General features: G+C 42.5%; 3 protein-coding genes across 4 annotated transcripts in view; 2 read left to right on the top strand and 1 right to left on the bottom strand.

The window, feature by feature from the left end:
- Nucleotides 1-9,269, top strand: part of LOC138787447 (granzyme A-like) — a 10,166-nt gene extending 897 nt beyond the window's left edge. Inside the window, exons 2-5 of the mRNA XM_069964745.1 lie at nucleotides 2,169-2,322; nucleotides 5,587-5,731; nucleotides 7,772-8,032; nucleotides 9,064-9,269. Of these exons, the coding sequence (XP_069820846.1) occupies nucleotides 2,169-2,322; nucleotides 5,587-5,731; nucleotides 7,772-8,032; nucleotides 9,064-9,222 (719 nt within the window). The 3' untranslated portion in view covers nucleotides 9,223-9,269. The remainder of the gene's footprint in view (nucleotides 1-2,168; nucleotides 2,323-5,586; nucleotides 5,732-7,771; nucleotides 8,033-9,063) is intronic.
- A 7,988-nt stretch (nucleotides 9,270-17,257) lies between these two features.
- Nucleotides 17,258-52,410, bottom strand: CDC20B (cell division cycle 20B). 2 transcript variants are annotated; one of them, XR_011362379.1, is made up of 13 exons: nucleotides 51,862-52,410; nucleotides 51,712-51,783; nucleotides 28,742-28,955; nucleotides 27,284-27,426; nucleotides 26,529-26,619; nucleotides 24,203-24,307; nucleotides 21,013-21,209; nucleotides 20,592-20,686; nucleotides 20,260-20,485; nucleotides 18,943-19,068; nucleotides 18,400-18,517; nucleotides 18,114-18,296; nucleotides 17,258-17,331 (listed from the first exon to the last, which is right to left on the bottom strand). XR_011362379.1 is itself a non-coding variant. In XM_069964748.1 (12 exons), the coding sequence occupies exons 1-12, from the start codon at nucleotides 51,964-51,966 to the stop codon at nucleotides 18,193-18,195; spliced, it is 1,596 nt and encodes a 531-aa protein (XP_069820849.1). In that variant the 5' UTR covers nucleotides 51,967-52,410; the 3' UTR covers nucleotides 17,516-18,192. The 2 variants fall into 2 exon arrangements, 1 of the variants encoding a protein (XP_069820849.1); XM_069964748.1 differs by lacking the exon at nucleotides 17,258-17,331 and having other exon boundaries at nucleotides 17,516-18,296.
- Nucleotides 42,445-45,640, top strand: GPX8 (glutathione peroxidase 8 (putative)). Its single transcript, XM_069964747.1, has 3 exons — nucleotides 42,445-42,713; nucleotides 43,283-43,544; nucleotides 44,929-45,640. Exons 1-3 carry the CDS (start codon nucleotides 42,507-42,509, stop codon nucleotides 45,090-45,092), a joined length of 633 nt encoding a protein of 210 aa, XP_069820848.1. The 5' UTR covers nucleotides 42,445-42,506; the 3' UTR covers nucleotides 45,093-45,640.
- Nucleotides 52,411-60,948: the final 8,538 nt, after the last annotated feature.

Here is a 60,948-nt window from a genome sequence, read left to right on the forward strand (position 1 = left end):
TATAAATCTTAAACCGATTTGCTTTAAAGTGTCACTGTCGTGAATTTTTTTTTTGCAGAAATCAATAATCCAGGCGATTTTAAGAAACTTTGTAATTAGGTTTATTAGCCGAAAAATGCATTTTTATTATGAAAAAGCAGTTTGAAGCTCTCCCCCCTGTCTTCATTGTTCTCCTATGGAGAGAGCTAAATAAAAGACAAATACAGGACAACAAAGAGTTAATCTACAAATACATCACCCGTAATCTCCTCTGACAGTCACCACTGATCTCTCTGAGCTCAGATTACAGCTGTCACCCAGCTCTGTGCCTGTAATCCTCTGTTATCTGCTTTCTGCTGCCGGCTAACTCCCTCCTTCCTCCTCCCCCCTCCCCTCTCCCCTCTCCCCTCTCCCTAAAACAGACTGGGTACATCTGATGCAACAAATCACAATTTCCTGATTTTTTGCAGTGGATGGAAAGAGGAGGGGGGGGGACCTGGGAAAAGGCTTTTAAATGCAGATAATGGCATATTTGGCTAATAAACCCAATTACAAAGTTTCTTAAAATCGCCTGGACTTTTGATTTCTGCTAAAGAAAATACGATAGTGACTCTTTAAGATTTCCTGTTCAAATCAATAAGGATCACACATTGTTGTCCATAAAAACAAATTCTAGTTGTTTCATTGCATTTTTTAACTATAAGTACTGATAAACATGCTGAGGTAATGCTGTACAAAATACTACATGTGACCCTGGCCAAAGCTTTCCAGGCACTGCACTGATGTAAAGAGTTTTTATAGCCCCTCTCGCTACTCTGGCTCTAAGATTAAGGTGCCTGAACTAGGAATCCCCTTCTATTGAGGTATGAGAAAAATGTTATATAATTTTGTAATATGGCTTTACTAAAGATTTTTTTTTTTTACATTTTTACATTGAGTAGCTACAGTAAGGGTCAACATGGTGTTGGGAACTACAGGGGTGCTTAAGCTCTAATACCCCATTTCTAATAACATACAGCTTCCCCAAGTATAATTCTATTCTATTGCATGTTACAATTAGAATAGACATTGGATTTGGAGAAGCTGTCAGTGTTAGTGAGGCTCAATATTACTAGTGCTGATATGTATCTGTACTGGGACCAGAGCTTCACCTGCTGTTCCCCACACAGCCATTGAATGCAGCAGAGGGGCTATGTCACACCTACTGCTAGTAATTGTAAAAAAAAAAAATAAGTTAAACTAAAAAGTATACATTTTCCTTAATAAAGTTATATTGCAAAGTTATATAGCTTTATAAAGAAATGTAAAAAAAAAAATGGCTCCCCCATGCACCGACTAAATATTAGAATAAAAGCATTTACTTGTTCTATGAGAATGTTCACATTGCGGTTCTTTATCTATTACCCGTGCTGTAAGTTCCTCTTCTAAGATACCACAGACATCACTTGTCAGAGATATGTAATATTCATCAAGCAGACATGCTGGTATCCTAGTACATAGTGCAGATGTGGGTGGTGATTACTGGTATCGTGTGACGGGCTGTGATGCAATGTTCTGCAGTCAAGTGCTATGTGATGCAGAGGAGATAAAACACTGTGTAGGCACACTGGTTATATAAGGATCCACAGGCTGAAGTGTAATAATAATAATTCATCAGCCATGAGATGTGTCCTCATCCTGCTTCTCTCTGCAGCATGTCTGCTGTTTTCTGAAAGTAAGAAGTCATATCTTTATTTTTTCTTGTTCATGTTTTTTCATTGACAACTTTTTTTTTTCATTGCGATTACTATAAGACGTAACTGGGGTAATATGCAATGATAAGAGATAGGTACCTGGGTAATGGGGTTTATGGAGTGTTGTGGCCAGAGTTTCTATCTTTAGGTCTTGGGCAGCAAGTTAAATCTTTGGCCCCATGGTAGAAGCACCCCTGGTCACATGTCAAATAGAGGATAGGAGCAGAATCAGTAATGTAAGTATAGTGTACAGTTTTTATACTTCAGTATAGGAACAGATTTTGAAATGGTGGAAGACTCCTTTAAGTATGACATCACTCTGCACGGCTGACCTTTGGATTCAGTAAAGGCATACGAGATAATGATTCGTAATATTCAATTATTTAAGTGCCTCTTTAATTCACTTTTCACTTGTTGGCTCTACGTCTTATGGAGAGATTTCTGATGCCTTCACAGGTAAAAGGGTGAAAATCATAGGTGGTAATGAAGCTGCTCCTCACTCCAGACCTTACATGGCTCTGATAATATTCGATACAGAATTGGAAGAAATGATTTGTGGAGGAAGTTTAATAAGACCAAACTGGATACTAACAGCAGCGCACTGTCAAAAGTAAGTACCAGTGTACTGTGTGTACTGTGCGTGTCACCTAATAATATATTGTACAGAACACAACACCTGGGAAAGTACATCCAGGTTCTCTGGACACTAAAAAAGGGTACTCCGAAGGGAAAAAAAAATAGTTTTCAAATTAACTGTTGTCAAGTATACAGATTTGTAAATTACTTCTATTAAAGAAGAACTGGCGGTGGCGGACCATCAGTTAAAAAATAGTGGCAACATTGTGGACCCTGCCACCAAAAAAGTACTCTTTTTCTCTCAGATGTGCTCGAAATATGATTTCCTGCACCCTCACATGTTTTACTTCCTACAGGCTCAAAGCTTTGCAAGCTCAGTCACTCGCTCTCTGCCGTCACAGGGTTGGGATGATTTGCCACACCCCGTGTGCCTGCCTTCTCCCAGACTGAGGGCCTCCCTTCCAGCAACTATTTGTTCCTTCGCTCCTATCTTGACTATACAAGCACGACCTATGGTATAACAAAATGGTCTGCCCACGACCCCCAGTTTTCCACTTCAGTACTTCAAGTTTATTCTCTATGTATTTTACTGGAAAATCTGCACAGGGCCTACATAACTCCCCAATGAAATTTCCTCATTTGGAATCTTCCCACCCCGTCCTGTTCCAGGTGTGGGGAGACCAACGCTGACCGCTTCTATTGTCTTTGGGATTTTTCCCAGATTAAGGCATTCTGGCGTAGGATTAGTGTCTTTGCCACTATACATATTTCCCATACATTCCCCTTGGGCCCTCTTGGTCACAAAATATTCTGCAGCACTATACAGAGAGTGTCACCAGTACCATCAGTGACAATCTTTTTTCCCTATCTAAGGCACACCAATGGGCAGGGGCGTAGCTGGTGTCTCCTGGGCCCTAGTGCGAGAGGTCAACTTGGGCCCCCCCCCCCCTTCACTACCAAGTGATGCTACTGGTAGGTGTGTGTGTGTATATATATATATATATATATATATATATATATATATATATATATGTATATATATATATATATATATATATGTACCGCAAGACAGATATAACCAATAACACCAGCATAAAGGAATAGAAAATATTACCGCCATACTGTTACTGACCAAATCCTGTATACTGAGACCAATATTGCCAATAATACCAGTATACAAGGGGGAAATATTACTGCCACACAACAACCACTACCATCACCACCACATTGTTACTAACCAAATCCAGTATACTAAGACCAATAAAACACAGTACCAGATAACATGTAACAAATATTACCACCACATACTGACTAACATCGCCACATACTGACTAATACCACCACATACTAACACCACCACTGCTACTGAATAAGATCCACTGTACACAGATCACTATCACCTCATACAGTCATATAGAGGTGGACGCAGTTCCACACAGGTTGTATACACCATATAAATTACAGTGCAGTTATATCAGGTGACTTAAAGGGGACGTCTTCTCTGATCAGAGTTCTTCCCTTTTCATTTTCTTCTTCTCCATCTGCCCTGGGCCATTATGAGAACTTCTCCAAGCCACGAATCCACAGAATCTGCCAGACAGACATATTAGGCTCCTCACACTGGCACCTTCCTCATCTCTCTACACACTGCACATCTGTAATGGCCCCCTTACACCCTCATTTAGTGGGTAGCCCTGACACTATGTGACCCCCCTTATAGTATATATAGATGGCCCCCACTGCATGTTGCCCCCTTTATAGATGGCCCCCTCTTCCCCACATAGATGGCCCCCTCTCTACCCCCATTATAGATGCCCCCCTCATCTCCCCCCCTTATAGATGCCCCCCTCTCCCCCTTCCCATTATAGATGGCCCCCTCTTCCCCCCATTATAGATGCCCCCTCTCCCCCCCTTATAGATGCCCCCTTCCCCCCCTTATAGATGGCCCCCTCTCCAGGTAATACCCCTTATAGATGCCCCCTCTCCCCCCCTTATAGATGGCCCCCTCTCCCCCCCTTATAGATGGCCCCCTCTCCCCCCTCCCCTTATAGATGGCCCCCTCCACCTTATAGATGGCTCCCCTCTCCTTATAGATGGCCCCCTCTCCCCCCATTATAGATGCCCCCTCTCTCCCCCCCTTGAAGATGGCACTCTCTTCTCCCCCCCCCCTTATAGATGCCCCCCTCCCCTTATAGATGGCCCCCTCTCCCCCTATAGATGGCCCCCTCTCCCCCTCCCCTTATAGATGACCCTCTTCTCCCCCCTTATAGAGGCCCCCCTCTCCCCCCTTATAGATGCCCCCCTCTCACCCCCTTATAGATGGCCCCCTCTCCCCCCTCCCCTTATAGATGGCCCCCTCTCCCCTCTCCCCTTATAGATGGCCACCCTCTCCTTATAGATGGCCCCCTCTCCCCCCCATTATAGATGCCCCCTCTCTCCCCCCCTTGAAGATGGCACTCTCTTCTCCCCCCCCTTATAGATGCCCCCCTCCCCTTATAGATGGCCCCCTCTCCCCCCTCCCCTTATAGATGCCCCCCTCTCCCCCCCCCCCTTATAGATGCCCCCCCTCTCCCCCCTTATAGATGCCCCCCTCTCCCCCCATTATAGATGGCCCCCTCTTTCCTCTAGGCTAAGCAGAATTTAAAAAAAAACACACAAACTCACCTAACAACCCGCTCCCCCGGCAATCCTCTTCTTCTTCAGGCTCGTCCGGGCCCTCGGCTGATGCGCGGCTGCCGGGGGGTCCCGTCCTATCCCCGACAGAGCCACGCATCAGTGAACTGCTGCGACCCTGGTAGCTACGCCACTGCCAATAGGGCAATCTTGTATCAAGGCAACTTATCTGATTTTAAAGTGAGGGCAGAGAAACTCTCACAAATATGGGAAGAACATTAAAGGGGTATTTATTGCTGTGATGTAATAAAAAACATATAAACATAAAAAGCATATACTTACCCTCCTTGATCCTGCTGCCACCACGTCCGTGGAGTTGTAGAATGGCTGAGCAGACCTTAAAGACAGCTAACGCAGTGCAATAGGGAAACAGAGAAAGAAACAAGGAGGGTGAGTGTGTAGACTGAACACATTACAGTAATAAAAGGAAGGAACAAGGAGGGTGAGTGTATGGACTGAGCACATTACAGTAATAAAATAGAACAATTTGGAAAACTCCCTCAAGGAAAGACTCTGAACACTATGTACTGTAGCTTTTCCCTAAAAAATGTAGTAACATTGAAAATGAAAATTGTGCCCATGTGTGTGTTTTTGTACATTCATGTGTAATCTTCTCCATTTTCAGATGGGGAAGTAGAATAACCGTCCATCTCGGGGTGCATTCAAGGGAAGAAAATGAAAAAGGGATTCAGAGATTTCGCATTTCCAAATCTATCCCACATCCACAATACAACAGCACAAATTTAAAAAATGACCTTCGACTAATCAGAGTAAGAATAAAGCAGACGCATACTGTATTATTACACTGTGTGCTGTATATTGTAGGCATGTCATCAGCCCAAAAGTAACTTAGGTATAGGAGATAGTATGGGCTTCACTCCACATCAATAGCTGCGGTTATGAGGTCTGATGCCTTAAAAGTGAACTGCTTAGTTCTTCAGCATGTGCTTAAAAACTTTCTTTCAGACCCCCATTTGGCATTTGAAGGGAAAGGATCATACTTAAAGATTCAAAGACTAGCTTATAAGACTGTAGGAAATAGTGTGAAACAAATCCTACTAATATAACCTAATATAGTTAGGTTACAGTATTAGGTACAGTAGGTTCCTAGGTGTGAACATGTTTAGAAGGTGGTTGGATTCCACTTAACTGAGAACTCCGACCAGACCCATTTTTTAGCAAGTGCTGGGGAGGATAAAAAAAATAACATGCTCTAACCTTCCCCGATCCAGCGCTGATGGCCACATACTGCCTCTCTGTTCCCCAGCCACTTCCTGGTCTGAGCAGAGACCTGGGTTGTGACATGTAACGTCCGCTCAGCCAGTCAGTGACCATAGTGGGGTCCCGCCTCGGCTGCTGACTGGCTAAGCGGACCTCACACATCACAACCCGGTCCCGGCTCAGACCAAGAAGTGGCCGGGGACCCAAGTGGCGATATGCGGCCACCAGCACTGGAGGGGGAGAGTTAAGAGCATGTCATTTCTTTTATGAACAACAAAAAATATATGGTAATAGTCAGCACACCTCTATATATGCAATGTTGATCTCAGTATATAAGAGAGGGTGCACGGGTGAAAAGTGTTTCGCGCGCATGTGCATTTATTCATGGTCTGATTAAGTGCGCATGCGCGAGAAGCGTGTTGGTTATTACTAGCTACAATATGAGCTTCTTTTAATAATTTTTTGATGAAATAAAGTTATGGAATTTTACTGGAGTGCAGGGACCACCACCCATTTATTTCTGTTATTTCTTTTATCCTCCCCCTCCCCAGCTCTTGCTTAAAAAAAAAAAAAAGGGTCTGGCAGGATTTCTCCTTTAAGTGCCCCAAAGTATTATATAGTTGATCACATATGACAGGGATCAGGAACCTTTAGCCCTCAGCTATGGTCCTGGATGTCAAGGCATGATGGAAATTGTTGTTTTGCAACAGCTGGAGAGCCAAAGGTTGACCATCCTGATTACAGGTCACACTTCACAAGGGAAACTATGGATTTCACTGAAGTTGTTGTCTCTAATAAATGTCCCTTTGGAAGCTCAGTAACAACTTCAAAGTGGATCAGGAATTCACGTTCCAAACTGCTGACAATGTTAGATAGCTGTTAGGTCAAGGAGACCCATATGGGGAGATTTATCAAACATGGTGTAAATTAAAACTGGCTCAGTTGCCCCTAGCAACCAATCAGATTCCACCTTTCATTTTCCAAAGAGTCTGTGAGGAATGAAAGGTGGAATCTGATTGGTTGCTAGGGGCAACTGAGCCAGTTTCACTTTACACCATGTTTGATAAATCTCCCCCATGGTACCTTTCATATTTCAGTCTGTGCCTCTATAACATAGTAAAATTATTTTATTCTCCCGTTCAAAGTGTCAAAGAGGTGTTCCTAAGTCACTGAACTGCTGCCAAGCTGGAATACCTTCTTGTTCCCCACAACATCCCTATCCTTGCATGAGTCATAGAAGGGATAGAATAAGGAGCAAGGAGGTATTCCTTCCTGCAGCAATTTAGAAGCTAGGGAATGTCTCTTTGACACTTTACACAGAAGACATTTTTCTACATGAAGAAGCACAAATACATATATAAAAGGTACCATGTGTCTCCTCCCCCCTAACAACTATCTAACAGTGTCAGCAGTTTGGAACATGAATTGCAGCTGACAGATTCCCTTTAAATAGACAAATATAGTCTCTAGCTTTTCAGAACTTTTGATCAACATGAAATATGACTGCCACCGCCATAGAAGGCTCTACTGTACATATTTAATACATTACATTTCATGTGTTATAGTATTTGATGCCATTTCCTTTCCAGTTGAGAGGTCAAGCAAAGCTCGGGAAAACTATTCAGCTGCTCCAGTTACCCACAATATTGGAGGACATAGAACCCGGAACAGTTTGTGAAACGGCTGGATGGGGATACACTGAAGAAAAAACGGAAGCTGAAGCTCTGAGAGAAGTAAACATCACCATTATAAACCGAGAAAAATGTCAGAAACATTGGTCACATAGAGTGGATATAACTAAAAATGTCATATGCACCAATGTGGGGCCAAAAGGACAAGACACCTGCACAGTAAGTGTCATCCCTTCATCCCATTAATGTCACCCAAACCTGGCCAAATAATGTGTATGGGGCCTCATGACTTCACCCTAAAATTAGGATCACAGGATAAACCTTAACAGTTGGTAACATTTACTGAAGTTTTTTTTAAAGGTGCAGTACACAGTTCTTTTGATAGCAAGGTGCAGATAATAGCTTGATAGTTGACTGGCAATATCTTTTTATAATTCTGGAAATACTTGATATCACTGCTTTAGCAGGTATACTTAGTTTAGGAAGAATCTTTTTTTTAGCAAAGTCTCTTAGAGGAGGTTACTTGATAAGTTAAGCTTGTGACTTGCAGGATAGGGAGGCTACTGTGAAGTGGGGGTTCTATCCAATACAGTATTGTACTTAACTGGATGGGCTCTAAATATTTTGTTTTGATTGTGATATACTTGTGAAAAGAAGTACCTGTATCCATAGCTATGAAGATCTGCCTTTTGCTGGTCAAGGGCACCGAGTGACAAAATCCAGAAACACAGGCCCCACTGAAGGGCAAGCTAGCCATTGGGGTTCCCCTTTGGGTCCTAGCATAGAAAGTAGGTGTTTGTGGGAGCAGTGAAAGGTGTACCTGCAATATATCAATGCTGAAAAATCACCACTTTAATATTCAGTACTGTATTTAACTCCATACACACAGTGCTTCAGCCAGAGAATGTCCCAGAGGTTCCCCATCTAGATAGTCCCCTTACACAGTGTCTCAGCTATAGAAAGTCCTAGCTAGGATGTGCTCACATATACAATGACTTTGCCATAGAACACCCTAAAGCTCACCTATTCTTGTTCCTGTAATGTGTAGAAGAAAGTAATTTGCAACCCCAAATTTGCAATGAATGTCATTCTGAAAAAGGCAGATGAGTCCAAAGCTGTTGTCTATGTTACCTACCCCTCATCTTGGCCCTGGTTGTTAGTTATCCAGAAGGATAAAGACTCGTTATGGTATATAGTAATTTTGGTTATTCAGTTACCTTTTAACCCATTTCTACTTCTTTACTTTACAGGGAGATTCTGGTGGTCCCTTACTTTGTAAAGGCATTTACACAGGAATCACTTCTTTTGGGGAAAATGTATGTGGACGTCCCAATGATGCATCCATCTTCACCCGCCTGACCAAGGAATACATCGCTTGGATCAACAGCACAATTTCTAAATACGTTTAGAGCTTTATTAGCAGAAATAAAATCATTTGCATACATTATATTTTCCAGTGATCATTCTATTGAAATAAAGTTTCACTTCTTAAAACAGTGTTAGAAGAAAATGTGTCAACCCTTATATCATGGAACAAGTAGACTTTCCATGGTGTATATTGTCTTTATGCTAAGATCCTAAATCCTAGAGATTCTCCATTTTTTACAGTATTAGCTACAGACATAGGGCCCTATTCCACCAAACGATTATCGTTTGCATATCATTAACGATTAACGATCTCAAACGACCACTATTGCGAAAGACCTGAAAACGTTCACTCATTTCCATTGAACGATAATCGTTACTTATGATCGTAATTGCGATCGTTTTTTCTTCGCTATTTATTCGCTATTGCATTCGTATCTATTGCGAACGACCGAACGATGTCTTATTCAACGCGAACGATTTGCGAACGAGCAACGATAAAAATAGGTCCAGGTCTTTTAAAGCGATCAACGATTTCTCGTTCGGTCGTTAATCGTTAACTGCATTTCAACCGAACGATTATCGTTTAGATTCGAACGATTTAACGATAATCTGAACGATAATCGTCCAGTGGAATAGGGCCCTAAGATTTGTCAACAGATCCATTGTATAATATGAGTCTGGGTTCCTGATTCTGGACCTCTTGGTGGTATCCTTATAATAAGCAGAGTGCTCTGTTAATACCACTCATTATGCTAATATAAAACAAGCTGTACAATCAAATCCACTAAGATAGGGCCCTATTCCACCGGACGATTATCGTTAGAATAATCGTTAACGATTAACGATCTCAAACGACCGCTATTGCGAAAGACCTGAAAACGTTCACTCATTTCCATGGAACGATAATCGTTATTTATGATCGTAATTGCGATCGTTTCTTCTTCCGTATTTCTTCGCTATTGCGTTCGTATCTATTGCGAACGAACGAACGATGTCTTATTCAATGCGAACGATTTGCGAACGTTTTGCGAACGAGCAACGATAAAAATAGGTCCAGGTCTTATAAAGCGATCAACGATTTCTCGTTCGGTCGTTAATCGTTACTGCATTTCAACCGAACGATTATCGTTTAGATTCGAACGATTTAACGATAATCTGAACGATAATCGTCCGGTGGAATAGGGCCCATAGAAAATAAAGGTTAAAAAGAGCAACAAAAACATGTTACGCCTACAATATATATAACCCTCCTCTGTAGTTAGGCCCCCATACTGTATTCCCCCTCCCTCTTCTGTAGTTGGTCCCCACTAAACTGTATACCACCCTTTCACCCTCTATAACTCGGCCCCTTATACCGTATACCCCTTCTCCCCTCTGCAGTTTGTCTCCCATACCTTTTACCTCCCCCTCCTGTAGTTGGCACATGTACTGTTTGCCGTCGGTCCCCCCATATTTAATGCCCCCTGCTATGCATGGGATCGTCTTACTGCTCCTGCCTCCCCTTAGCTTGTGTTCTATTGAGCAAGCAGTAACAGAGCATAACAAGTCTATGAGAACTTCCACATTGCGGTTCTTTATCTATTACCAGTGCTGTAAGTTCCTCTTATGAAATCCCACAGACATTAACTGTCAGAGATATGTAATATTCAGCAATCAGGAGTATTGGCACGCTACACTGGTGTACTGTTACACTGGTGCACTGGTATACTGGTGTACTATACGCTACATAGTGGCGGAGACTACTAGAATATTGTTCAGAAGTGTGATGGAACTTTCTGCCGTGAAGTGCAATATAATATAGATGAGATTGGTTATATAAGGATCCACAGGCAGAGGTATAATATCATTAATTCATCAGTCACTGTGGGTTTTAGGGTAAATGATGGACACTGGGAGTATTGGGCACATGACCTGCAGAGAAGGAAAGGAGCAGAATCGGTAAAGTAAGTATAGTGCATAGTGTTTTAAATTTCAATATATATAAGATAATATAAGATTTTGAAATGACGGAATGACATTTTACGCTCTTGATGCTGTTGGCACTTGAATGCGTTGGGACAATTATTTAAAGGGGTTGTCCAGCGGGAAAAAAAAATCTTTCAAATCAACTGGTTTCAGAAAGTTATAAAGATTTGTAATTTACTTCTATTTAAAAATTTCAAGTCTTTCCATACTAATCAACTGCTGTATGTAGTAAAGGAAGTGGTGTATTCTTTCTAGTCTGACACAGTGCTCTCTGCTGACACCCCTGTCCATGTCAGGAACTGCCCAGAGCAGGAGAGATTTTTATGGGAATTTGCTACTAATGTGGACAGTTCCTGTCAGGGACAGAGGTGGCAGCAGAGAGCACTGTGTCAGACTGAAAAGAAAACATTTCCTGTAGGACATACAGCAGCTGATAAGTATGGAAAGACTTGAGATTTTTAAATAGAAGTAAATTTCAAATCATATAACTTTCTGAAACCAGTTGATTTGAAAGAATAAGATTTTCTCTCGATAACCACTTTAAAATCTTTTACTTTTAACCTACTTTACAGTGGTTTTCTCTATGTCTTAGTGGTTAGATCTTTGATGCATTCACAGTTGAAAGGGTAAAAATTATAGTTGGTAATGAAACTACTCCTCCAGGGATGGGCAACTGCGGCCCTCCAGTGGTGCAGAACTACAATTACCATCATGCCTGGACAGCCAAAGCTTTGGCTTCAACTTTCCAGGCATGATAGGAATTGTAGTTCTGCAACAGCTGGAGGGCCGCAGTTGCCCATCCCTGCTCCAGCCCTTACCATTTATTTGTATATCAACAGCACATCACTCTAGAGTTATGGTCTATCCTAATTACATTTTAGGTAACTGGGGAAAGTGGGTATATTAAAGGGAACCTGTCACCCCCCGTGCCTGGCGCGCGCGCTGCATGAGTGAGTCCGACGCCCTTAGAGAATTAATGGAGCCGTCATTCTCTATGGGCATCAGACTCATCTCTGCAGTGCGCACGCCAGGCTTCCGACAAGGATATCTTCGTCCCGGGACCGGCTCCAGGAGCGGGACTTGGCGAGATGGGGTAAGTATCCGGGGCTCTAGCGGGGTTCGGGCGGCCTTCACCCTGGCACGGGGGGTGACAGGTTCCCTTTAATATACGCACTTTCCCCAGTAGCCGAAAATGTAATTAGGATACACCATAACTCTAGAGTTATTTGCTGTTTATATACAAATATATGGTAAGGTCTGGGGCAGGGATGGGCAACTACGGCCCTCCAGCTGTTGCAAAACTACAATTCCCATCTTGCCTGGAAAGTTAAATCCAAAACTTTGGCTGTGAAGGCTTTATGGGAATTGTAGTTCTGCATCACTGGAGGGCTGTGGTTGCCCATCCCTGGAGGAGATGATTACAGCGTTATCACTTGAAAGTAGGTAGATCTGGCCACTTTCCCTTTAAGGTGGCTGCTGTTAGCAGTTAACCTAGGAATTTGGTTTAAGTGTGACAATGTAGCTTGGTTGCTATCGGAGATGATTGCTTAAAGAGATCACAGTCCCATTTCGAATATGCCTCTGCTGATAAGGAGCTTCGATTTTGCTTGCTGTGACTTGAGAAGAGAATAATAATACTCACAGGACATCTCTGCAGATCCGTCAAATAATACCTGGAGCGAAGTATGCAGGAGCAGGTTTATTAACATAACAGCTGATGATGCACCACCCTAGAAGAGGACAGCAAGGCCAGAAGGCCCAGAATGAAAAAGCAATTTCTCCAGCCCTGGACTAGACTGGTAGTGACTGAATAGCTGACTGGACTGACTACAGCCACATGGCTGACAGGATGACAGGATCAAACTTGCAGGAACTGACAGACATAGGCACTGACCAGGAGCCAGGCCCTTGAGGAATGACCAACTACCTGTCTCATGCCACCCACTTGGGGTATATGGCTTGTTCCACCTAACTGCAATGATGATAAAATGGGTTGAGATCAAGGTCCAAATTGTCTTCAGAACAAATTCATTCAGGGCAGAGCAAAGTAAATACATACACTACCGTTCAAAAGTTTGGGGTCACATTGAAATGTCCTTATTTTTGAAGGAAAAGCACTGTACTTTTCAATGAAGATAACTTTAAACTAGTCCTAACTTTAAAGAAATACACTCTATACATTGCTAATGTGGTAAATGACTATTCTAGCTGCAAATGTCTGGTTTTTGGTGCAAATTCACAATAGGTGTATAGAGGCCCATTTCCAGCAACTATCACTCCAGTGTTCTCAGAAGGCTAATTGATGATTAGAAAACCCTTGTGCAATCATGTTCACACATCTGAAAACAGTCTAGCTCGTTACAGAAGCTACAAAACTGACCTTCCTTTGAGCAGATTTGTGGGGTCAATTAAACGCTCAAAATGGCCAGAAAAAGAGAACTTTCATCTGAAACTCGACAGTCTATTCTTGTTCTTAGAAATGAAGGCTATTCCATGCGAGAAATTGCTAAGAAATTGAAGATTTCCTACAACGGTGTGTACTACTCCCTTCAGAGGACAGCACAAACAGGCTCTAACCAGAGTAGAAAAAGAAGTGGGAGGCCGCGTTGCACAACTAAGCAAGAAGATAAGCACATTAGAGTCTCTAGTTTGAGAAACAGACGCCTCACAGGTCCCCAACTGGCATCTTCATTAAATAGTACCCGCAAAACACCAGTGTCAACATCTACAGTGAAGAGGCGGCTGCGGGATTTTGGGCTTCAGGGCAGAGTGGCAAAGAAAAAGCCATATCTGAGACTGGCCAATAAAAGAAAAAGATTAAGATGGGCAAAAGAACACAGACATTGGACAGAGGAAGACTGGGAAAAAGTGTTGTGGATGGATGAATCCAAGTTTGAGGTGTTTGGATCACAAAGAAAAACGTTTGAGACGCAGAACAAATGAAAAGATGCTGGAAGAATGCCTGACGCCATCTGTTAAGCATGGTGGAGGTAATGTGATAGTCTGGGGTTGCTTTGGTGCTGGTAAGGTGGGAGATTTGTACAGGGTAAAAGGGATTCTGAATAAGGAAGGCTATCACTCAATTTTGCAACGCCATGCCATACCCAGTGGACAGCGCTTGATTGGAGCCAATTTCATCCTACAACAGGACAATGACCCTAAACACACCTCCAAATTGTGCAAGAACTATTTACAGCAGAAGCAGCAGCTGGTATTCTATCATAGGTAATGGAGTGGCCAGCGCAGTCACCAGATCTGAACCCCATTGAGCTGTTGTTGGAGCAGCTTGACCGTATGGTACGCCAGAAGTGCCCATCCAACCAATCCAACTTGTGGGAGCTGCTTCTAGAAGCGTGGGGTGCAATTTCTCCAGCTTACCTCAACAGATTAACCCTTTAAGGACAGAGCAAATTTCGATTTTTGCGTTTTCGGTTTTTCCTCCTTGTGCATAAAAGGCCATAGCACTTGCATTTTTCCACCTAGAGACCCACATGAGCCCTTATTTTTTGCGTCACTAATTGTACTTTGCAATGACAGGCTGAATTTTTCCATAAAGTACACTGCGAAACCAGAAAAAAATTTAAAGTGTGGTGAAATTGAAAAAAAAAACGCATTTTGTTTATTTGGGGGAAATGTGTTTTTACGCCATTCGCCCTGGGGTAAAACTGACTTGTTATATATGTTCCTCAAGTCGTTACGATTAAAACGATATGTAACATGTATAACTTATATTGTATCTGATGGCCTGTAAAAAATTTAAACCATTGTCAACAAATATACAACACTTAAAATCGCTCCATTCCCAGGCTTATAGCGCTTTTATCCTTTGGTCTATGGGGCTGTGCGAGGTGTCATTTTTTGCGCCATGATGTGTTCTTTCTATCGGTACCTTGATTGCGCATATACGACTTTTTGATCGCTTTTTATTACAATTTTTCTGGATTTGATGCGACCAAAAATGCGCAATTTTGCACTTTGGGATTTTTTTGCGCTGACGCCATTTACCGTGCGAGATCAGGAATGTGATTAATTAATAGTTTGGGCGATTACGCACGCGGCGATAGCAAACATGTTTGTTTATGTATTTATTTATTTACTTTTATTTATAACCTGGGAAAAGGGGGGTGATTCAGACTTTTATTAGGGGAGGGGGATTTTTACTATTAACAACACTTTTTTTTTTACTTTTACACTTATTCTAGAAGCCCCCCTGGGGGACTTCTAGTATAAGTGCTTTGATCTCTCATTGAGATCTCTGCAGCATAGATATGCTGCAGAGATCCATGAGATCGGCACTCGTTTGCTTTCGGCTGCTGCAGCCGGAAGTAAACGAGTGCCGAGCCGGGGACGGCGCCATCTTGGAGCGGTCCCCGGCCGGCTTCATTTGCGGAGATCGCTCCTCCGGGATAACATCCCAGAGGAGCGATCTCCCCACTAGACACCAGGGATGACGCTGCGTCCGGTAATCGGATGCAGCTGTCAACTTTGACAGCTGCATCCGATTACTGTATTAGCGGGCACGGCGATCGGACCGTGCCCGCTAATACCTACGGTCCCGGGCTACACGCGGCACCCGGGACCGGCGCGGTTCAGAGCGGGGCCGCCGCGCGGCCCCGCTCTGAACTCCCTTACCGGCATCAGGGCGTAAATTTACGCCCGATGTCGTTAAGGGGTTAATAGCTAGAATGCCAAAGGTGTGCAATGCTGTAATTGCTGCAAAAGGAGGATTCTTTGACAAAAGCAAAGTTTGATGTAAAAACAATGTTATTTCAAATACAAATCATTATTTCTAACCTTGTCAATGTCTTGACTTTATTTTCTATTCATTTCACAACGTATGGTGGTGAATAAGTGTGACTTTTCATGGAAAACACAAAATTGTTTGGGTGACCCCAAACTTTTGAACGGTAGTGTGTGTGTATATATATATATATATATATATATATATATATATATATATATAATTCTAGATTTATGTACCAAATCATTTATTCTTAATACATTTCCCATTTTATAATATTTGATGCCATTCCCTTTCCAGTTGAGAGGAAAAGCAAAGCTCAGGAAAACTATTCAGCTGCTCCGGTTACCTGAGACATTTAAAGGGCACAGAAGCGGGGACAGTTTGTGAAACAGCTGGATATGTGAGGCCAAAATGACAAGACACCTGCACGGTAAGTGGCAGCTCTGTGTATATTACCCATTTGCACCTTGCTTGTTTTCAATCTGGCTATAAAGAAGGCCATATCCATTAGTATAATGTCAGTCAAATCTAGCCAAGTAATGTGTACGGGGCCCCCTGACTGAACCCTAAGGGCCCAGAGGACATAGAACCTATCTCTACTTCTTACTTTCAGGGAGATTCTGGTGGTCCCTTAATTTGCAAAGATCCCTTAATTTCTATTGGGGAGAACGTGTGTGGACATCTTAATGATGTATCCATCTTCACCCGCCTGACCAAGGAATATGTCGCTTGGATTAACAGCATGTTTAGAGCTTTATTAGCAGAAATAAAACCATTTGCATACATTCCTGGTTCCAATACTGGATTTGGTTGTGGTTTACCCCTATATCTTCCCTTCCTAGTAGTATTTCTCTTGACTGATTTGTTTAGCCCTTGCCTGTCAGCTCCACCAGTCATCGAACGAATTTTGATAGTTGCTGTGTTTATACCAGAAGATTATCGCTTAAATTCTAATGTTTTAACGTTTTTTTGCACGATAATCGTCCTGTGTAAAATGTCCTTTAAACTCCATCAACCCGTGTGGGCAGAACCAAGACTGCCTGTGAGACCGTGATTTGCTTGACAGGCTATTCTATTTATTAACATTACCAAGTGACTTTGAAAACTAACCAATATGTCACACCAAAAAGAGACTTCAAAAGCATCATGAATAAAGGACACAAATAATTTATACATTGTTTTACACTGCAGACAAATATTTTCATTACATAAAACACAGACATAACATATTTATACAAAATTACAGATATAAATAAATAACATAATAAATAACTATTAAAATAAATCTGTACTACAGGACAGACCCTCCAAGCCATTAATGATTCTCATTGCATAGCTGGTCCCGGGGTCTGTATGTCTGCTGGAGCCAGTATTCAGGATAAAAATTATTCTGGTGGTGGAGTGTCAATGGGGCGGAGTCTAGGGCATCCATGTTCTAGGCCTGTCAATGATGAAGATGCAGCTCAGGAGCATGATGAGATAGGATGCACAGATGTTCTAAGCCCCCCTCATTGATACCCCGCCAGAAAAAAATGTTTTTATCCAGAATACCTGGCAGTCATACGGACCCCAGGACCAGCCATGCAATGAGGAGCGCTAAAGAACAGTATTGGTTTGGGGGGGTGTCCGACGTTACCAATTCACTTAATTTAGTCTTCACTTTTGCTAGACATAGCAAGCTAGTTGACCTCGACATTTTATACTGCTGTTATGTCGACATCATCATTTATTCTTTTCTGCTAAATCGTGTCAAATATTTCATACTTTCTTAGTTGGACTTTGTTAGCGTTGAGCCCTCAGTAGATTAATGGGGCTGGCAAAACGAGTGTGTGTACGAGTGCCAATGGGTATGTGATCTGGTATGATCTGTGGGCAAGGGTCAAGGGTCGGAGAATGCAAGAGGATCATCATGTGGCTCCAGGATCTGATGCAATAATGAGTTTTTCAAGGTCCCAACAGAACGCGACTCATTTAAAGGTGACTTTAGAGCCAGCGACTTGGATCTATTTATGGGGGTTACTTATTAATAACCTATTAGACCTCATAGATGATAAGTCCTACATGTACAAAGATTAGAATGAAGTATTAAAGTGACAGCGCTGATATTTTGTATAGATGGAGGGTGGGAATTATTTTCTCAGTCTGACACTACTCAGGGCTGCATTCTAATGCTTATCTAGCCCTGGCCTTATATACTACTGTTCATTATGTTCCTTAACATACCTCCAAGTATATTGCTAAGTTGAACGGGCTAAGAACAATGTAAATGTCCCTAGTGATGTGATTTATCATGTGTTCTTCTTTATTGGCTGTATTTCCATATAAAAGATGTGTCATTTGCTGCCGCTGAAAAGATTCTCTTGTGATCTGGACTTAATGCAAGATGCAGGACTCTTCCTATGTGCCCTGTTAACAGACAATATAATGAATCATGGATTCAGTAATACTGTTATATTTAAACACGGGGGACAGGTACTAAATAGGGATCCGCCTCCATTTTCATACTCACCGTGAATATCAGCTATTTTTTCTAAAGACAGATATCGCCAAATAGTCATTTGGTTCTTTGGAGACCCATGCCCAGTGATCAGTTCTCTTGTGTCTGGCAGCCAAAGGATGGAACAGATCTAGTCCAAAAGAAAAAATCCTTGAATAAACTAGTGAAACTATGAAAACTGGACAGAACTTGTCATCATGAAAAATGCCTGTATTACAAAACTGAGGCAGTAAAGGGGTTCTTCATGTACCTCTTGTCTATGTTAGGACAAACCAGATCCAGTAATATAGCATGGAAAGAAATGCCCCTCCTCCCAAGTCAAAGGACTTGTACATGTCCGTAGGGGTGTTAGCCCAATCAGAGGTAAAAAAAAAAATAATAGCAGAAAAGAATCGTCTCTTCAGGACAAGACTCTCTTGGAAACCCATTTTTGACTTTCTACAAGAGCATAATCCAACATATGGTAAAGCAAATGAGCTATAGACTTGATGGCAGGAGCACTATAATGTAACAAGAATCCTTCACCAATACACATCATAAAGATAACTTACTTACCTGTGAGTTTGTGTTGGTTGAGTTTGTCATTTTTCCGTTACTTGTATCCCAAATACGTATGTGGCCATCGCTCATTCCACCTCCTACAGCAAGAGTGTCGGAGAGCCATGGACACCAGTTCATAGCCTAAAAATGGTAAACCAAAGCCTTAAATTTATAAAGTCTTGATATTCTGCACTGATTTTTTCAGTCAATATTAATTTTCAGAGGTGACAATATAATTATGATTAAGTACATAGAGATTGTGTATATTCCTGGATGTGGTCCCCATTGACATGGTATTGTTGGCAAGGGAAACCTAGATTAAGTCTACAGATCTTTTCATGTTTGGTTCATGGTTAGAAGAGACCTTTGCCATGAAATTAAAGGGGTATCATCCCTGGTCATGTTTTAAAGGACAACTCCCACGAAAAAATGTTTTAGCTTATTTAACACACATTACAAAGTTATATAACTTTGTAATGTGGTTAAATACCCGGTCTGGCCCCCTTCCCCCACTTTCGGACCCCCGACCCCCCCGCCCGGAAGTTAAAGAATATATACATTACCTATTACGATCGTCACGGTCCTCTTCTCCCGGGCGGCATCTGGTGACGACGACGTCAGAGCCGGGGGGCGGTCCGGGTCTTCTTCCTCCTCGGCGTCTTCATAGAGAGTGAATGGGACGGAAAAGGCTGCTGGTGCACATGCGCACCAGCAGCCTTTTCATTGGCTGGAGCGCATCACATGGCTTCCAGCTTCGTCAGCCCTGATTGGCTGAGGTTGCTGGAAGCCATGTGATGCGCTTCAGCCAATGAAAAGGCTGCCGGTGCGCAAGCGCACTGGCAGCCTTTTCCATCCCCAGGACCCGGAAATCAGAGACATCGCTGGACGGCGGACGGCGGTGACGGTGAGGCGGACGGCGGGCGAATGGAGTGGCGATCGTCACCGGAGGGATGGTGAGTATGGTGTCTGTGTGTGTCTGTGTTTTTTTTTTTGGGGGGGGGTCCCGCGGGAGTTGTCCTTTAAGGCTTCGTAAAGGGGTCAAGCACTGACAGGAAAGAATGTCACCTCCAATTGGTAGGCTTGCTTTCTTAGAACTCCCCATCTGCAGGCAGCTGTTTTAGTGATCATGCCCCTTATCAATATAAAGCAGGGTGCAAGCTGGCTAGCAGACTGGCCTTTGTCATAGATTTGAAGATGTATAATCCCTAGTCATGTTGCAAGGGTTCTTAAAAGGGCCAATCACTGACTTAGAGTTATGCTGCCTGCAGAAGGCAGCATCTAGTAAACAAGTATTATTACATTGCAGTCCTTTATTTTTTTGGCATATCTCACCTTAACAGCTGTGGGGTGCTTCATGCTCTGTAGCGGCGTGCTATTCCTGGAGGATCCTGGATCATAGGGCCAGATGTTAAGTAGCCCATCACTTGATCCACTAGCTAAGAGCTTTTCTGATGGAGACCACTTTAGACTACAGATGCCTTGCTTGTGACGTAGAGATCCAACAAGGTGTTCTGCCATGCGGACATCATGATGGTGTATATGGCCAAGCCTTGACCCACTGGACAAAAGTACAAATGGGATGAATTGGAGGGAATGTAAATCAAGAATATTCAACACATCATATTCTTAAAGTATAATCCTGTGAATGGCATGCCTCTTCTTACCTGCTTACAATGTGTTGGTTCCAACTTAAAGCTCCTACAACAGACATGTGTCCATGCATGTTCCTGAGTCTCTTCTGTGTTTCAGTGTCCCAGATCTGAGAGATTAAGAGAATCTGTTATTTCACCGTTTGCTGAGATTATTTTGAGTCTTCATCTCTCAAATTGGTAAATTCGTTTCAAAATTTATTATTTTATTAAAAAAAACTATATGACCATTTTCACACTTGGTAAAAATTTTTCAAATCTCGAAGATATTTTGCTCCAAACCTGGCAAATCTATACAATTTGGCATGGATTTTCCCCCGCAGACTCTTTTATGAGTGATGGTGTGACACATTTTCTATTAGAGTACTATTGCTACAAAAAATACATAAAATAATATTTTTACCCCCCAAAACTACAGTTTACGAAGGAAAGGTACCTGGACTTCTCCATTGCTTGTGCCTACTGCCAGACATGACCCTGCACTTATCCATGATACTGATGAAACATACATTGATGGAGAAGGTAAAAGAATAGTTTGAGATACACTGTTGTTTTCCGTATTCCAAATATATGCAGCCGATTTCAGTCCCAGGGCAAGGTGTTTGTCTGAACTCCAATCCAACAGATTTAGATCTGAAAAAGAAAAACAGATATATGTCACTGGAGTCACAGTGGTGTATATTTGAATGATGATTCTGTTTTTGGGCCCAACACAAACTACAAAAAGAAGGATATGCTTAAAAAATATATTTTATTATATCAAATACTAAAGAAATGTCCAAAAGGACACATAGGGCCCGTTCACACTGAGCAAAAGCAGCTGAATTTCTGCGCTGAATCAGCGCTGAAATTTTAGCCGTTAAAATAGGTGCAAAGCTAATTTCCATTGTGTTGAATGGAAATTCTGCCCTGCAGTTCACACGGTGGAATTTCCGCACTGAACGTTCCGCGGCTAATCCGCTGTCCGCCAGAAGAATGAACATGTTCATTCTTCCGCTAGCAGAAGCCTATACAAACCAATGGGGCTCTGCTTTTCAGTTTCAGTGCGGAATACGCACGCAATACAAGTGGAAATTACGCGCTGAATCAGCGCGGAAATGGGGAAAAAAAGGGGGGGAGGATTCTAGTATATATTCTGGTATAGTCTAGTTTACTCGCCAAATACTCGCTGAATTTCAGCGCTGAATGCATGCGGATTCAGCGCAGATTCCTCGAGTATTCCGCGCTGAATTTGTCAAGAGCTGATTACGAGCTGAACACTTTCCTAGCGGAATACGCAGGGATTCTGCTTACATTCTGCTCGGAATTCAGCGTCAGTTGATTTCAGGCAGAAATATTTCCTCACGTAATCCGCCCCTTTTGCTCTGTGAACGTAGCCTACGGGCGGGTTCAGACTACGGAATTCTCGCGGACAATGTCCACGGAATTCCGTCAGCTGTCCGCCCGCACATCTGGGCGCCTTTCCGCCGACCCCATAGACACCATTCTATGGGCCGGCGTATTCCGCTATACGCTGAAAGAAGTGTCATGTCACTTCTTTTAGCGGATCGCGGAATACGCCGGCCCATAGAATGGTGTCTATGGAGCCAGCGGAAAAGCGTGTGCCCGTGCGGGCGGACAGCTGACGGAATTCCGCGGACATTGTCCGCGAGAATTCCGTAGTGTGAACCCGCCCTGACAGTGTATAGACAAATATCTCCAAATGGTGTGTAGTCAAACAATAGAGGAGATGTTACCGTACAGTCCTAACTGATATCGGAGAGTTCTGTATAGGTCCACAGTTGTTCGCCCCACGTTCAGTATAAGTCATAGACTGTCAGTAGTCACTATCGTCTCTAGACTACCACATAGTCCTAAATGCATAAACCAATAGTCATCAACTTTGCTTCTCGATGTCGATATTTGTCCAGTTCAGGTCAGTCAAGGAGAACGAACAGACCACCTTTCCCAACGCGTTTCAGCATTACAGTCGGTATGCATCATCAGGGGCCAACGTAGGTAAAAGGTCACAAAGGTTCGTATAGAACAAATTCATATCACACAATTACAAAGTATCTGGCAATTTGAACACACCAGTGACTGTCATGTGTGTACTATGATCCACCACAACATCAAAGGGTAAGTGGCACTTGTATTACGCCCCCTAATGACATGTATGTATGTAGTGAGGTTATACATGCGCTGTAAAGTCCTGTAGTCACTGTACCATTTTCTGGATGACCACAGGATCACTGTCCCACCACACCAGTGAAGGTGTTATGATGTAAAGACATGTATCCTGGTCTAAGATCCATATATGTACAGACTACCGCATCGGTCAGGACCATTAGCAAGCGCAAGTGACAGGAGATGTCCTCCCGTTCTCCAGCATCGGCGGAGTGTCCATTAGATGTGGGGGGGGCCCAAGCCGAACTTTTGCACCAGGGCCCATGAGTATTTTGGGCCATTCATTGAACCTAAACTGAACCTTGAAGATAAACTAAATAGGAAAACAGCCCAATATTCATACACATATGAACATTATTGCTATCTTGGCAGTTTACTGCTAAAAAAGGTATGAATACAGCCCTAGTCTTTGTTCAGACGCTGTAAAATAACTTCCGCCATTTGAATTTAAAATAATGGCTGTTGTTTTTTGTCTTCAATGATTTCCATTGAAATCTATGGAAAGAAGGACCATTGGTTCACACAATGTATAAAACAATGTCTGCTGTTTGCAAAATTAATCTAATTAATGTTAGTATCATTAATTCACAGACGTTATTGAGCGAACAACATTGTTCACTCATAGTTTTTTTTTTTTTACTTTTTTTCTATTAAATTCAAGGGATCTTTTAAAATTAACCCCACCCAATAGAGCCATCATCAACAATAACTACAATAATGTACCGACATTACAATGAGGTCCGTTATTTGATACTCAAAATGATGGCCGTGGTTTTAAGTATCATATAAAGGTCGTTGAAAATCATTGTGTGAACAAAGCCTTAGGGTCCTATTACATGGAGCGATTTTTAACAATTAACGATAAACGATCACAAACTAGATTGTTTATCGTTAACCTGAAAGCGTTCACCATATTAAACAGAACGATGGTCGTCAGTTACGTTATTGCAATTGTTACTATCATCGTTTATTCCATCTGATCCCAGCAAAACAATGAACAATGTGCAATCACACTGAACGATTAGTGAAAAAATGCGGAACTTGAGTGAACGAATGTGGAATTACAGCGAACGATTAACGATAATTTTAAGTTCAGTTCATCGTTGCCTGCAATTACGCAGAACGATTATCGTTTAAATATGAACGATATAATGATTTTTCGCACGATAATCGTCCCGTGTAATAGGGCCCTTAGTTTGGCATGTAATTTTCCATCCCTTTTGAGCCATAAACAGCCACAAATTCATCCCAAATGAAAGCTGCCTTTCTTTTTTTAGTACTTTTTGCCACAGCCCAAAAACATCTACAAAATCTGCTGTTAAAAGTGCTTTAAAAAGCCTAAAGAAAGGTCCAAAAGCAGAACACATCCAAAAAAAAAAGCAGTTTTTTTTAGGTTTTTAACTATAAAATTACAGCTCAAAGACATTCCTTTATATAATAATAAAGTATGACTTACTTACAGTAATCATTCCGAAGCCCGGACAAATGGATTTTTACGTCGGGTTGTAACAAATCTATATTAGAAGGGTTTTGAGGTGTGACGTCCATCTTGCTTAGTTGACAACCTGCAGAGACACCTCACACTACAGAATTATATAAATCAGACCTATTGTTGTAAGGACGCATAGGGGTTATTTCACCGACAATCTGCTGCTCAAGAAAAATCCATAGGCAAGTGGGTGAGATTTTACAAATGTCATCCACGTGCTATGGGTATTTTTCATGAAGAAAAAAAGTATTCTGCTGTGTGTGGACCAAAGTCTGCTATACATATCATATAGGGGGCACAATGAATGTCCAGCTGAGAAGTAGATCACTGAGTCTGACGAGGAAAGAGCAAAGGCAAATTACATTGAAGCCATTGACCAATGACTTATCATAGGGGTTATCTTAATGCAGAGGCAGTCAACCCATTTAAAGAGAATTTGTCATGGTGAAGCAACTCTATTCAAATATACGTTATGACAAGGGGTAAAGCCAATGATCCAAAGACTGATCAACCTCTCATTAGTCTTGAGAAGTGCAGGAGAAAGTGATAGGAATGTGCTTGTTTGTGCAATGGAGCAAATGACAGACATCTCAATAGAGGAAAGAACAGAAAAGAGACGGATCAGATGAAGAACAGGAAATTCTTCTTGATATCAGTGTTTTATCTTCTGTGCATTTTGTGTGTGCGGGTCCTTACAATGAAGTCCATGGACGTTATATAGAGAATTAAGCAAATATGTCTAACAGACTGGAGGATGGAATACTCCTAGCATGACATATTTTTTGGCTATGCAAGACAAATTCTTCCATATATTTCAAAGAAAACATGGGTTTTGCAGAAGTTTCTTGGTTACACTCATGTCTTGGATAGCAGGGTACAGCTGACATTCAGAAAAGCTAAAATCCCTTTCAAGGAGGTTATATGATGATCAACCAGCTCTCCTTGAAAGACCAAAAACTAGGAAACAGCTAAATAAAAAACTTTTTTTTTTTTTTTAAAGCTAAGAACAAAGAAATTAGAGTTAGAGGACTGAGGAAGAGGAGGACCACAGAAAGAATGAGTAGAACTGTATTACTGGTTATTTCATTGCATGTGTTGCTACATAATAGTAAATATTTAAAGGGAATCTGTCAACACCAAGGCTGTCTCCGAGGTGCTGGCAGTGTAGTGTTGGTGTGTGTTCCCTGTTGTGTCTTCTGTTAGAGACCCTTGAGAAAGTCCCGAGTGGGGACGGAACGCGTGGGGTTCAGTGGACGCCGACATGGATCTCCTTTCTTGGTGATATACATTGTTGTTTGGGCCTTTGGCCTTTTTTTCCTTTTACTTTGCAGCCTCATCTTTGTACTTGTGTCTATTTCATTACCTTACATTTACACCGGTTAGGATCCTTTTTTACTATATGGTCGGCTTGTCCTGGTACCGTGCTTATTATACACGGTACTATGGTGGTTCTGTTTGTGTATTTTAGATGCTTTTAATCAGTTTGTCCCACTGTTTTTCCGGTATCAATAAAGTTCACTTTGATATACAATATTTTTCTTGGCTTATTTCTCTTTGGATGTGCCACCGATATCTTTGGCATGCTCTTCTCTGTGGTTCCTGATTAGCATTTTTTCATGCCAATTCGGTTAGAGCACCCTTATGCTACTGCAATAATTTTCTTTTCTTTATATTTTTGAAGTAGTGCCTTGTCCTCGTTTTTTGTTTTACTTCTGTTAGTGATCTAACATCATCTTCTGACATGCGCCGCTGCTGCCAAGGCCCGAGCGCCGACTTTACAGTTCTCGTCTACACGCTGGATCAGTCAGCGCAGTAGTGCAGAGGATTGGCGTCAGCACGCTGAAGGCCTGAAGCCAAGACCCTCAGTTGGTATGCTCAGCACCTACGACGCTCCTCTGCGCTATGTCGCATGCGCAATTCTGGACATCATAGTGCGTGGACCCGACTGACCCAGGGCGCAGGCGCAAACTGTGAGAACGGTTCGCAGCCCTTGGCAGCAACGGCGCATGCGCATCAGTAGATGACATCAGAAAGAAGCAGGGGGGGGGTTGCAGAAATAAATATGCATGAAAACAGGGAGGAGAAAGTAGTGGTGAGGCGTGCCGAAGTGTGGCACAAACGCCTCACCACTACTTCTCTTTGACACTCGTATTGGGCAAGACTGTGACACAACAACAGCACCGATGGTGAAATCAAAGGTAACAGACACAACCAACACTACACTGCCAGCACCCTGGAGCCAGCCCAGGTGCTGACAGATTCCCTTAACCAAAAAACTCCATTATACTTTTTTATACCTCTGTATGTACAGGAATCCTTCTCACATATCTGCATTGTAGTGTTGTGTTGCTTTGATGTTTTATGCTCTTCCATAGAGGTAAGAAATATCTGAAATGAAATAAGTAATAAACAACTGAATTACATAGGTCCACTGACTAAAACCAACAAGATGTTCTGTGTCTGGTGCGTTTACACAGGCAGATTTATCTGACAGATTTTTGAAGCTAAAGCCAGGAACAGACCATAAACAGGGAATGGGTCATAAAGGAAAGACTGAGATTTCTCCTCTGTTCAAATCCTTTCCTGGCTTTGGCTTCCAAAATCTGTCAGATAAATCTGCCTGTGTAAACGCACCATAAGATAAGAGAGCAAGATGGCCTATAGACTTGCATTCTTTTTATCCTCAGACTATACCATCAATATCTGATCAGTGGGAGCTGAGTACAGTAACACAACACAACCTCTACACAACATATGGAGCTGTCTATTTCTGAGTCTCTTCCTTGTGTATTTTGGGCACCATGACTGTTCCTAAGAATAAGCCATCAATGAGTCCAGGAAAGTCCTAAATGAATGCTAAATGAATAAAATATGTATCTGCCTATGGTTACCCCAGGGGGGAGCTGAGGAGCTTACTGCATACCCCTGTTTAAAGTATAAAGTATACACTAAGCCGGTTCAGATTTTGTTACAGTTTCCAATTTTTTTTTTTTTTTTTTTTCAGCCAAAACCAGTACTGGATGAAAATAATAACCTTATTGCTATGACTTACTTGAGGTTGAAGAAATGATAATTTTTTTTTATTTAGACATCTTCTGATGGATTTCTTAGAGATGCTCGGAGGAACAATGTCTTCAGAATGGGATGGTTTGGAAGTCGAGTCAGGAACGTTCACAATGGATGCATCTGAGAGGTCTGAAAAATATAATTGTAGACTACAGGCTCCATATATTGCACTTGAGGGGCAGTAAACTTTTAATTTTTACTAATTTATAACAATGGCTTTTGGACTAAACCTACTATGGGCCGAGTTTACAAGAAATCCTTGTGACAAAGGGCGATCCCACTGCTTCCAAAAGCCCCATTTATATCTATGAAAAGTGACTGGGTACACATAACCACATCTCTGGCTGGAATGAAGACTTGGGCTTCCTAACTGGTCATAAAAGTAGAAAAAGCTTAAAAAAAAAAATAAATAAAGTGAGAGGGGCTCCTAGTTGTGCCACTTGATCATGAGAGACCCCCACTACTATGCCGTCTCTTGCAATGTATTATAACTACAACCACATCTCCAGGCAGAAATTATAGGCAGAGTAGTGGTAGCTGGTGTAACGGGGGGTCAGAAGTTATAAACATAAAATTAATTCTTTTAACATCTATGTACATGTATAGCAGATACATGCTCAGGAGCTGAGCCCGCTCCATACACAGAGAAGGCCAGCTGTTATCAGGAGTCACCAGCCACCGTCAATGACCGGTATTGGAGATCAATCCAGTGCCAATCACTTAACCACTTAGATGCCACAACCACTTAGATGCCACAGTCAATAGCAACAGTGGCATCAAGGTAGTTAGAGCTCAAGTACTAGCCTGGTCTAGCCAGTTACCCTATTATTCCTTTCCATAGTTATGCTAAATCTACCATTACTGTAATAGTTGGTCATAATAATGAAAGTACACAGCAATGCAAAGGCATTGCAGTATACTGTATAAGCAATCAGGCATGTGTAAACCTCCTTGGGGGACTTTGAGTAAAATGTATTGATAGCCTGCCCATAAAATAAGCCATCAAAAGCTGACCGGCAAAATGTATGTATCACCCAGCACCTTCCCACCAATCAGCTGTTCTACCCAACCATGGTGCAGGATGTAAACAGGGTACAGAGCTAGAGTAGGAACAGTTCACTGCAAAAAAAAAAAAAAAAACTTTAAAAATGTTTTTAAAAAATTATTAAAAATGCGCCTTTCTGCTTTTCTACACTTATCTTCATAAAAAAAATATGCTGGTTGGCTTTGAACTAAGTAATGGTATATCTCTACTGGGTGGGTCAGACGTGAACCAACTTAGTGTAACTGTGTTGCAATCTCCCACAATGCACTGCTAACAGGAACCAGCACAGAAGTTTGAGGTTACTGATGGGAGAATATAACACTGTGGAACTGAAATGCTGTACTCATCCTTGTATCCATATAATATAAAATCCCAGTGAATATACACAGTGGCACTTACACGGTAATAATACCAACTTTTCTGGTGTCCGCCAATATTCATCAGATGAGTTCAGGGACAGGTCAGGTGATGGGCTACCAATGCCATGTTCCTGGCCTTGACAACACTGCCACCTAGAGGAGATCGGACTACTGGCTACGGGGATCTGTCGTGCGCGTCTTCTTAAGATGCTTCTCTTGAATCTTGAATATGAAGTCTTTCCAATGTCTGGTGTCTAACATAAGATGTAAAACATTACAAATGACTATAAGGGCTAAACAAGGTATAAAATTTAGATTATATGACGTGTTCATGAGAACCAATAACTGCATTTTGCATGTTTTTGGCAAGTTTAATAATACTTCCTTCTCCTGTACTCTGGTTTACCTAGGGCCACATTCCCACATAGTATCTTACATGCATATTCTGATGTGTATTCCAGATTAGAACATGCATGAAGTCTGTGTGTTTTGCATCCCATTCTTTTTAACAGGAATACACTCTGTCATTTTTTTCTTTTATATATATTGTGACAAGGCACAAGGTATGGTGGTCGATGACAGATACGTGTCACCGTGGTTCAAGGCCTCGGTGGAGTAGGCCGGATAGAATTGGTCAGTAACCATAGGTTACTGACAGTTTTTTCTAATTAGTATACCTGCTTTCAAGCAGTTGTTCCGGGCAGGCTTTTACTGGAGCAGTCTCAGAGTTGGGTGGGATGACTGCTCCCACGTATCCATCCCGGGTTTTCCCTGGCTTATAACAACCAGGAGACTAGGTGAGCTGTGGGGGGGGGGGGGGGGGTGTAACTCCAAGGCTGGAGCTTGTTTGGAGGTTCTGCTGTGTTGGTTCCAGGCAGAGAAGCTGGAGAATCTGCTGTAGCCTAAAAAGACTGTTCTGGTGAGAGAATCCTGTTTTCGTTTAACCCTTTGTGCCTGAAGCAAGGCTATCTTTATGTTATTTGCACCTGCTGAAGAGAAGCTATTTTGTTACTGCTTGGACTTTGTGAAATAAAACCCAGTGATTTTAACTCTGCTGTGTCTGTGATAGCTGTGACGGAGCTAACCCCCCCACAAGTGGTGTTTGGATGCGGGCATCTAGCGCTCCGAGAAGAGTCACAGAGAGGTTATAAAGACTTTGCATGTCCTGGGTTAAAGCAGTGGCAGGAGTGCAATCAGGATCTCCCAGCATGGAGGAGCTGATAAAACAGTTGGTGCAGGCTAATCAGCAGCAGCAGCAAACCAGCGCCCAGCAGCAGAGAGCCCACATGGAGGCCATGCAGACCCAACAGGAGACCAATAAACTCCTGCTCCGTCAGCTTGCCGCACTGACCGAGACATCCCAGAGGAAAGAGGAGGCAGCTCCTTCTGGGAAAGAGGACATTGCCAGAACCCGAAAATCGGTCAGGGAGGCGCTACAAAAGATGACACCGGAGGACGATGTTGAGGCCTTTTTGACCATATTTGAAAGAGTAGCAGAGAGGGAAAAATTACCGCCAGAGCAATGGGCGGAGGTCCTTGCGCCTTACCTGACCGGGGAGCCTCAGAAGGCCTATTTTGATTTACCACTACCAGAGGCCAAAGACTACAGCAAACTAAAAGCGGAGATCCTGGCCCGCCTGGGTGTGAACCTGGCTGTCCGAGCCCAACGGGTGCAACACTTGGCATATAATAAAGATAAGCCACCCAGGTCACAAATGTTTGACTTGTTTCATCTTGTACAAAAATGGCTACAGCCAGAGTCCTGCACCCCAGCACAGATGGTGGAAAGAGTTGTCATGGACCGGTTCATCCAAACTCTGCCAAGGACCATACAATGCTGGGTTGCCCAGGGAGACCCCCAGTGTGCAGATGACCTGGTGAGCCTGGTGGAAAGATACCAGGCAGTGGAAGTGTCCTATGAGAGACAAGGTGGGGGAAAGTCATCTTCCATGCGTTCCCGAAGTGGTCCAGACCCCTCAAAGAAGTGGCCTAAACCCTCTGCAGAGTGGCGTGTCCGAGACACGGTAGATCCCCAACCTGTCCCAGGGAGGCAGCCTCGCCCCGTAATTTGCTGGAGATGTCATGGCCAGGGGCATATTGCAGCACACTGCCCTCTGTCTTCAGAACCGATGGACTGCAACGTAGGCCGCCGTGGTTCTTGGTTCACCTGTCCTGCCTATAGTGCCGTACCTCACCCCAAAGAGGGTCCCCAGGTCTGTCAGGTAACGGTAAATGGGGTTGCAGTGTTTGGCTTTTTAGACTCGGGGAGTTTGGTGACCCTACTAAGGGCCACACTCCCACATGTGCTTGTTCCTGGGAAGCGGGTGGGGGTACAGTGTATCCATGGGGACACTAAACACTATCCGGTTGCCCAGGTCACCATATCTGTGAAGCAGACCACCATATCCCATACTGTGGGAATTGTCAAAGGTCTAATGTACCCCATAATCGTGGGAAGAGACTTTCCGTTGTTTTGGGACTTGTGGGGCAAGGCCTTAGACTCTAAAGCAATCATTAATAAAACTGTTGATGTGTATGATGGGGTCACACGTGAATTTCCTCTGACTGTGTTAGTGGGGACTGAGGATGAGGAATCGTCCTCTGAAACTAATATCCCTGATCTAGCAGTGTCCCGAGAAAATTTTGGGACTGCTCAGCTCAGGGATCTGACATTAAAGAGTGCCATGGGAAATGTCACTGTGATAAATGGTGTTCCCCAAGAACCAGGTGCAGACCAAAGGTTTCCTTATTTTGCTATGAATAATGACCTGCTCTATCGTGTACATAAAATAAGGGATGAGGTGGTAGAGTAACTGCTGGTACCAGGCCCATATAGACGGTTGGTGTTGGACATGGCCCACTCCCATGTGTTGGGAGGTCACTTGGGTGTAGATAAGACCCAGGAGCGTATTTTGCAAAGATTTTATTGGCCAGGATGTTACAGGGAGATAGCAAATTTTTGTCAGTCATGTCCAACCTGCCAAATAACCGCTCCGGTCTCTCATTTCCGTAGCCCATTAGTACCCCTGCCCATCATAGAAACACCATTTGAGCGCATAGCCATGGACATTGTAGGCCCGTTAGTCAAATCTGCTAGAGGCCACCAATACATTTTGGTTATCCTGGACTATGCTACACGATACCCAGAGGCCGTACCCTTAAGAAATGCCTCATCAAAATGTATTGCACGAGAATTGGTCCATATTTTTTCCAGGACAGGGCTGCCTAAAGAGGTCTTGACCGATCAGGGAACACCCTTCATGTCACGGGTTATGAAAGAATTATGTAAAGTCCTGAATATAAAGCAACTACGAACATCAGTATACCATCCACAGACTGATGGGTTAGTAGAGCGTTTTAATAAGACGCTGAAGGCTATGTTAAGAAAGGCTGTAGAGAAAGATGGGCGAGATTGGGACTGTCTGATACCCTATCTATTATTCTCTATAAGGGAAGTCCCTCAAGCCTCCACAGGGTTTTCACCCTTTGAACTCTTGTACGGACGACACCCTCGAGGGTTACTGGATGTAGCTAAAGAGACCTGGGAAAGCGAGGCAACGCCATATAAAAGCATAATAGAGCATGTTGCACAAATGCAAGAAAGAATAGCAAATGTTATGCCAATAGTAAAGGCCCATCTTCTCCATGCTCAAGAAGCCCAAAGTAGGGTATATAACAGAACGTCCAGGATTAGACAGTTTCACCCTGGGGATCGGGTACTTGTACTGGTACCCACAGTGGAAAGTAAATTCCTTGCGAAGTGGCAGGGAACGTTTGAAGTCCTTAAAAAAGTAAATGAGGTTAATTACAAAATACACCAGCCAGGTAAAAGGAAGCCCATCCAGGTTTATCATGTAAACCTCCTCAAACCCTGGAAAGATAGGGATTCTATAGACACACCTTGTTTCCTTACTCAGCCAGAGGTGGGTTTCCAAGATGTCACTATTGCAGACACCCTTTCACCGTCTCAGAAACAGCAATGTAGGGAACTCTTAGAACAGAATAAGGATCTGTTCTCTGAGCTACCTGGTCTCACCTCCGTGATTGAGCATGAGATTGTCACAGACCCTCATATTAGGGTAAACCTAAAACCTTATAGAATACCTGAGGCCCGTAGACAAGTGGTTTCCCAAGAGGTAGAACGAATGCTAAAGTTGGGTGTTATAGAAGAGTCTAAGAGTGGGTGGTCAAGCCCAATAGTCTTAGTGCCAAAACCAAGTGGGGAGTGGCGCTTCTGCAACGATTATAGAAAGCTTAATGAGGTCTCCAGTGTGGATGCCTACCCGATGCCACGGGTGGATGAACTCATCAAAAGGCTAGGTCCAGCCCGGTACATCACCACCTTGGACCTCACAAAAGGGTATTGGCAAATCCCCCTGTCTAAGGAGGCCAAGGAAAAGACTGCCTTTTCCACCTCGGAGGGATGCTACCAATACACCAGAATGCCTTTTGGGTTGCAGGGAGCTCCTGCCACATTTCAAAGGGCGATGGATCGCATACTGATCCCTCACAAGAAGTATGCCGCTGCGTACCTAGATGACATTGTGATATTTTGCCTTGACTGGGGAAGTCATCTAGAAAAACTACAGGCAGTCTTAGATGCCCTAAGGAGAGCGGGATTTACCATCAACCCCCAAAAATGTGCGGTTGGGATGGAAGAGGCCAAATATCTACGGTACATTGTAGGTAGAGGCTTAATTAAACCTCAGATTAACAAGGTCGAAGCCATACAGAATTGGTCCCGCCCACTAACAAAAAAACAAGTAAGGGCATTCTTGGGTATCGTAGGCTACTACAGACGGTTTGTCCCAGACTTTGCCACAATAGCAGCTCCATTAACTGAACTCACAAAAGGGACCCAGTCAGTTATGGTTAAATGGTCACCGGAGGCTGAGAGAGCCTTTAATGAACTAAAACTTGCCTTATGCAAGCAGCCAGTCTTGGTAGCACCCGATTTCTCTAAGGAATTTGTGGTCCAGACGGATGCGTCCGATGTAGGCCTGGGTGCAGTAATGTCCCAGGACATAAATGGAGAAGAGCACCCAGTTATGTATCTCAGCCGTAAACTTTCCCCAGCCGAAAAAAATTACTCCATTGTGGAAAAGGAGTGCCTGGCCATTAAGTGGGCATTGGATTCCCTTAAGTATTACCTACTGGGCAGAAGGTTTAAGTTGGTTTCTGACCATGCCCCACTGAAATGGATGAGAATGAAAAAGGGGAATAATGCCAGGATAACACGCTGGTTTCTGGCATTACAAGATTATTGTTTCAATGTGGAACATAGAGCAGGTAAATTGCATGGTAATGCAGATGCCCTGTCAAGGGTACACTGCCTGCTGGTTGAAAGTGCCCAGCCCCACGGCTTTGGGCAGAGGGGGGGGGGGGTATGTGACAAGGCACAAGGTATGGTGGTCGATGACAGATACGTGTCACCGTGGTTCAAGGCCTCGGTGGAGTAGGCCGGATAGAATTGGTCAGTAACCATAGGTTACTGACAGTTTTTTTCTAATTTAGTATACCTGCTTTCAAGCAGTTGTTCCGGGCCGGCTTTTACTGGAGCAGTCTCAGAGTTGGGTGGGATGACTGCTCCCACGTATCCATCCCGGGTTTTCCCTGGCTTATAACAACCAGGAGACTAGGTGAGCTGTGGGGGGGGGGGGGGTGTAACTCCAAGGCTGGAGCTTGTTTGGAGGTTCTGCTGTGTTGGTTCCAGGCAGAGAAGCTGGAGAATCTGCTGTAGCCTAAAAAGACTGTTCTGGTGAGAGAATCCTGTTTTCGTTTAACCCTTTGTGCCTGAAGCAAGGCTATCTTTATGTTATTTGCACCTGCTGAAGAGAAGCTATTTTGTTACTGCTTGGACTTTGTGAAATAAAACCCAGTGATTTTAACTCTGCTGTGTCTGTGATACCTGTGACGGAGCTAACCCCCCCACAATATATATATATATATATATATATATATATATATATATATATATATATATATATATATAGCTATAGCATCAGATTTTTTCCCAACAGATCTCCATTAGAGATGAGTGAACCTAGCCATAGTTCTCCTTACTTACTGTAAGTTCACTTATCTCTAATTGGCATTATTATTTTGTTTTCACGCCTAAAGGGAATGTTTCACCTAAATTTTCTTTACAGCTTAGAGTCAGATACTAAAAAATTATTATTTTGTTCTAATCTGTTTCTATTTGTTGACTGTAGTTTTATTTTATTTCACTTTCTGTACATCTTTATGGCGGTTGCCATCTTGCCTGAGCTGTTCTTAACAGCATTTAGTGACATGCTTTACAGCAAGACTCATGGACATAGATGACAATAGACAGACTCTGTCTCCTTGAGATGAATGTGAGGCATTAATGAACGTACTCTGTGACCTGTCATTTCACAGGGAGCTGCTATTGTCTCCTCTATTTACTGGTGTCACATGACGCTGTAATGCTGTACAGATCACTTTACAGCAGCCACCACAAACACAACAGGAAGTCCCAGCTCAGTTTTAGCCCCAGTGGTGAGAATGAAAATTGCAAAATATGAGGATTATTTTACAATATAGATAGAAAAATGTGTACTGCTTTTCTTGCTTTTGGGTGTTTTTTAACATTCTGCATGAGAAATTTTTGAATCACATAAACATATAATGGGAAAAGCATTAAAGGAAGAGAAAATGCAATAAAAAGAAACACACTTAAAGTCCCTACTCATTAACAATGCATGAAGCAAAAAGGAAAATGCTAAAAAACTAGTGTGGCCTTTGTGGCTTTTTTCTTCCATTTACTATTTTCTCTATTGCTTTGTTTTGTTTTAAAAATGTAAATTGTAACCTGTAAATGTATGTTGCCTTTTTTGTGGCATTTTTTTATTATTCAAAATAAATCCTTGAATGATCAGTAGATCAGATGATTTATGAAAGAAAAAAAAGCCACGAAAAACACAACCAAAAATATGCATGATTAACAGCGACAGGGAAAACTGACTCTAGGCAATCTATAGGCCCCATTCATTTTTTAAATAGCAGGGAAGCATCAGGATTTGGATTTCAACCACCCCACCATTTTGTTCTGAGAAAGATAAGCTGCTGTCAGAGCTGTCTGGCAGTGGCTTAGCCCTCCTCCCCATTTGAGAAAATATAAAAGTTTGGTCAAACATTTATATGTATGTAGAAATAGCCGTCGACCAAATGAACATTTAGCTGACAGCTATTGAAGGTGTAACGTAGGGGTAGGGAACCTCGGCTCTCAAGCTGTTGCAAAACTACAACTACCATCATGCCATGCATGATGGGAGCTGTAGTTTTGAAACAGCTGGAGAGCCAAGGTTCCCCACCCCTGGTGTATAGGGACCTTAAAGGGATTTTCCAGAGGGCAGAAAAGGTCCTATCTGTTCTGCTCTCCAGCGCTCCACTTCCTCCCTATTGCTGAGAAGAGAGGCGGTCAGATGCATGTCGCATGTTGTGATGTTTAATAGCTGCCCAATGTTACATATGTTTCGCCTGCCGTCAGTGCTCGTAACATGCTCCCACCCCCCTCTCATCTCAGAAATTACTTTTAGAGAAGGGAGGGAGGAATTAGAGAGCAGAACTTGTAGGACTTGTAATCCCTGTAAGGCGATGTTCACACGTTGTAAGAGACCGGCCAGTCTCTGAAAAGATCATACCGCAGTACTGCAGTACCGGCCGGATGATCTTTAGCCCCACAGAGTTCTGATGTGGGCACATCCATGCGCGCCTGCATAAGAACTCTCCACAGCACAGTATGGAGCAAGCTCCACAATGTGCACTGGCATGGGCTTCTGGGGCCGCTATTCAATGAATAGCGGCCGCAGAAAACTGACATGTCAGTTGTTTGTGGCGCAGCTAGGGATCCCAGCCGGAGCGTATACGATGTGTATACGCTCCAGCCGGGATCCCATAGAAGGAAAGGTAACGTATATTTTTGTAATAATAACGGCCATTGTACAACAAACGTAATTTTACGAAAATATACGTTGTGTGAACATAGTCTAAGGATGTGATTAATTTATCAGGGTGGTTTCTGCTGTTTGATAGGCTGTCTAGACTCAGTTTTAGACTTGTATAATTTGTATTACTCTGATTATGGCTTAAAGAATCCATGAATATATTTTGGAGCATTTTGCCACAGTGTGTCACCTGTTAAACTGTGTCCTCTGTGAAGAGAAGAGGAGAGAAGTCTAACATGTATAATAATGCTCATCCCATTCATTACACTTTATGAACCATTTGATAAATTTAGAATAATTTGCACCATTGTGTGGTGATTCTACATCACAACATGTATTTCTCCAGCAAAAATCCTTCTTCTTTCAAATCAACTGGTTTCAGAAAGTTATATAGATTTTAAGCTGAGAGTCCAGTATGAGGAAAGGGCCTGGTTCTTCTCCTCTCCCGCTGAGGCCACCGCATGGCTGGATCACAAGGGATTATGATGAGATAGCTTGTAGTTAGAGGTAACTTGGATTATTGCTCAGGTAGAGAGACCCTAGGTTTTTTCCCCGGGTTGTCTGGGTGGGTGCAGGGGAGGGGATGGAGGGGGGGGGGCAGGCAGTTGGGGGGGTGGGTGGAGTGGGGGGCGGGTGAGGCGGGTGGGTGGGTTAGCAGTTCGGGGGATGGGTGGGCGGATAATGGAGGACATGCACGTCGGTTTTTTTTTGTTTGTTTGTTTTTTTTCTTTCTCTCTCTCTCCCCTTCTCTCCCTTATCCTCTTCTTCCCTTTCCTGAGTGAAAGTCTATGATTCGTATATTGACCTGGAATATTAGAGGATTAGGGGAGAAGTGTAAAAGACTGGCGATTATGAATGTGATTAAGAACTACCAACCTTGTATCGTTGGTCTTCTTGAAACACATTTGGTTGGAGAAACAGTGGCTAAAGTGCATAGACCCTGCTGGGGGGCACAGTATCATGCGACCTTCTCCAACTATGCCAGAGGGGTATCGGTTTTAGTCCACAGGTGAATCAAATGGGTGCTGCTGGATCAGCTGGTGGATAGAGAGGGGAGATTCATCTGCCTGCACTGTAAGGTTGAGGGGCTGGAGTGTACCCTGGCATTTGTATACATTCCCCCTCCCTTTAGACCAGAGGTTCTTGAGTTAAGGCCCTATTCCACCAACAGATCTGACGACAGATTATCTGCCAAAGATTTGAAGCCAAACCCAGGAGTGGATTTGAAAAGAGGAGAAATCCAGTCTTTCCTTTATGACCTGATCTCTGTTTATAGTCTGTTCCTGGGTTTGGCTTCAAATCTTTGGCAGATAATCTGTCGTCAGATCTGTTGGTGGAATAGGGCCTTTAGTCTTCGCGTTTGCTAATAAATTTGATGGCTGCCCGTTATTGATCTCTGGTGACCTCAATGTAGTCGCTTGTGAAGGGGCTGACCGCTTTTGGGCCTTCGCTCCTGTACGGGACGTCGGTCGGTCCCCCCTCCCCCTTTTGCTTCGGGAGCTGGGTCTGACCGACGTTTGGCGGGCGAGGCATCCGGACGCGCAAGCCTTCTCTTGTTGGAACAGATCAAGTAACACGCAGTCCAGGATTGACATGGCCTTGGCTAACACGGAAATGATTAAATGGGTTCACGATATAAAATATGTGCCTCGCTGCTTATCAGATCATGGCCCGATTTTGGTGGATCTAGATGGGCAGAGACGCAGTCCTAGTCGCACTTTTAAGATTAATGCACACTGGCTACAATTAATAGATGTATCACCTGTATTGGATGTTGAGTTAGAGGAAATTTGGAGGGTTAATTTTGGTAGCGCCTCCCTAAACACTGTTTGGGATGCTTTTAAAGCTATTATCAGGGGAAAATATTTTGGTATAATTCACGGGAAGAAGGCACAATTTAGGAAAGAAGAAACAGAACTTAAAGACAATGTTAAATCACTGGAAGAGATATTTAGAGGGGATCCGTCACCGGTGGCACAACATAATTTAACTCAGGGCCAGGAAAAGTTGGATAGTTATCTGCTGGAGAAGGCACGGTCTCAAATGGGGTTTGTGGCCAGGAAGAATTACCTTGAGTCTGGAACCCTTAATAAGGGGCTCATGAGGATCATCAGAAATCAGAGAGATAGTGGGGAAGTCCATGCCCTACGGCTGCCCGATAGTTCCGTTGTAAACTCCTCGGGGGATATTTTGAAGGCATTTGGGAGCTATTTTCGGGACATATATAGCTCCAGTGGTGAAGGGCAGGATGAGCACTTGGAGGAATTGCTTGATCTTGCTTTCCTGCCTAGGTTAACACAAGATCAGAGTGAAATGTTAGGGGCCCCTATTTCATTGGAAGAGCTGGAGGGTGCCTTGGCGGATTCTCCAAATGGGTCCTCTCCAGGTCAGGATGGCATTCCATTTGAAATTTATAAAAGGCATAGAAGGGTCCTGCTCCCGGCGCTCCTTCAGGTTTTGGGGGGCTCGATTTCCGGAGGGTCACTCCCCAGGTCCATGAGTGAGGCTGAAATCATTTTGATTTTGAAGGAGGGGAAGGACCCTCTGGAAAGAGAATCCTATAGGCCGATATCTCTACTTAACGTAGATGTGAAGCTCTTTGCTGGAGTGTTGGCTGCTAGGCTTAATAAAGTAGTGGGGGGTCTGATTGGGGAAGATCAGACCGGCTTTATTCCAGGGCGCCAGATTAAATCCAACTTGAGGAGATTATTTGTAAATATGCAGCTAGCGGGTAGGGAGGGCCCCCACTCCATCCTGTCATTGGACGCGGTCAAGGCCTTTGACAGGGTGGAGTGGGGATACCTCTGGGCAGTGATGGAGAGATTCGGATTGGGGAGGGGCTATATTGAGTTGGTCAAACTGCTGTATAGAGATGCGAGGGCTACTGTTGCTGTTAATGGATTGCACTCTGCTGTTTTTGAGCTTGGTAGAGGGACTAGGCAGGGCTGCCCCCTCTCCCCCTCACTCTTTGCCCTTAGTATAGAGCCAGTAGCCAATTTAATTAGATTAGATCAGAATATAGTTGGCTTTGGGGCAAGGGGTGAGGGGGACAGGGTGTCCCTTTACGCAGACGACATGCTTTTGTTTTTACGGGACCCTGTAACGGTTATCCCCAGAGTCATTGAGTTGATACAGAAGGTGGGGAGGTACTCGGGCCTTGGGATTAATTGGAAAAAATCGGTTTTAATGCAACTGGCCGTGGAGGGTGATTTGTCCTTCCCACAGCTTCAGGTGCTGGGAAGGGGTGACTCCTTTAGATATCTGGGGATACGGATCTGTCAGAACTTGGCGGCCTTCAGTGACCTAAATCTAGTTCCGCTGATAAAAGAGACAGAGGATAAGGTGAAGGTGTGGCATAACTTGCCTCTCTCCAGAGCGGACCGGTTGGTGTTACTGAAGGCGGTCTTGCTTCCCAAATTCCTGTGTATTTTTGGGGCCGCCCCGGTTTGGGTAGGCCAGAAGGTCTTTAAGAGGATAAGGAATATTTGGAATTTTTTAATTTGGGGGCGCAAACGTGTTCGTATAAAATTAGAATTATTGACAGCACCTAAGAATAGGGGCGGGCTTGGCCTTCCGTCCATGGAGTTGTACTTCCTGGCCTCTCAGGCCTTTTGGCTTTTGAACTGGAAAGATAATCCTTTTTTTCCCAATTAGGGGAGGGGGCAAGAGACGTCTCCTTAGATATTTTTCAGATCCTTGATGCCGGGATATTGGAGAGGGGAGTAAGAGCTGACTGGCCGATGGTGGTCGCCTTGGTTAGAACATGGCGGGAAATAAAAAAATGTCTGGGGCTGGAGGGTTTCCTGAGCTTCTCTCCTCTCTGGGACCATCGGGAGCTGGTGGAGGTTAAGAAGTTAGAGGCTCTTCATGGAATATTTGGGCGTGACCTGAGGTTGATAACAGATATGGTGGTTACGGGGAAGATTAAAACTTGGGAACAGGTCAGGGCAGAATACGGCTTTGCAGACTCCCGTTGGTTTGATTATCTGCATCTCTCTAGGGCGTTAGGGATGGATCTTAGAAGGACGGAATATAGGCTTAGAGCGAATATAATGCTGGATAAGTTAAGAGGGCTGGGTAGTAGATCTAAAGGGGTCTCAATATTGTATAAATGCTTCCTGTTAGAAAGAAAATGGGTTTTTGGGAGCCAGAGTGCCTGGGAAAGGGATATCGGGACGAGGGTGAACTGGTTATCAGTTTACGGTAACATCAAAAAAGTAGCGCCCTCGGTGAACCATCAGCTGATCCAGTTTAACATCGTCCACAGACTATATTATACTCCTTCTTTCCTTTGTAAAATTAAAAAAAGAATTAATAATCTTTGCCCTAGATGTCAAAAGGATGTGGGAGACTTTGTGCATATGCTCTGGTCGTGTGAGAAGCTGGGTCAGCTTTGGTCCGGGGTCTCCCGGGAGATAAATAAGGCTATAGGCTTGTCCCTAGGAGAGGACCTCCGTTTGTTTGTTCTGGGGGATACATCGGGATTACCCGCGGGGATAACCAGGAAGCAGAGGAAGTGCCTGCTGAAAATGCTGTTCTGTGCGAAATTATTGATTATGAGAAGATGGATATCCCCTCAGCCACCTAGTCTAGCGAAATGGGGTCAATGTGTGAAGCGATATGAGTGTGTGAAGTAAGGGGATGAGGTCTTCTCTGCCTTCTTTTTTTTTTTTTTTTTTTTTTCGTGCATGTTCTCTGTTGGGATGGGGAGGGGTTGGGTTTGGGTGAAAGGGATTATATAGGGAGTGCTATGTGATGTAAATGAATTTGCCTCCTTGATGTGGAGTCGGGTGGGGGTAGGGTTGGGAAGGGGGGCAGATGGGTGTTTTGTAATATGGTGGGTTTAATTGTTTGGAATTTTGTTCCTTGTATATGTAATTTAAAATTAATAAAAAATTAAAAAAAAAATAAAAATAAAAAAAAAGAAAGTTATATAGATTTGTAATTTACTTCTTTTTTTTTTTTTTTTTTTTAAATCTTAAGTCTTCCAGTACTTATCTGGGTACTCCAGTGTAAAAATATTTTTCTTTAAAAAATTGTAAATCTTCCACTACTTATCAACTGCTGTATGTCCTGCAGGAAGTGGTGTATTCTTTCAAGTCTGACACAGTGCTCTCTGCTGCCACCTCTGTCTATGTCAGGAACTGTCCAGAGTAGCAGAGGATTTCTATGGGGATTTGCTACTGCTTTGGACAGTACTTGACATGGACAGAGGTGGCAGCAGAGAGCACTGTGTCAGACTGGAAAAAATACACCACTTCCTGCAGAACATACAGCAGTTGATAAGTAGTGGAAGATTTAAAAATTTTGTAAATAAGTAAATTACAAATCTATATAATTTTGATTTGAAAAAAAATATATATATATTTTTATATTGGAGTACCCGTTTAAGCCATATTAAAGTTCCAGCCCTCAAATATCATGAAATACATGTGTAATATTAGAATACTCCGATGTTTTTTTTTTTAACTTATTTACTTTATTAGTGCTCACATCTTCTAGTTTGTTTGCACTTTTCTAAGGTGGTGTAGTGTAATAAGGCTGAGTTCACACTGATATCTGTGTCCAGTATCCTCCCTGTCACACAAAAAGGAAATTACCACCCACAGCTCATGGGCCGGTATGCACTGGGTCCATTACGTTTCGTGTACTGACCCTGACAAAAAAAACTAGAGTGCTTTACCAGTGCCTTACTGACACATGCCCCCCAGTCATCTGAATATGCTTCAGACCCTCCTCTCTATCTTCCAGTAGGCGTCTGGTTTCCAGTTACAGACCCTCCTCCTCCCAGCACTACATTCCAGGGACTTGCTGAAACTTCCCTGCAAAATCTCCAAAATGGAGACTCTGCCTCCTCCTTACCCCTTAAAATGCTCGTCCCCAAAGGCTAAAGTATTCCTGGTCTTCTTCTCTATGGTTGTATGCACGGCCGCTTTATTTATTTTACAGTTAAAATTCTTCAGACCCAGAGGGAAAGACTTCTACTCCTATGAAGTGAAGGATTCCAAGGGGAGGACGGTATCACTGAGCAAATACAGGGGCAAAGTAAGTAACAGCAAGTAGTATAGTGTATATATGTATATACCCTTACATTATGAGATATTACCTTTATGTTTTTGCAACCTGTTGTCAATTCTTTGGTGTGTTAACCCTTCTCTACAGGGGTCTGTCCCCTATGATGTAGGTTTGGATAGGGGCTTGGTGTTATAGTTGTACACACTTTACAGTAGGGGTAGGGAACATTGGCTCTCCAGCTGTTGCAAAACTACAACTCCCATCATGCCTGGACAGGCATGATGGGAGTTGTAGTTTTGCAACAGCTGGAGAGCCAACGTTCCGTACCCCTGCTTTACAGAGTAATAAAATTAATATGTATTAAAGATCCAGACATCAGAGACCAATAATATGTAAATGTGCGCAATTCCAAAAATCCTTTAATTCTGTATGATCTATGTCTCATAATACATTAGTAGGCCATGGACTAGTAAGAAGCTAAAAGTGAATGGTATTTCAGTGCAGCGATTCACAGATCTCATAGTACTGAGGCCTGGGCTGTATACGGCCCATGAGGGTATAGTTATCACAATGAATTTCTGCTGTCTTTTCTCCTGCAGGCGTCTCTGGTTGTAAACGTGGCGAGCGCCTGTCAGCACACAGATGCAAACTACAGAGGGCTGCAGGAATTACAGAGGGAGTTTGGGCCGTCCCACTTCAATGTCCTCGCTTTTCCCTGCAACCAGTTTGGGGATTCGGAGCCAAATTCTAATCGTGAAATAGACGCTTTCGCTAAAGGAAACTATGGAGTGACGTTCCCTATATTCGACAAGATAAAGATTCTGGGATCTGAGGCAGAGCCTGCGTTCCGGTTCCTTGTAGGTGAGTCTATGGGCTTTAAAGTGTACGACAATGAGGGTGATCTCTGATTTCTATTCATTGTTAATTCAGAAATGTCATGTGCAATGGCCCTGTACATTGGTTTATTGAGTCCCTATTATAGACCTGTAGTCACTCTTGAGTACCAGCAAATGGTGACATCCATAAACCACTGTATAATCCCTTAGCAGCGGTGATTTTAGTGGAGCACATTGCCACAACACGGCATGCGATTGCATGGCATACATGGAAAACTATGGCCGTATAAAATTTGAGAATCACAGCATCCTAAAGACCACAAATTATGAATACGTAAAATGGCTGTGTGCATAAGCCCGAAGACTCATGAGAGTACTATGTTAGTGTTTTCTAGAATCTCAGGACTGTATTTATGATAAGATAATGAGATAAGTCAACGCCGAGCACACTTGGGTTTATGTAAACTGGAACATAAGCCATTGGAATACCGATGGATGAAGAAGTCAGATGCAGCCTTAAAGAGTCCCGGAACACATGGATAAAGCCTATGGTCTATGGCTGTATCCATGTTTTTCCAGGCAACCTTAGGGCTACATCCAACTTCTTCAGCCATCGGTAATCCAATGCCGCATGCTCGGGTTCGGACAAACCCAAGCGTGCATGAGGTTTACTCATTTCTAAAGATAATGGATACATCCATGGACCAAGGATTAATTCCATTTCTAATCCTCTGTGCCTCCCCCTAGTCAACGGGGCACACTGACCATCCAGACATTGAAGCCCATGACAAGAAATTACACTATATAACACTATAATATAACATATTCATCTCTTTCTCATTGTTTGTTTATCTGTCCTATTATATTATATTATATATATATTATTTTTGTGTGGGTGTGGAACCAATTATCTGCATATCAGTGATTTCTTATGGAAAATTTGCTTTGGTTTAAGAGTTGATTTGGATTACAAGCACGGTCCCGGAACGAATTATGCTCGTAATCCAAGGCACCACTGTATATTTATTTTAATAAAATTAGTAAAATGTAAATATAAAGATACATAACAACACATTCTTGTAACTGTGTGTTTTAAGTACTTATTATAGACAGAAGTGGATGGATACAATATATTTAAATGGGATGTCTAAAATAAAAAAAAACTTGGCTGCTTTCTTCTAAAAACAGCACCATTCTTGTCCTCAGTATGGGTTTGGGTTTTGCAGCTCAGTTCCATTTAAGTGAATGGACCTGAACTGTATTACCACACATAACCTGAAGACAGGGGTGGTGCTGTTTTGCTAGAAAGTAGCTGTGATTTTTCTAATCCTGGATAACCCCCTTTATGGTAAATTTCTCCTTTTTATATCAAACCAATTCCATAGATAACCAATTACATTTCAATTTAGATTCAACTAAGAAAGAGCCAAGATGGAACTTCTGGAAATATCTGGTTAACCCCCAAGGTCAAGTCTTGAAAACCTGGAGACCTGAGGAGCCTGTGGAAAATATCAGAAGTGAAGTGGCCTCTGTTGTCCGAGAAATCATCAAGAGGAAAAAGGAAGATCTCTGATTGTACAAGAAACCTCAGGCCGGACTGTTTACAGCAACAAATCCTTCAAGGGTCTCAATTTTAGGGGGGAAAAATCCAACTTTTAGCAATTTTATATTTTTTAAATCCTGTCCAAAATATTTAAAGGGATGTGCAATGTTTAGGATAAGGGGATGTAATAATGCACAATGAAGACCTGTTAGCCATCATGAACTGTCTTTGCCTGCAGAGAACTATACAATCATTGGTTGTGGGAGAACATTTTGAGGATATTATGTCAACCTGTAGTAGGTCATGTTCCAAAACAAACAAAAAAATTCCAAAGCGAAGCGAGATTCAGACTGTGTTCACACCTGTGCTGTCACTTTCTTTTTGTCTGGTCTAAACCAGAAGGAAAAAAAACAAAAATGGACACAACGGCATTAGATGAATTCCACTGACTTATACTAGTAGAGCAGGTTCTTTGCTGCTGGGGATAAATATTTTTTAAGGCTTATTCCTAGAGATAAGCTCAACTCGAGCATGCTCAGGCCCGTCCGAACCCAAAACTCTTTGTATTTGATTACCAGTGGCTGAAGAAGTTAGATGCAGTCCTAAGGCCTCCTGGAAAACATTGATACAGCCATAGGTCATAGGCTGTGTCTATGTTTTTCGGGACTCCCTAGGGCTGCATCCAACCTCTTCAGTCACCGGCAATCAAATGCCGAGAATTCTGGGTTCGGACAGGCTCAGCTCTAAGTATTCTACATCGTATTTTGGTGATATGGCCTCTGTGGACTGTGGAATTAGTTTGAATAAATTAAAGGGCACATGCACTTATTATGGGGGAGATTTATCAAACATGCTGTAAAGTGAAACTGGCTCAGTTGCCCCTAGCAACCAATCAGATTCCACTTTTCATTCCTCACAGACTCTTTGGAAAATAAAACGTGGAATCTGATTGGTTGCTAGGGGCAACTGAGCCAGTTTCACTTTACACCATGTTTGATAAATCTCCCCCTTTATGTACAGCAGATGGCTGGGATTATAATCTCCTCTGGTGGGCCCAGATTTCTGCTATATATGTTTGGATATAAATGTATGTGGTGTGGTTTTATCTGTGTGTAACCTATATAGGCTGTGCATTGCAGTGTGTGCATTGGTGGCTATCAGCAGTCCCACCACCCTGGAGATGGAGAGGAAGACTGACTGGTTTTCATGAGTAATCTCTAATGATTTTTAAAACTGTCTAAGGCTATGTGCACACTTTTTAAGAGCCCGGCCATTCTGTGACCCGGCCGAGTCACGGAACGGCCGGTCTCAGGAAACATCATCCCGACCGGAACTGCAGTACCAGCCGGATGATCTCTGGCGCAGCAGAGTTCTGATGTGGGCGCATCTGTACACTCCCGCATCAGAACTCTCCACTGCACACTATGGAGCGAGCGGCCGGAGTCGCTCGCTCCATAGTGTGCACTGACAGGGTTTTCTGTGTCCGATATTCAATGAATAGCGGCCGCAGAAAACTGACATGTCAGTTGTTTGCAGCGCCGCTAGGGATCATGGCCGGAGCGTATACTATGTGTATATGCTCCGGCCGGGATCCCATACACGGCAAAGTAACGTATATTTTCGAAATAATCAAGACCGTGGTTTTACGAAAATATTCGTTGTGTGAACATAGCCTAATAGTGCCCTCACATTTGAAGGCACCCTAATAGTAAAACTGTCTTATTTGCCTATATCAACCAATCACAGCTAAGCCTTCATCTCACTACAGCAGTTTAAGAAATGAAAGCTGAGCTCTGATTGGCTGCTGAGGGCAACAAAGACAAATCCAACAACAAGTCCACTATATGGTCACCCATGAAACAGAAGGTAACATACAGCCATATTACAATAGTCTGTCTTGGAGGAAAATCAAACACAAATTTCTAATTGAGCACATGACATAAATACACTGGACGTGAAGAGAAACCGCTGTCCACATCATCATGGTAACCTCAAGTAACCATGGTAACGCTCAAGAACCCTACAAATACCAGAGCACATTTCAGGTAGTCCACTCGCTGAGTGACCAAATAATTGAATCATGACCGATTGTAAGGGTACAAACCCACACACCGTATACACAGCAGATACGCAGAAAAAACGCAGCAGATTTGAAGCAGATTTGGTGGTGCAGATTTGATGCTGTGTCCAGTTATTTAGATCTAAACTGCTGCGTATTTGTTGCGTGTTTGTTGCGTGTTTGTTGCGTATTTGCTGCGTATCGCAGCAGTAAATAAGCTGCATATACGGTGTGTGGGTTTGTACCCTAAAAGACTTTTTTATATTGTCTTTGTTTCCTTTGTTAAGCAATACAGTGATATCTGGAAATTTGTCTGTTTGGTTTGATTTGATCGGAAATGTGAAACGGCAGCGTTCATTTATCCAAGAAAATAACCAGGTATCAAAGGTGATCAGATGAGCGGAATATAAATCTGAGACACCTACACAATACATAAAAACAAAGCGTAAATGTATGCTCACGATTTACTACAACCAGTCACTATGTATTGTAGAAGATGATAGGCAGTTATGCTGGGTTTACACGGAACGATAATTCGCCCCAATCGAACGATTAACAATTTTGAAGCAAAGATTTTACTTTTATAACGATCAGCATTTAGACAGAGAAAAATCGTTAGAAGATTCGTAAGAAAAATCGTTATTGCGATTGTTTTTAAGATCGTTTAAGCCCATCTTTCACATAGGGTGATTCTTTAAAAGACTGTTTACACGAAGCGGTCTGCGAATATTTAACGAACGACGATTTGAGAACATGTTGAAAGATCAAAATGAACGATTTTTCGCCAGATCGTTTGCTGTGTTTACATGGAACGATTATCGCTCAAATGCGATCGTTATAGCGAAAATTCGAACGATAATCGTTCCATGTAAACCCAGCATTATCCCTGCTCACTCTGCCACAGCTGCAGCGCTACTGACGCAGACAGCTTCCCCAAGTGTAATGTCTAATGCTAACATGCAGTATAGAGACATGAGGAGAGGCTCAGGATCAGTGGCACTGCATGCAGCAGCACTAGAAATTACAAATGAGCGAATTTAAAGTAACAACAAAGCGAAGCGATTCTCTATCTCTGCAATCCGCTCATTAGCCTGCTGCCGTTTAACTCACTGCCTCTTCGCTCTGGGAAAACCTCCACTACTGGAAACTTCTCCCAGTTTCCCCAGCACCCGGGGAGGAGCAGCACTGAGTTAAAAGGCCGCAGGCTGATGAGCGGATTGCAGAGATAGCGAATTGTTTTGCTTTGTTATTACTGTAAAATCGCTAATCTCTACTAGTAATATATAACTGTTAGTGATGAGCGAATAGTGAGATATTCGATATTCGTACGCATATCCCGCGAATATTCAATCTCATTAAAGTCTATGGGAACAAGTATTCGATTAGTGAAAAACATCTATTTGACCATTTGGAGGGTGAAACCGGAAGCTGCGGGATTTGAACGCTTATCGAATATTTATTGAATATTCACAGGACATTCGTACGAATACCGAATATTCTAATATCTCACTATTCGATCGAATATCTATTCGATCGAACAGTATTCGCTCATCACTAATAACTGTGAAAAGACCTGAGCTTTTTGCAGCTCTGCAGTTCCTGGCACAGCCACTGGTGGCAGCAGAGGGGCAATTTCTCTAATGTAAAAAAAAAAAAAATAATAATAATAATTCATGTCAATGGGAAAAATCAAGAAAACATCAAAATGTCACCCATTCTTCCGATTTTTGCATCAAATACACCACATGTGGACGTACCCTGAGAGTGCCATGTCAGGTTCATGGTAGCCATTACTTTATATTTTGCCCTTATACTTTGTTATTTCAGCTGCCACCTGTGACAACTTCAACAGCTGTTTGCACATAGGGTTATGGTACACAGAGCGATAATTCGCCCAATCGCACGATTAACAATTTTGAATGAACAATGTTTTTTTTTTTATAACGATCAGCGTTTAGATGGAATGATACATCGTATGGAAAAATCGTTTTGCGATCGTTTTGCGATCGCTTAAGCCTATTTCACACATTGGTGAAATCGTTGAAAGAATGTTCACACGGAATGATCAGGGAATTTTTTGTGAACGATCAACGACGATTTGAGAACATGTTAAAAGATCAAAATGAACGATTTCTCGCTCGTCGCTTGATTGTTCGCTGGGTTTACACGTACGATTATGGTTCGAATTCGATCGTTATCGTGCAAAAACGAAAGATAAATCGTTCCGTGTAAAAGGACCATTACACTGGTGATTGCCATTTGAAAGCTGCCAACCTTTAACTCCACAGAAAGCAATGGATTAGGAAGGATTAATTAATTCTGTAAGAACAGATACATAAACTTAAGGCCCTATTACACAAACGATTATCGGCCGTATGGCCTGCCCGGACGATCCAGTGAATAGCCGGACTGTGCTCCCTGCACCCCACGCCCCACCCCCGTCTCTCACCCGCTCACTGCCGACTCGTGTAATAGCGCCGGCAGCGAGTGGGGAAACCAGTAGCAAATGAGCTCCGTGGTAATAGAGGCTTTATACTCAAGAGCTGCATTCATGATTCTGCAAGGTTAGATTTGAAATCCCCCAGCCTCAATTAATGCAGAAAAATACTTATAGTTGCATTGTTTTATATAAGATAAGATCAGAAGGGCAGAACTGTGAGTGCAGTAAATTGCATAGAAAGTAGATATAAATGTTCAAATGTAATATAAGTTTAGAGTTCATTGAAAGGGGTCATCCAGATTTATAAAACAGATCAATAATAGATAAGGGTCCAACTCCTGGCAACCATTTTAAGGGGCTATGGCATGTGCAAGCTCTGCAGCCTCTTTACTATTAGAAGCAGTGGTGCAAGGTACTGTTCACTTGCATAGGACAGTGCTACAGTACCTTACAAATCCGCTATTATTAGTATAGCGACGTAGGTACTACCAATGGTAAACATTGAAAACCCTTCAAATTATTGGGGGTGCCAGGAGTCAGACCCCTACATATACAGTAATTTTGATGGCCTATTTTGAGGATAGGACATGGATAACCCCTTTTAAGACGTATCATTTTATTCTCTTGCAGAAGATGCATAGTCAGCTATACCCATACACCCTAAACATCGGATGACAATGACGTGTGCTGATGTGGTAGTGTACGTAGTAGCTGATATTCACACCACAGCTAACTAACAATACACTGCCTAATCACCACACATACTAGGTACTGTCTTTAGTCTGCGTTTCCCGGGTTGTCTGTGGGGTGTAACCTTCCACAGATACAACACACATGAAGCACAAACTAAAGAAGTCATTGCAAAAAAAAAAAAACTTAATCTAAACAATATAACAATTCTATTGGTGAATAATTATTACATTTTATTATAACACATTCTGTTCTCTGGCTGAATGGGTGTGCAGAAAGGGGGCAGATGCAAGTTAACTGGTGTATATACCAGAAAACCAGCTAACGTACACTGCCTTCCTTCCACACACAAGGAATACACACCATCATGGTAACAAAGCGCTGGAAATGATGTAATAACTCTGTCGCTGGTGGCAAGGTATAAGTGACTGCTGAATACAATGACAAGCAGCCAGCTTAAAATACACTGCCTACCCGAAACAGGTGTATAGATAAGGCTCAGGTATATCGATAGGACGTCGATGTAGATACTTAGAAAGCCAAAAAGTATCACTTCACTGAACAACAGGTATTGATGCAGTTACAAAAAGTTCCATAAGGTGGCGCACTTACTCTTTCCGAAGAAGCTTCCAGACAGAACAGTGTGGAGGGCATCTAGCAGCTGTGTTATCAGTCACAACAGCCAGCTAGCAATGCACTGCCTCACCGCTCCATCTCATCCGCCAGGAGACTTCACAAATCTCTGCTCAGTTCTAGAGTTTCCAACGCCAAGAAAGATCCACCTATAATATTAATGCTACTTGTTCCTATCCACAAAACCTATGCAGTTGTATGAAGACCCCTAACCATGGACGGTACTGCCACTTTAAAATGAACTTGAAACTTTGCACTGTGTTACTTATCTTGTACTAATTCAGAGTAACAGTCCATATTACACTCCAGAGCTGTATTCACAGTTCTGCTGATCATTGGAAACTGTGGACAAGCGAGGAGTCACAAACATTTATCTGATTCCAATAATACAGGGAGACAGTAACTTATCCTTATATCAGAGTCCATTAATGTGCCTGATGGTGACTGCAGCCACTAGGAAATGCTGGGAGATTTCAGCTGTGAAGCCTTTAGCATTGTGAATGCAGCTCTGAACTAAGATGAAGTAGGTAATACAGTGTATTTACTAGGGTACTTGGCTTTTTCTGTATAATAACTATATATGTAACAGGGTCGTCCAAAGGTAGGTGGACAGTATGTGTAATAGGCTTATAAAGGTGGGATTTATCAAACATGCTGTAAAGTGAAACTGTCTCAGTTGCCCCTAGCAACCAATCAGATTCCACCTTTCATTTTCCAAAGAGTCTGTGAGGAATGAAAGGTGGAATCTGATTGGTTGCTAGGGGCAACTGAGCCAGTCTCACTTTACAGCATGTTTGATATATATATAATAAGTGCAGGAGCCTTACCTTATTTATCTTCTGTAGAGTCACTTTCTTGCTCCATCTGAAGTCTTTTCCGAGGCTCTTCATGATACTTTCCTGAGAAGACAGAGCCCATCAGTGCATGTTCCCCCAGACCCCTGCTCCATAGAGAAGTCTCCCGGCCTCTCCTCTTACCCACATCACGTGCTCGTCCGTCTGTATTCTCGGCAATGCCAGCCTCTCCAGCTTCCACTCCATGTCTCTTCTCCCCGCAGCTTGTGATGCTCCCATGGGGACCATTCTCCTATATAAAGGTGGAGACCGGGCGGCGGATGGAGCGGGAATCACCTGTGCCGGCTTCTGATTGGTTGGAAAGTTAGGAGCATGGAGAGGAAGCGTAGTGTCAGTGACGTCACGGGAGGGAATCCCTCTAGTCTGGAGGAACAGTTAGGTGAGGAGCCGGGGCGGCTGCTCCAGCGGGAACCGCAGCTTCTGTCCTCTGATTGGTGGAGCCCCGGTGACGTCACTGCTGGGGATACCACGCTGGATGTGGAGTCTATGTAAACAAGCCTGCGGCTGTGTCCTCGGGGGATCAGTGTCACGGCCGCGGCCATAGAGCGCCAGAGCGCGGCTGATGGTGGCGGCTGAGAACCCCGGGCGGGAGGGGAACGGCCGCTGCCATGGTTACCCGGACCGCGTACCGGACTGCTGGCCGCGGCATACAGCCGCCCTTATTAACGGATGTGTGACCCGTATATGTGGCGCGGCTAATGGTGGGGCCCGGCTGTTGTTATAATGAGATTATTACGTTAAGAACTGGAAATATCTCTACCTGGGCACTGGTTTTGTACATATTTAATAGAATAAAAAGCACCTTCTATGCCCCTTATTTACATCTGTAATGGCTGCTGTGGGATTCTAGCTCTCTATTATCTATCTCCTATATACAGTATTATCTATCTATTATCTATCTATTATCTATCTATCTATCTCACTCTATTATCTATATATCTATCTATCTATCTATCTCACTCTATTATCTATCTCCTATATACAGTATTATCTATCTATTATCTATCTATCTATTATCTATCTCCTATCTATCTCCTATCTATCTATCTATCTATCTATCTATCTATCTATCTCCTATCTATCTATCTATCTATCTATCTATCTATCTCCTATCTATCTATCTATCTATCTATTATCTATCTATCTCCTATCTATCTATCTATCTATTTATTTATCTATCTATCTATTTATCTATCTATCTATCTATCTATCTATCTCCTATCTATCTCCTATCTATCTATCTATCTATCTATCTATCTATCTATCTATCTATCTCCTATCTATCTATCTATCTATCTATCTATCTATCTATCTATCTCCTATCTATCTATCTATCTCCTATCTATCTATCTCCTATCTATCTATCTATCTATCTATCTATCTATCTATCTATCTATCTATCTATCTATCTCACTCTATTATCTATCTATCTATCTCCTATCTATCTATCTATCTATCTCCTAACTATATCTATCTATCTATCTATCTATCTATCTATCTCACTCTATTATCTATCTATCTATCTATCTATCTATCTATCTATCTATCTCCTATCTATCTATCTATCTATCTATCTCCTATCTATCTATCTATCTATCTATCTCCTATCTATCTATCTATCCATCTATCTCCTATCTATCTATCTATCTATCTATCTATCTCCTATCTATCTATCTATCTATCTATCTATCTATCTATCTATCTCCTATCTATCTATCTATGTCCTATCTATCTATCTATCTATCTATCTATCTATCTATCTATCTATCTCCTATCTATCTATCTATCTATCTATCTATCTATGTCCTATCTATCTATCTATCTCCTATCTATCTATCTATATATCTATCTCCTATCTATCTATCTATCTATCTATCTATCTATCTATCTATCTATCCATCTATCTCCTATCTATCTATCTATCTATCTCCTATCTATCTATCTATCTATCTATCTATCTATCTATCTATCTCCTATCTATCAATCTATCTATCTCCTATCTATCTATCTATCTATCTATCTATCTATCTCCTATCTATCTATCTATCTATCTATCTATCTATCTATCTATCTATCTCCTATCTATCTATCTCCTATCTATCTATCTCCTATCTATCTCCTATCTATCTATCTATCTATCTATCTATCTTCTATTATCTATCTATCTATCTATCTATCTATCTATGTCCTATCTATCTATGTCCTATCTATCTATCTATGTCCTATCTATCTATCTATCTATCTATCTATCTATCTATCTATCTATCTATCTATCTATCTCCTATCTATTATCTATCTATCTATCTCCTATCTATCTATCTATCTATCTCCTATCTATCTATCTATCTATCTATCTATCTATCTATCTATCTACTATATATCTTCTATTATCTATCTATCTATCTATGTCCTATCTATCTATCTATGTCCTATCTATCTATCTATCTATCTATCTATCTATCTATCTATCTATCTCCTATCTATTATCTATCTATCTATCTATCTATCTCCTATCTATCTATCTATCTATCTATCTATCTATCTATCTCCTATCTATCTATCTATCTATCTATCTATCTATCTATCTCCTATCTATCTATCTATCTCCTATCTATCTATCTATCTATCTATCTATCTATCTATCTATCTCCTATCTATCTATCTATCTATCTATCTATCTATCTATCTATCTCCTATCTATCTATCTATCTATCTATCTACTATCCATTATCTATCTATCTATCTATCTATCTATCTATCTATCTATCCGATATCATCTATCTATCTCCTATCTATCTATCTATCTATCTATCTATCTATCTATCTATCTATCTATCTATCTCCTATCTATCTATCTATCTATCTATCTATCTATCTATCTATCTATCTATATATCTATCAGAATCGCACACCACCCAATAGCGACGAACAAAGGCCTTTTTTAGGAGCTCGCCCCCTAGAAAGCGCCAGAGCCGAAGAGGGGGCAGAAAAAGAAAAAAACATAGATTCTGCGAAACAGAAGACGCCACGTGTGAACAGAAGCCAACCCAACAGAGCTGTGACCAAGAAAAGAAATCCCGTCCCAACGTGAAATTGCTTACAACATATGAGAGAGCATACCGGGGAGAGAGAAAGATTTATGCCAGAAGTATACTACTGCACATCTATACTCACCTTATCTGCCACAACCAAGCTGGATATCCACTAACGACCTGGGAGAGGATTGGGACCGGTTCACACACCTTGCGCGGTTCCCGTGTGAATGTTGGGATCCGGCTTCCACCCGCTGGCTTCTCATCCTTTAATGGAAGAGGATCGGCGGAGCCTCTCACCCGTGAGTGGTCCGGCCGTGGCTTGTATTCCTATATAGTAAAGACATTGCGATTTAATCATTTTGCACTCTGTGCTATACGCACTATGTGAATGGCAGCTTATCATTTCATTATCGGTACCTTTACTTACTACGCTGTTGAACGATCTTAGTTCTCTGCTGGCATCTTTCTCTCCATGAACCCGATTGTAATGACTCACTCATTTACTCGTATATCTGTTTAAATTCAAGTGATTTCTTTTATTGTATATATTTTTTGTTTTGTATATTAAGTAGTGTATTTCACTCTGTCACTAATGCACTCACCTGGACCCTGCTAATTTACCACTATGGACCTATTGGCCCCTTACTTTGATTGACAGATTTCTGCACCTATCACATTTGTTATTGCAAGGTTGTGTGCCTATTTAAACCTGCTATTGAGTTCACTTATTTGCACTTGAAAATGGCGGACACCCCGCCGAAACGTCGTGCTTTGCTGTGCTGCATATTTTGAATGTTCTGAGGTTTGAACAATAAATTAATTCAGTTTTTCACGGGATTGGTGTGCCGCTGATCATCATTATTTTATGGACTGAAGTTCGTGGTCGGAACCATATCAGCTGGCACCCACTGCGGTGTGACTTGGAGTGCCACTCGTTTCTACCAAATTTATCAAGTGACCAAGGAGTGGGCACACACCTGACAGGCTTCATCGAGACCACACGATAATATGGAGGGTATTATACGTACCGCTGCGGTTCCTGCAACACAGACTCTTACCTACTCAGATGTTGATGCCGAGCGGATCAAGGAGGAAATAGAGGATGACTCTGAATTTCTGGACATTCCCACTACAGCTGACCTGCAACGTAACTATGAATACTTATCTAAGAAAGCCATTTCATTGCGGTTACATATTTCTACCCTTGGTCGTTACCATAGCGTCAAACGTATCCCAAGAGGCATGCGATCTAGACTCAAACCCACAATGCTGTTGGAAGATATGGAGTTTAGAGCAAAATTTGAGATGGTGTCCAATAAATACGCTTTGGATCTGATATTACTGCATATTGAGAGCATGCAAAGGCAGCTGCGGGATATTAATACTAGAATGCAAGCAATGGAAGTCTCACTAAAGACAGCAATGACCCCTGATGATTTTGATGGCTATATTCTCAAACAAAACAGATTTCTTGATACGTTTAAAACAGAGCTACAAGAAGAGAAAAGGAAGAAGTGGTACCGGGACTGTCAAGATTATCTCACAGGCAAGGTTTATATATGGACTGCCACTAATCCACAAGAGGGACAAAGAAAAACATTCTACAATAAGCATGAACAGAATCGCACACCACCCAATAGCGACGAACAAAGGCCTTTTTTAGGAGCTCGCCCCCTAGAAAGCGCCAGAGCCGAAGAGGGGGCAGAAAAAGAAAAAAACATAGATTCTGCGAAACAGAAGACGCCACGTGTGAACAGAAGCCAACCCAACAGAGCTGTGACCAAGAAAAGAAATCCCGTCCCAACGTGGTAAATATCTCTTCACATACTTTAACCTCTGAACAATTGCATCTATTATCTAGGGGCTTGAGCTTCTGCCCGAGTTCGCATGTTGACTGGTTCCAACTAGATATAGATGTTACACAATTTATTAGAAGGTTGAATCTACGTATTTGGTTTAATAAAATCCCAGTCCCCACTTCGGGGGACAATAGGGTTAAAAAATTGTTTGATGTGAATAGATTAGGATTACGCCAAGAAAGTGATTTTATGCCACCCTATATGTCTTCCACCATAGAAACATTTCATATGTTGGTTAAGAATGATTTGTCTGTCCTGAGGGAGAGTGTTGGTGACAGTGTTTTACACCCCAATATTACATCAGCTGATATGTTGGCACTTAATGCTCTGGTACATGACCACAATCTGGTTATCAAACCGGCCGACAAGGGCGGGGCGATTGTGGTCATGGACCGGAGCAAATATATACAGGAGGCGCAGAGACAGCTTGATGATCATGGGGTCTATCATGTGGTTTCTGCTGATCCTAAATTCTCGATACAGAGGAAAATAGACTGCATTCTCCAAGAAGCCGTGACACTTGACATCATAGATGAGGACTTACAAGAGTTTTTGGTAGTGAAGTATCCAGTGATGCCTTCGCTGTACTTCCTGCCGAAGATTCACAAAAACATTACTAATCCCCCGGGGAGACCGATCATCTCAGGGAGGGGATCAATTCTTAGTAACATCTCAGTTTTTCTTGACAAAACACTCAGACCATTAGCAGAAAATGCCAGATCCTATTTGAGGGATACTACGGATTTTCTGCTAAAACTACAACAAACCGATATTCCATCCACAGCTATACTGGCTACGTGTGATATAGTCAGCTTATACACCTCCATAAATCACCAGAGGGGTATAAAAGCTATACAATCCTCACTACACCAATTGGGTTGTTCTCCCAGTGAAGGCGATTTTCTCTTAAGATTACTTGATTTGGTCCTGACTAACAACTATTTCTCTTTCAATGAAAAAATGTACATTCAGCAGAGGGGCGTGGCAATGGGTGCCAATGTGGCACCTACTTATGCCAATGCGGTGGTAGCCCACATGGAGGAGGAGACGATCTATGTATCCCACCACTTCAGACATGTTCTGAAGTGGTGGAGATACATCGATGATATCTTTATAATTTGGACAGGTGATGTACAGGAACTTACACAGTTTGCTGAATTTCTCAATCAGATAGATGAGACGATTAAATTCACTATGACGTTTGACGATAAACAGATTCACTACTTGGACGTATTGGTCACCAAACATGACAATGAGGTACACACTGATATCTTCACTAAGCCGACTGACTGCAATACCATCCTCCACTATGATAGCTGTCATCCCAGGAGAACCATCACCTCTTTACCCTTTAGCCAAATGTTAAGAGCACGACGGATCATTGACAATGACAATAGACTGTTGACTGCATTAAATGATATGGGGAACAATTACCATGACAGAGGATACCCCCGTGCAGTGATAAATAATTGTAAACAAAAAGCATTACACACAGAACGCAGGGATCTCTTGACAGTTAGACCCAAGAAACAAACTGACAGAATCCCTTTCGTCACTACTTACACTGATTTTTCTCCTCAGATTAATAAAATTATTCTGAAACATTGGAACATTGTTGCACGCAACCATAGTAACATCTCAGAGCTGACACGTCCACCACTTATGTCGTATAGACGTAACAGAAACCTCAAAGACAGACTAGTGACCACAGGACTTAATAAACACACCAAGACAGGACAAACATATCTTACTACTAGGAGAACTGGATCCTTTCCTTGTCTTGGTTGTGTTAACTGTAAGTACATGATCAAGGGCACATCCTTCACACATCCTGTGACTAACAAGGAATATCACATCAAACAGTTTCTTACTTGCATCTCTGACTGGGTGGTATATCTGTTAACCTGCCCGTGCGGTAAATTGTATGTGGGCGAAACCACATACGATTTAAAAACTAGATTGGCACAGCACCGCTATTCGATTAGGAAGAAAAAACTTGACCTACCGGTATCGAAACATTTTACAGAGCAAGGACATGTAGAAAGGGATCTACGTTTTTTGGTCCTTGAGAGAGTTGAGCCACTAAAACGGGGCGGCAACAGACAGGCTATTCTTATGAAAAAAGAACTGTATTGGATACATGAATTAAATACTCTTCAACCTACAGGTTTGAATGTGGAATACAAAGTTACTCCATCTATGTTCAGATAGAGCCATCCATTTAATATTCCTCCAAGGTCTCGCTTTAATTCATTGAGTAGGTTACATAGTGAACTCAGTTGTATTTGTTCTCTTTACACTCTAATGATTCGTTTGTTTATTATTCAGTAATCGTGATTTGTTTTGTCTTACACAGAGATTGCTTACAACATATGAGAGAGCATACCGGGGAGAGAGAAAGATTTATGCCAGAAGTATTCTACTGCACATCTATACTCACCTTATCTGCCACAACCAAGCTGGATATCCACTAACGACCTGGGAGAGGATTGGGACCGGTTCACACACCTTGCGCGGTTCCCGTGTGAATGTTGGGATCCGGCTTCCACCCGCTGGCTTCTCATCCTTTAATGGAAGAGGATCGGCGGAGCCTCTCACCCGTGAGTGGTCCGGCCGTGGCTTGTATTCCTGCATAGTAAAGACATTGCGATTTAATCATTTTGCACTCTGTGCTATACGCACTATGTGAATGGCAGCTTGTCATCTCATTATCGGTACCTTTACTTACCACGCTGTTGAACGATCTTAGTTCTCTGCTGGCATCTTTCTCTCCATGAACCCGATTGTAATGACTCACTCATTTACTCGTATATCTGTTTAAATTCAAGTGATTTCTCTTACTGTATATATTTTTTGTTTTGTATATTAAGTAGTGTATTTCACTCTGTCACTAATGCACTCACCTGGACCCTGCTAATTTACCACTATGGACCTATTGGCCCCTTACTTTGATTGACAGATTTCTGCACCTATCACATTTGTTATTGCAAGGTTGTGTGCCTATTTAAACCTGCTATTGAGTTCACTTATTTGCACTTGAAAATGGCGGACACCCCGCCGAAACGTCGTGCTTTGCTGTGCTGCATATTTTGAATGTTCTGAGGTTTGAACAATAAATTAATTCAGTTTTTCACGGGATTGGTGTGCCGCTGATCATCATTATTTTATCTATCTATCTATCTATCTATCTCCCTATCTATCTATCTATCTATCTATCTATCTATCTATCTCCTATCTATCTATCTATCTATCTATCTATCTCCTATCTATCTATCTATCTATCTATCTATCTATCTATCTATCTATCTATCTATCTATCTATCCATCTTCCATATCTATCCATTAGAGATGAACGTACTTACAGAAGTTTGCCAATTGCTCGGCATTTGAATCCCTCACCCTTGAAAACATGGATAGAGCCATAGGCTTATGCTGGGTTTACACGCAGCATCGTTTAACGATTTTGAATCAACGATTTGGTTTTTATAACGATCAGCGTTTAGACGGAACGATATATGGTACGGAAAAATCGTTTTGCAATCGTTAAGCCTATCTCACACATAGCTTAAATCGGTGAACGACTGTTTACACGGAACGATCTGCAAATTTTTTGCAAACGACCAACGATGATTTGAGAACTTGAAAGATCAAAATGAACGATTTCTCGCTCGGAGCTCGTTCTCTGTGTTTACACGGAACGATTATCGCTCAAATGCCATCGTTATCATGCAAATTCGAACGATAATCGTTCCGTGTAAAGCCACCATCAGGGTTGCCGAGCAATTTGGCCCTATTACACAGAGAGGCCCTATTACACAGAGAGAGAATCTTCCCAGTCAGGCTGATTCGGCAGATTATCCATCCTTCTCGCTTGTGCCCGATCCCAGCAGCCGCGGCAGGCACTTCTGAGACAGTCTCTGAAGTAACAGGCCGCTCAGCCAATCACAGGCTATAGTGCTGTCTTGTCCCCAGTGACTGGCTGAGCGAACTGTCACTTCAGAGACCGGCTCAGAAGTTCCAGCGGTGGCTGCCAGCGCCCGACAGAAGCGAGAAGAACACCAGGTGCGTGGACAGGTATGTATAAAGTTTATTATTTTACACTTAAAGGGAACCAATCAGCCCTCTTGGGCTAATTTGGTTCCTTGCATCACTATATAAATCTGCCGTGCAACTTGTGGCACCTACCGGCTGTGGCTGCAGCAGCAGCTTTATACCAGAGAAAACACGTTACAAGTTATAATACATGGGCGGCCAGGTAGTCATGGGTGGCAGGGTGGCTAACCAGCTGTGTGTAGTCACCACTCTCTGCCTGTCAG

The sequence above is a fragment of the Dendropsophus ebraccatus genome, chromosome 3 (genome assembly GCF_027789765.1).
Source record: "Dendropsophus ebraccatus isolate aDenEbr1 chromosome 3, aDenEbr1.pat, whole genome shotgun sequence".
NCBI lineage: Eukaryota > Metazoa > Chordata > Amphibia > Anura > Hylidae > Dendropsophus > Dendropsophus ebraccatus.

Bases quoted from the DNA above. Each gene is read 5' to 3' on its own strand.
- GPX8 (XM_069964747.1), top strand. From the start codon at position 42,507: ATGGAGACTCTGCCTCCTCCTTACCCCTTAAAATGCTCGTCCCCAAAG. The intron at 42,714-43,282 runs GTAAGTAACAGC...TTTCTCCTGCAG, and splicing joins TGAGCAAATACAGGGGCAAA to GCGTCTCTGGTTGTAAACGT. The intron at 43,545-44,928 runs GTGAGTCTATGG...ATTTCAATTTAG, and splicing joins TGCGTTCCGGTTCCTTGTAG to ATTCAACTAAGAAAGAGCCA.
- CDC20B (XM_069964748.1), bottom strand. From the start codon at position 51,966: ATGGTCCCCATGGGAGCATCACAAGCTGCGGGGAGAAGAGACATGGAG. The intron at 24,308-26,528 runs GTATAAAAAAGT...GTGTCTCTGCAG, and splicing joins GGATTCCTGTACATACAGAG to GTTGTCAACTAAGCAAGATG. The intron at 20,687-21,012 runs GTACCTTTCCTT...TTAATCTCTCAG, and splicing joins CAAGCAATGGAGAAGTCCAG to ATCTGGGACACTGAAACACA.